Genomic DNA, 71,885 nt, shown 5'->3' with positions numbered 1-71,885 from the left:
TGTAAGAAGTCACCAATAATTTAAGGATACAAATTTCTCAGAAGGAAATTTCTTAAAATCAACCTAAAAGTGACATGTCTCACAAATATATGAAAAACACATGTTTTTTTAATAGCTTAAAGAGCATGCCTCTTTTATAGGCTAGTTTATAGGACAAAAGTTTCCTACAACTCAATTTGCAAGAAATTTATGTCCATAATTTCAAGCCATTTTTTTAAAAGCAACTTGGAAAACCTGATCACCCCCCCCCCCCCCCCCTTCCCCTCCCCTCCCCTCGATTATAGAAAAGATAATGAGAATGTTTGTTCTATTCTAGAAGAGATTGAAATTAGAGACGCGCTAGGCTGGAAAAGGTCCCCCCACAAACTTATTTGTTTGTTCCAATCAACGTTTGTTTTGGGGAGGGTCATTCAGTATATATAACATCATTTTGGCACATCAACTTTTTCATACAATAAAGCAATAGAACATTTTTAGTAGCCTCATCAAATTTTACTAGCCAAAATAGCTAAAAACTATTTTTCTCTATTTTAGCCATTAACTTTTTTAAAGCACTCACAACAGCTTCACCATTTTAGCTATCCACTATCACTATTACATTTAAATTATATTTTTAAAATGGAGGTTGTGTGTGATGCATGAGAGAGAAATAAAAAAAAAAAAAAAAAAAAAAAAAAAAAAAGAAAAAGAAAGAGAGAGAGAGAGAGAGAGAGAGAGAGAGAGATTTAATAGTTTCTTAAAGATTTGCTGAGTGAAGAGTGCTCACTATTATTGGTGAGTACTGTTTACTCACCAAATTTTTTTTCACCAAATTGGTAAGACTGTTGGAGAGTCATTTTGGACAATTTCACTGAATTGGCTCACCAAAATAACTAAAATTTGGTGAAACTACTAAAAATGCTCTAAGATAGAGAATGTAGGTCTCATGATGCTCACAATTGATATGGAAAAGGGTAAAGAGAAGCAAGTTGAATGCCTCTCTTCAAAGGTCAATCGACGTTCTCCCTCTATTCTTATCTCAATTTGAAGTGCTCTCCAAAATAATTCCAACTATATGGGTCTTCCACTCTATTTGCGGTGCTAAAAAAAAGAGAAGACTTTTAAGGACGAAAGATAAGATCCATAGGAAGATCTCAAGTTGGAAAGCAAAGGTGTTATCTTAGGCTGGCGAGATTACACCTATCATATATATATATATATATATCAGTGGCAGCTAGTATCTCCTCTTGTAACATGTCTTCCTTCCTGATTCCCAATAATTTTCCCGTGAGGAGAAACCGAGGAATTTTATGCCAACATCCTAGGACTCCATTTTTACCCCAAAATTCTCTGATGGTCTTCGTATCCCTTAATATTTGGGGCATGGAGATTAGTTTTTTGGTTTGAGAGTGCATCACCTTGGCTTTTGGGTGATGTTATAACATTACTCGGGTCAAAGCCTCAAGTGAAAGATATGTTGCAAATTAAGACCTCATTTCCTAGCCCAGTTGTAACGCCCCAACTTTTAAGACAAGTCATAAGTGGCCGGAATTATTTGAATTGCCACATGAAGCTACTACATATTAAACAACTCACGTAGCGAAAATTATCAAAGTGTATAAATTTTTTCATTTTTATTTTAGGGACCATAAAATCCTTGAAAAAACAAAACCAATGACTCACCATTGAAACAAATCACTCATATGAGGCTACAAATGCAACTTGTGACAACGAATTTCCATGGGAATTCAGAGAGATACTGACTGATGCCCCGGAAGGCCTTTGGCATTAAAGTATCTTAGCTTCGGTTTTGTTGGAGTAGCTAGGATAAAAGTATCTTAGCTTATTATCTAAGAAGCAGTTATCTTATAAATCAACTACTATGGCGTTGTATACATGCATCTATCTATTTCATCATTGTGCCTCTTTTAATTTGGTGCATCTGAGTATGTACGTTCTTGCATAACTCTTGCACAACTTTTACATAACTCTAACTACTTTTTTTTTAAGATCAACCATTGAATATTTAGGGCCCAGATGTAGGAAAACAAATTCAATGGGTTAATTATAAAAAAAAAAAAAAAAAAAAAAAAAAAAAAAAAAGGTAGTTAGAGTTGTACAAGAAACATTATTCTCAATGCATAGATGTGCATGCCTTTAATTTGTTCATCTGTATGTGCCCGAATTTTTATTAACAACTTGAATTCTGGTGGAAATCAATTGCATAACAAACTAGAAAGCAAACATATAATCATTCAAACAAAGGACATTCTAATAGTTCAAGCCATCAATCGCACGGCCCAAACGGGCTCTTAATACTTGTGCAAGGTTTTCTTTTTCCTTTTGTTGGTGGGAGTGCTTGTGCAACCATTTTTGGGCTGACAAAGCACAATAAGAGCAACACACCAATACTTGTGATAGTGCAGTAATTCCAGCTTGCATGTAGTACTAGAATTGTTAAGAGCACCAAACATTTTGCTTTTGATGAAAAAAAAAAAAGATGGTTTATTTATGCATGGGCTCATGCTTGCGTCAGCCGTCAAGGTGGCAATTTCTAATGGAAAATGCTAGAGGTACTTACACTTTTATAAAGGAGGTTTACAAACTGACATGGCATTTGTTACAAAGACGGAAATGCCCTTCCCTTCACCAGTCCAAAATCTCTACAGCACTCTCCCCTTTAACCGGCCTTCTCTCTTTCTCTCCCCTCCTACTGGCGGGCCAGATCTATGACCGGATCCGGTCGGAAACCCACGCTCGGCAGGCGTGGGTATGAGAAATCCGGCGGATCTGAGATACGGCCGAACCCACGCTTGGCCAAATCTGAGATCTGGCCGGATCACCCTACTGGGATACCCACGCTTGTGCAGATCTGGCCGGATCTCGCCGGCGGCCAGAGATCCAGCCTTCTTGAACCCAGATCTGGCTGATCGTCCTTCCCGAACCCAAATCCGGCCAGAAACTCACCCTTGTCGCCGCCGTTTTGTTACTTCGTCCACCCCAGCCAGATTTACTGGTCAGGCTTCCATTGGGCTGTTTGGGGGCGTGGTTGGCCTGTGTGTTGGATTTCTGGCGGTTCTAGATTCAACCGGAATGAGAAAGGTATTTTTGTCCTATGTATTTAATTTCTTTTTTAACTATTTTTATATTAAACTGACGTAAAGCCTCATATAAAGCTCCACGTCAGTTTGTAAATTTGTTGGTAAGCTTCTCTTTGTACCTGTAGCAGCTCTCATTTCTAATAACTGGCAGCTTGAACTGGCCCACCCCTACCCATGCACCTTGAGTCAGATAGTTATGTTTTTATGTTTTCTGAAAAGCATGCATTCGAAATTATATTGCATGGAGTGAGATATCAGCCATGAAAGCCATCAACAGGTTTCTATTCAACGTATGTAGTACACAATTAAGTATAGAACCCAAAGTTACACGATCAATAATATCATATCATATCGGTGCCGAAAATCAAGCAAATGGAATATAACTGATTGATTTGTTCTTTCATGCTTGATTGGCTCTGGTCAATTTGTCAATTTGTAGGAATTTTCTGATCCCCTAATTAATATCAAAATAAATCATGTTTGGTTAGTCTGAACCTCTTTTATTTTTGCTTTGTGGTTTCGTGATTCACAATGTTTGATAACTTTCATTGCATGATCGTTGATCATAGAAAGAGTTCCCGTCAATGCCCCTTATTTTAGTTAAAGTAGAGATCGATCGAAGAAAACAACCGCGAGGACCGCTGGTCATCAGCATTAAATTAATTAGTCCGAATGGTGACACTTGACGGATTTACGGCATCCACGAGGATCTCACCGATCACTAACTTGGTTGCAAGAACTTGGAGTTCTTTCGTATTCTCTGGGAAGACCTTAATGGTCATCCACGTACCTTAAATTAACTTGCGCAACACGCTAGAGAAAAAAAGAAAAGAAAAAGGGTCCCTCAATTTTCATCCCAAAATTCACGTCACGTTGAGGATGTTTTATCCTATATATAGAGGGAAAACGTGTGCTTTCTTTCTCACAAATCATTAATCACTAAAGGCCATTGCCAAAGAACCCTATTCGGTTTGTAGACAATGGCTTTAACTCTCAGGAAGAAACTGATCGTAGTCATGTTCACAATTTTGGGGACTTGGACTTCTCAAGCCATGTCTCGCACATTGCAAGAAGCTTCCATGGAGGAGAGACACGAGCAATGGATGTCTCAGTATGATCGCAAGTATTCAGACGATGCAGAGAAGGAAAGCCGTTTCAAGATATTCAAAGAAAATGCAGAATTTGTAGAGAAAGTCAACAATGATGGGAACCGCACTTACAAGTTAAGTCTCAACGCATTTGCAGACTTAACAACTGAAGAATTCATTGCCACTCATACTGGATACAAGATGATCACCAATCAGTCAAGGTCTGCAAAAAAAAGTGCATCATTTAGGTATGAAAGCCTGAGTGATATTCCAACGACTATGGATTGGAGAGACCAAGGAGCTGTCACCCCCATTAAGTACCAAGCCCAATGTGGTAAGAGGATCGGAGTTTAATGTAAATTTCCTCACTTAATTATTGTTGCTCTAACAAGATTTCTATCATGGTTGATTCATATGCAGGATGTTGTTGGGCATTTTCAGCGGTGGCAGCGATAGAGGGGATCACCAAAATCAAAACTGGCAAATTGATCTCCCTGTCTGAGCAACAACTGGTGGATTGTGCCATCGATGGCAATCGTGGCTGCAATGGCGGTTGGATGGATAATGCATTTAAATATATAGTACAAAACCAAGGACTCACCACTGAAACAAATTACCCATACCAGGCTATGCAGAGAACTTGTGACACTCAGAAGGCGTCTTATTATGAAGCTCAGATCAGTGGTTTCGAAGATGTTCCTCCCAACAATGAGGAGGCATTACTAAAGGCTGTGGCCAGCCAACCGGTCTCAGTTGCTCTTGATGGTTCCGGACAAAACTTTCATTTGTATTCAAGCGGGGTCTTCAATGGAGAATGTGGAACAAGACTAACCCATGCTGTTACTGCAGTTGGGTATGGAACGGCTGATGATGGTACCAAGTACTGGTTAGTGAAGAATTCATGGAGCAAGAGGTGGGGTGAGAGTGGTTACATGAGGATTCAAAGAGACGTCGATTCCCCAGAAGGTCTGTGCGGCATTGCCAAACGAGCTTCCTATCCATTAATTGCTTAGGTAGTGTAAAAACGTCGACGTACGTATCAATTTATGCATCTTAAATGTTGTGGGCTGTGAAAATGCCTGTATTGCTGCTTCAATCGTCAAAATTTGTATTGCTCTCTTCTTCCATATTATATGTATTCCTAAAAATTTATGAGTGAAAAGATACAAGGTCTATATGTAAGAATAAGACGAAAATAGTTATGCACTAATTTCTTCATGGTATGTAGATCAAGTATGAGAATATATGATATACCTCCATTGTTAGAGGATAATAAGCTTTCTAGTATGTGCCTTATGTCTCTCCGGTTGATGCTGTAAGTGTATGCAGAAGAAAAAACACTGTTATGTGTGGGGGAAACTAGTGCCTCAACCCTATTTTTTCACTAGGCCAACTCCATTAGTGAGAGTATAGGCTTCCTCAAGTGCATGTCCACAAAAAATTGGTCCAGGCCATTATTAGCCTAAAGAATCAAATGACTGTGCAAGTCTACAAAAAATAAAATAAATACAACAATCTCCTACATGGGCAACATAAGTCATTCAACTACAAAACAAACGCAAATTAATAGGCATTCCAAAACACAACATGGTCCAAATGTGTTCAAAAGTAACAAGTTAATAATATATCGAGAGGATGCATAACATATAACAAGAACATAATCATGTAATCGATCCAGACAAATAGAATGAAAATGTAATACATTAATAATGACACAAATTATAGTGATCATCTACGTACATATAAGCATTGCTTGCTCTCTCTTTTCCTATACATATATATGCATGTTAAATACTGTGAAGACCAAGAAAATAAATAGGAGGTTTAGCAATTAATAAATAGTGTTTATAAATTGATAGGATTAATAATTAGATTCTAAGTGATATTTATAGTATTCAAATTAAATAAGTCTAGGATAAAAGATAGAAATAAAATTAGATGGGGTCCCATTGTGATTAATAGTAGTTTAGGGTTTTAAATAAAATGAAAACTCCCCACCCACTTACAACTTGCCACATGTCCCTTATCCCTTTCACTTTTCCTTTTCTTTTCTTCTCATTTTTCTCTTTTCCCTCTTCGGTGGACAGCAGTCCACGACTTCTTCTTTCTTCTTTTTCTTCTATTCTTCTTCCTTCTTCTCTGTTCTACCCGAACACAAAGAGTGAGATCGAGAGATTGAGAGGGAGATCAGAGAGAGAGTTGAGATCGAGACAGAGAGCCGAGAGATTGAGAGTGAGATCAGGAGAGATATGGGAGACCCGGTGGACCTGTGAAATCCGACCCTCTAGGATCAGTTTTCCGGCGATTTTGGGATGATTTCCGGCGGCTCCAGGGGATTTCCAGCGAAGACCTGCTGAACCCCTCAAACTCGATGACCCGAGCAACCCTGGGAGACTTGCAACCCGAAAGGCCCAGAGACCCGGTCCTCCATGTGGTTTTCCGGCGAGTTCTCCGACGAACTAGAGTCGATTTTCGGCCTTGCTTCGGTAAGGTTTCTCTTTTCCTTTGTCTTTGATTTTGGTTGAATTTCCATTTGGTTTTGTTGTTGACCGAATGGGTTGTTGGTTTGGTGTAGTTTGATTCTTGATATTTAGGTTTTGATTTGGGTTGATTTTCAGGGGTTAATGTTTAAGATTTTTGGTTGCAAATCCGAATGGGGGTTTATTGGAGATTGTAGGGCTGATTTGGGATTTGATTTCAGTTGTGGCTTTGGTATGGAATTTCCAGGATTTTGTGGGTCTTGGCCAAATCTGTGGGTGTTGAAGCTTGGATTTATTTCCCCCGGTTATGGTTAATGATTTTCAGAAGTGGGTTAAGTTTTGGGAAGAAATTTGGTGGATTGCTATGGCTTTTGTTAAATATGAATTTAGGGTATTGTTTGTGAATATTGGGGCTTTTGTTATGATGATGGGCTGATTAGTGTCATCTTGATGGATTGGTTTGGGAGCTTTAAATTGAGTGATAACATTGGGTTCGGTGCTTGTATTTATGGTTCTTTGATTTCAATAGAATTGCATTTTGGAGCTGTTTTGAGGTGTGATTCTATGTGCTATTGTGAGGCTTGTTGTTTTTAGTTATTTGGATTTATGTTCTAGGGTTAATGTAACCGAATGGATTGTTGTTAGGCTTGATGTATCAAATCAGTGATTTATGATATTGGTTTATTTAGGTGCTAATTAACTGTGTGAGATTTTAGAGTATTTTTATGGGTTGATTCTTGGTGGTTATGGCCAAATGGATAAAGGTTGAGGTTTGTGCTGAATTGTTGTTTTTCTTGAGGAATGAAGGCAGTGTTGATGTTAGAGTTTTGGTTAGGCTTCCATGAAGGCTAGACTGTATGGGTGTGTTCTTTTTAGTTTGATTTACATTGTTTTTATAGGTGTTCTCTTAATTGGGCCGAATGTGGTAAGTTGGAATATAATTTTAGGCCTTAATTATATTTGGTTTTCTGATTTGTGATTCTGATTGTAGTTCGTATTATAGTTGTTTGATAAGCATTTTGGTTCACCCTAGCTTGACCCATGAATTTAGAGACAACCGTTTGAGGGTGAATTCTTCGGGGTATTTGTGATGTTCGGTTTAGATGGAAGATGAGGCGTTAATGGTGTTTATAGATGTGCGTTGGGGCTTTGATGGTTGGATTTGTGGTGTTGACTTTTGGGTAGCTATGTTAAAGAGTTGGATTCTTTGCAACGGATCATTTGGGATATTCTATTTAAGTTTTGATTCTTTGGCTTAACTTAATTATGTAGAATTTGATAATGCTGGGCTTAGGTGTTCACTAGGAGCCTTGGGATAAGTTAAGCTAAGCATGGGTTAGACCTAGAGCCTAAGTGTAATGCTTAGCTTTGAGAACGATGTATAAGCTTTAGTAAATGAATGTATATTCGATATGTGATTATAACCTAATTTAATAAGAGTTATTAAATTAATATGTTGAACAAGATTAATGTTCTATAATCTAAACTACTTAGATGATTAACATAGATAATGAGGAGCAACAATAATACATAAACTAATGAATATAGTGAATACATCTTTGTATTAATAAACAAAGATATCATTAGAACCTAAACCTATAACCAACGACTAATCTAACAATAACTTAAGGTGTTTAGCTAGCTTTAGAAGCGAGTGACGTGACGTGTGAGCATGCGGGTAGCTTTTGTGTCATAGAGTATAGCATTCAATAGCATAGTCTAATGTTACCAATGTTTGCAGGATCGTGTTATAATTGGAGACTTCAATGGGTTCTCCAATGTAGAGTTCGAGTTGGAGTCCAATGCAGTTAAGGTGAGTATTCTACTCACTGAGAAATTATATTTTTATGTATTATGGATTTGTAAAATGTATATTGTTTTATGAAATCGAACCAACCATATGATGAATTATATGCTTTGAGATGATTTGATTAGTTTCGATTATATTTAAATTATATCAATGATGTTTAAGAAATAGTGTAAGAGTGAAAAGTATTGAATTGATTTAAAGTGTTATGTTCTGCGGTTGAGATTTAAATTATACAAATTATTGGGAATATGTCATGTTGAAACTGTTTACGTTTTATGAAACTATGTTTTGAGTTTGAGAATATGTCATGTTGAAACTGTTCAAGTTTTATGAAGAAACTATGTTTTGAATGTCTTCAAAGTGATTGATAAAATGTCGGATTTGTTTAGTTTTAGTAGAACGTGATTTAGCAACTGCATGATTTTATAGCATGATACAGTAGTGAAATATATACTGGTCAAACACAGAACATAGAGCATGTAGTATAGAGCATACATACCCTAGCAGTATCAGTATCAGCAGCATATCAGTATCAGCATCATTACAGTATCAGCAACATATCAGTATCAGCAGCATTAATAGCCCCAATTCATGCATGTCATGTATATCATTGTTTTATGAGTAATGTTTTTATGATATGAGTAGTTTTGCTAGACGTAGTAGTATGCATAAGAGTCTTCATGGAAAAGATCTTATGTATATTTCTATCGGATAGTCATTTGTTAAGATGTCATACATTGAACTTGAAAGTACATGGATACATGACTGCCCAGGCACGAGTAATGGCATGTCTATGAGTAAGAAGGTTGACTGTTATTGTTCTTCAGGAAAGACATGTTAGCATAATTGAGATTAGCTCTAGTGCTCTCATGATCTACTGACGTTCAAGGCACGAAGCTGAAATATGATTAGAGATGGTGTTGCGAGTGTTTTGTTAAAGGATGTTATCCTAGTATGGAAGAGTAAGATGTCATGTTTTATTGCTTAAGACCTATGTGTATACGTGATGTATGTGATGGAGTGATCATGTGCACATATGTCTGAGCGACCGTTGAAGTGTATTATTATAGACGGGTCTATATGTAGAAACTTCCAAAGAGGGATGATTGGAATTTCTACATATGTTCACAGCTATATAGTATGTTTTAAATGTTTTCTGGATAGTCGGTGTTTGCTGTATTAGCTATTGGTAAATTGTGGTTGATATAGTGCTTACACGACTAGAAATAAAATAAAGGTTGGTTCTTTGTGAAAACTCAGTTAGTCTTATACCACTGAGGTCTTAGTGTATCTCATGCTAAGGCGGTGAACTCATCATTTCACCTATGCGGATGTGGACACCACCACAATCGTGTAGATGATATTCCTGTGATTGCAGGTACTCCTAAGGCGGATGATGATCCGGTAGGTCACTATTTGGGATACTACGATTGAAGCTTGTAGCGACAGTCGTAGTGGGTTAGGACTGTGGAATCCTCATTTTGGGTACTTTTGTATATGGCTTGTGACGTGTATGTCACATTATTTTGTATAAGCCATTCTTTTGTAATAGTAATGTGTAGTTAAACTTTAAACAGATAGATTTGTGTTATGGCTCACCTATGTATAGATAACAGGTTCATTTATAGTTATGCTTTTCCACTATGTGTATTGGTATCATGATGTATTCCGTTGCAAATGTAACTCTGTATATCAGGTACATGTTATGGGACATGTGTCTATGTTGGCTGAGCGACACTTAGTCGTGCCACTACGATGACTCGTTTATGTTTGTATATTAAAAAAAAAAAAAAAAAAAAAAAAAAAAAAAAAAAAAAAACAAGTCGTCACAAATGCTATGGGCTGTGAAAATGCTTGTATTGTTCTCTTTTTTCATATATATGTATTCCGAAAAATTTATGTGTGAAAAGTGAGAAGGATCCAATCCACTACAATTTCTTTAATTCTCAAATTAGATGAATTCATGCGGTTTTTTGCATTGATTGGAGTGAAAAATGCTATATATTAAAAATATGACATGTTACCAATGAGAATGAGAATTGAGTATATTTTCTTCAGGTTCTTACATTTTATGTTGTAGAAAAGCTTTGAGCAAAAAATTGTCTTTTGATTTATCAAAGAAGAAGTGTATCTTCAAAAGTGAAGAAAAATCATTTTGGAAGGAAAACAAAAGTAAATTGGTCGCCACCTTTTTAATATGTAGCACTTTTCAAGCCATTCGATGCAAGGAACAACCTGAATTTGCATAACTTGAGAATCTACAATTTCTTCGAAGTTGTAGTATATCTGGTCCATGAAAAAGTGGGTAGTTAAATTTTGGAAAAAATACACTTTACCTCCCCAATGTTTCACATCTTTTTCAATATTGCCTCCAAAGTGAAAAAAAGAAATTGCAATGCACCCAAACCAAGTTTTAAAATTTTCAATGTTACCCATCTATTACTTAAGTCCGTCCTTTTTTACGGAAATAAGCCCACGTGAGACGCACGTGAGTTTTTAAAAGAAATTCTTCACGAAATATCCCTTCAAAAATCAATTTTATTTTTATTTTTAGAAAAATAAAATTGTTGGGGGTTGCTTTGGCCACCTAATGGACCATTGGGATGGTTCGCCACCCCTAGGCCGGTCGAATGGGCCACCCCCTTGGTCAAATGGGGGTGGCCGGTCACTCCCAAATGGTTCATGGAGCCAACCCCCAATTTTGTTTTTTGAAAAAAAAAAAAAAAAAGTTTTTTAGGGATATTTTAGAAAGATTTTCTCATAGGTGGGTCTATTTCTGCCAAAAAAGAAAGACTCAAGTAACGGATTGGCAATATTGAAATTTTTTAAAACTTGGTCGAAGCACATTGCAAATTTTTTTACTTTGGAAGCAAGATTGAAAAAGAGGTGAAACATTGGAGGGGTAAAGTATATTTTTCTTTTTATTATTATTATTTTTTAAAAAAATTGAAAAAAAATAAGAAGAAGGTGTTCTTTAGCTAAATTGTAGTTGATGAGAATTCTCCCAAAATGTGCATCACGCATATAGAGGCCGGGAAATTGTGTGCTTTCTTCCTCACAAATTAATCATTAATCGCTAAAGGCCATCGTCGAAGAAACATGCTGCATATTAGGTTTGTAAACAATGGCTTTAACACTCGGGAAGCAACTTCTGATAGTCATGCTGATAATTTTGGGGACTTGGACATCTCAAGCCACGTCCCGCACATTGCAAGAAGCTTCCATGGCTGAGAGACACGAGCAATGGATGTATCGATTAGTATGATCGCAAGTATTCAGACGAAAAAGAGAAGGAATTAATTAGACATTTCAAGATATTCAAAGAAAATGCAGAATTTGTAGAGAAAGCCAACAACGAAGGGAATCGCACTTACAAGTCAAGTCTCAACGCATTTGCAGACTGAACAACTGAAGAAGTCCCTGCCACTCATACAGGATACAAGATGATCACCAATCAGTCAAGGTCCACCAAAAACGCTTCATTTAGGTATGAAAGCCTGAGTGATCGTATTCCAACGTCAATGGATTATATTGGAGAGACCAAGAAGCTGTCACCCCCATTAAGGACTAAGGCCAATGTGGTAAAAGGATCACATTCCACACTTATATTTGTTGTTCTAATAGCAAGCTAGATTTGTATCATGGTTAATTCATATGCAGGATGTTGTTTGGCATTTTCAGTGGTGGCAGCGATAGATCGGGGGGATCACCAAGATTCAAACTGGCAAATTGATCTCCCTGTCTGAGCAACAACTGGTGGATTGTGCCACCGATGGCAATCGTGGCTGCAATGGTAGTTGGATGGACAAACATATATATATATATATATATATATATATATATATATATATAAGCGGAGTTCCAACTTAGAATTGTCCTAAAATTGTGACACGTGGCGTAAACCCAACATTTTTTTTTTTTTTCGTTCATTTGCTTTTTCGAATGTTAGAATTACATAGGATTGAAATATAATAAATTTTTCGGAATATATATATATATATATATATATATATATATATATATATATATATAATGCCTATCGATCATGATGTTTTTGGGTTGACTTAGACTCTCTTGTTCTTTCTAGTTTTAAATTTTTCATGAAAAATAGAGAATGAAAATTAATCTAAACCGTTAAAAAAAAAAAAAAAAAAAAACTACAGAAAATCTTATAAGCGAGATCTCATACTGTGTCCGATTTGGTATGAAGGCCTTTGACTTGGTTTCCGTTCAGATTGGGTGTATTTAGTTTGTAACTACTTAAATATCTCTTTGCCTTTCTTTTCTTTCTTTTTTTTTTTTTTTTTTTTGGTGCCTTTGTATTTGTATTTTAATTTATTGATTACTCCCAAATCACTGTAATTGATTTTCATTTCAACGACTAAGCTATTATGCACTCTTTTAAGGGTAATATGTATCAAAAGTCACCAATAATTTAAGTATACAAATTTCGTAGAAGGAAATTTCTTCAAATCAACCTAAAAGTGACATGTCTCACAAATATACGAGAAACACTTATTTTTTTAATAATTTAAAGAACATGTCTCTTTTATAGGCTAGTTTATATAGGACAAAAGTTTCCTACAACTCAATTTCCAAGAAATTTGTGTCCATAATTTCAAGTTCATCTTCTAAAAGCAATTTGGAAAACTTGATCAACACCCCCCCCCCCCCCCCCCCCCCCCCCCCGGCGGGCGGGATTATAGCAAAAGATAATGAGAATGTTTATTCTATTATGGAAGATACTGAAATTAGAGACACGCTTAACCATATGGGGTCCAGTAGAATGAAAAAGGTCCCCCATAAACTTATTTCTTTGTTCTAATCAACGTATGTTCCGAGGAGGGTCATTCAGTACAACACCATTTTGGCACATCAACTCTTTCATACAATAAAGTATAGGAACATTCTTAGTAGCCTCATAAAATTTTACTAGCAAAAATAGCTAAAAACTATTCTTCTCTATTTTAGCCATCCATTTTTTTAAAGCACTAACAACAGCTTCACCATTTTAGCTATTTACTATCACTATTTCATTTAAATAATTTTTCAAAATGGACACTGTGTGTGATGCATGAGAGAGAAATTAAAAAAAAAAAAAAAAAAAAAAAAAAAAAAAAAGAAAGAAAGAAAGAAAGAAAGATAGAGAGAAAGTTTTAATAGTTTTTTTTATAGATTTGCTGACTGAGTGAAGAGTTCTCACTATTATTGGTGAATACTGTTCACTCACCAAATTTTTTTTACCAAATTAGTAAGGTTGCTGGAGAGTCATTTTGGATATTTCACCAAATTGGCTCATCAAAATAACTAAAATTTGGTGAGACTATTAAAAATACTCTAAGATAGGGAATGCAGGTCTCATGATGCTCACAATTGATATGGAAAAGGGTAAAGAGAAGCAAGTTGAATGCCTCTCTTCAAAGGTCAATTGACGCTCTTCCTCTCTTCTTATCTCAATTTGAAGTGCTCTCCAAAATAATTCCAACTATATGGGTCTTCCACTCTATTTGCGGTGCTAAAAAAAAGTAGACTTTTAAGGACGAAAGATAAGATCCATAGGAAGATCTCAAGTTGGAAAGCAAAGGTGTTATCTTAGGCTGGCGAGATTACACGTATCATATATATCAGTGGCATGCAGCTAGTATCTCCTCTTGTAACATGTCTTCCTTCCTGCTTCCCAATAATTTTTGTTAAAAATTTCCCGTGAGGAGAAACCGAGGAATTTTATGCCAAAATCCTAGGACTCCATTTTTACCCCAAAATTCTCTGATGGTCTTCGCATCCCTTAGTATTTGGGGCATGGAGATTAGTTTTTTGGTTAGAGAGCGCGTCACATTGGCTTTTGGATGATGTTATAACATTACTCGGGTCAGAGCCTCAAGTGAAAGATATATTGCAAATTAAGACCTATTTTCCTAGCCCAGTTGTAACACCTCGACTTTTAAGACAAGTCATAAGTGGCCGAAATTATTTGAATTGCCACGTGAAGCTACTACATATTAAACAACTCACGCAGCGAAAATTATCAAAGTGTATAAATTTTTTCATTTTTATTTTAGGGACCATAAAATCCCTAAAAAAACAAAACCAAGGACTCACCACTTAAACAAAACACCCATATGAGGCTAAGAATGCAACTTGTAACAGCGAGAAGGCATCTCCATGGGAATTCAGAGATATACTGACTAATGCCCCGGAAGGCCTCTAGCATTAAAGTATCTTAGCTTAGGTTTTGTTGGACTAGCTAGCATAAAAGTATCTTAGCTTAGTATCTAAGAAGTAGTTATCTAATAAATCAACTACTAATGCGTTGTATACATGCATCTATCTATTTCATCACTAATTGTGCCTGTTTTGGTGCTTTTGAATATGTTTCTTACATAACTCTTGTACAACTTTTGCACAACTCTAAAAACCTTTTTTTAAGATCAACCATTGAATATTTATGGCTCACATGTAGGAAAACAAATCCAATGGTTAATCATTAAAAAAAAAAAAAAAAAAAAAAAAGTTGTTAAAGTTGTACAAAAATTGTATAAGAGTTGTACAAAAAACATTACTTTCGATGCATATATAGATGTGCATGCCTTTAATTTGTTCATCTGTAGGTGCCCGAATTTTTATTAACAACTTGAATTCTAGCGGAAATCAATTGTATAAACAAACTGGAAAGCAAACATATCATCTTTCATACAGAGGACAGTATTCTAATAGTTCAAGCCATGATCAATTGGGTAGAATTACTTATCAATTACATCATATAGCATATTAAATCGAACGTTTTGAAATCAATCGCACGGCCCAAACGGACTCTTAATACTTGTGCAAGGTTTTCTTTTTCCTTTTGTTGGTGGGAGTGCTTGTGCAACCATTTTTGGGCTGACAAAGCACAGTAAGAGCAACACGCCAATTAATACTTGTGATGGTGCAGCAATTCCAGCTTGCATGTAGTACTAGAATTGTTAAGAGCACCAAACATTTTGCTTTTGATGAAAAAAAAAAATGGTTTATTTATGCATGGGCTCATACTTGCGTCAGCCGTCAAGGTGGCAATTTCTGGCAATTTCTAATAACCAGCGGCTTCAACTGGCCCACCCCTATCCATGCACCTTGAGTGAGACAGTTATGATTTTGAAAAATGACTCTTGCAAAAGTACAACTGTTGTGTAAGGTCTTAGAGCTATGAGGTGAGTTTCATGTGATGGGTTCTACCACATGAGTTCTACGTGGGACTCATCCCATGTCGATCTGTACAGTTGCTCATCTGTGTTTTATGTTTTCTGAAAAGCATGCATTTGAAATTATATTGCATGGAGTGAGATATCAGCCGCGATTTACGGAAGCCATCAACAGGTTTCTATTCAACATATGTAGTACACAATTAAGTATAGAACCCAAAGTTACACGATCAATAATATCATATCATATCGGTGCCGAAAATCAAGCAAATGGAATATAACTGACTGATTTGTTCTTTCATGCTTGATTGGCTCTGGTCAATTTGTCAATTTGTAGGAATTTTCTGATCCCCTAATTAATATCAAAATAAATCATGTTTGGTTAGTCTGAACCTCTTTTATTTTTGCTTTGTGGTTTCGTGATTCACAATGTTTGATAACTTTCATTGCATGATCGTTGATCATAGAAAGAGTTCCCGTCAATGCCCCTTATTTTAGTTAAAGTAGAGATCGATCGAAGAAAACAACCGCGAGGACCGCTGGTCATCAGCATTAAATTAATTAGTCCGAATGGAAACACTTGACGGATTTACGGCATGCACGAGGATCTCACCGATCACTAACTTGGTTGCAAGAACTTGGAGTTCTTTCGTATTCTCTGGGAAGACCTTAATGGTCATCCACGTACCTTTAATTAACTTGCGCAACACGCTAGAGAAAAAAAGAAAAGAAAAAGGGTCCCTCAATTTTCATCCCAAAATTCACGTCACGTTGAGGATGTTTTCTCCTATATATAGAGGGAAAACGTGTGCTTTCTTCCTCACAAATCATTAATCACTAAAGGCCATTGCCAAAGAACCCTATTCGGTTTGTAGACAATGGCTTTAACTCTCAGGAAGAAACTGATCGTAGTCATGTTCACAATTTTGGGGACTTGGACTTCTCAAGCCATGTCTCGCACATTGCAAGAAGCTTCCATGGAGGAGAGACACGAGCAATGGATGTCTCAGTATGATCGCAAGTATTCAGACGACGCAGAGAAGGAAAGCCGTTTCAAGATATTCAAAGAAAATGCAGAATTTGTAGAGAAAGTCAACAATGATGGGAACCGCACTTACAAGTTAAGTCTCAACGCATTTGCAGACTTAACAACTGAAGAATTCATTGCCACTCATACTGGATACAAGATGATCACCAATCAGTCAAGGTCTGCAGAAAAAAGTGCATCATTTAGGTATGAAAGCCTGAGTGATATTCCAACGACTATGGATTGGAGAGACCAAGAAGCTGTCACCCCCATTAAGTACCAACGCCAATGTGGTAAGAGGCGGAGTTTAACGTAAATTTCCTCACTTAATTATTGTTGCGCTAACAAGATTTCTATCATGGTTGATTCATTTATATGCAGGATGTTGTTGGGCATTTTCAGCGGTGGCAGCGATAGAGGGGATCACCAAGATCAAAACTGGCAAATTGATCTCACTGTCTGAGCAACAACTGTTGGATTGTGCCACCGATGGCAATCTTGGCTGCAATGGCGGTTGGATGGATAATGCATTTAAATATATAGTACAAAACCAAGGACTCACCACTGAAACAAATTACCCATATGAGGCTATGCAGGAAACTTGTGACACTCAGAAGGCATCTTATTATGAAGCTCAGATCAGTGGTTTCGAAGATGTACCTCCCAACAATGAGGAGGCATTACTAAAGGCCGTGGCCAGCCAACCAGTCTCAGTTGCTCTTGATGGTTCCGGACAAAACTTTCAATTTTATTCAAGCGGGGTCTTCCATGGAGAATGTGGGACAAGACTAACCCATGCTGTTACTGCAATTGGGTATGGAACGGCTGATGATGGTACCAAGTACTGGTTAGTGAAGAATTCATGGAGCGAGAGGTGGGGTGAGAGTGGGTACATGAGGATTCAAAGAGACGTCGATTCCCCAGAAGGTCTGTGCGGCATTGCCACACGAGCTTCCTATCCAGTAATTGCTTAGGTAGTGCAAAAACGTCGACGTACGTATCAATTTATGCATCTTAAATGTTGTGGGCTGTGAAAATGCCTGTATTGCTGCTTCAATCGTTAAAATTTGTATTGCTCTCTTCTTCCATATTATATGTATTCCTAAAAATTTATGAGTGAAAAGATACACTAATTTCTAAGAATAAGCTAGACGAAAATAGTTATGCACTAATTTCTTCATCATAGTATGTGTAGATCAAGTATGAGAATATATGATATACCTCCATTGTTAGAGGCCGGATAAGCTTTCTACTATGTGCCTTATGTCTCTCCGGTTGATGCTCTAAGTGCATGCAGAAGAAAAAGACAGTTACGTTTGGGGGAAACTAGTACCTCAACCTTATTTTTTCACTGATATATTCACATAATAAAGTTTAATGGGCCAACTCCATTAGTGAGAGTATAGGCTTTCTCAAGTGTCCACAAAAAATTGGTCCAGCCCATTATGAGCCTAAAGAATCAAATGACCATGCAAGTCTACACAAAAGAAAATAAATACAACAATCTCCTACATGGGCAACATAAGTCATTCAACTACAAAACAAACGCAAATTAATAGGCATTCCAAAACACAACATGATCCAAATGTGTTCACAAGTACAAGTTACGAATATATCGAGAGAATGCATAACATGTAACAAGAACATAATCATGTAATCCAGACAAATAGAATGAAAGTGTAATACATTAATAATGACTCAAATTATAGAGATCATCTACGTACATATAAGCATTGCTAGCTCTCTCTTTTCCTATATATATGCATGTTAAATGCTATGGGCTGTGAAAATCCCTGTATTGTTCTCTTTTTTCATATATATGTATTCTGAAAAATTTATGTGTGAAAAGTGTTAATGATCCAATCCACTACAATTTCTTTAATTCTCAAATTAGATGAATTCATGCGGTTTCTTGCGTTGAACGGAGTACTGAAAAATGCTACATATTGAAAAGATGACATGTTATCAATGAAAATTGTGTATATTTTCATCAAGTTCTTGCATTTTATGTTGTAGAAAAACTTTGAGCCAAAAATTGTCTTTTGGCTTACCAAAGAAGAAGTATATCTTCCAAAGTGAAGAAAAAACATTTTGGAAGGAAAAAAAAAAAAAATTGGCTGCCACCTTTTTAATATGTAGCACTTTTCAATCCATTCGATGCAAGAAACGGCCTGAATTTACATAACTTGAGAATCTACAATTTTTTTGAAGTTGTAATATATCCTGTCCATGAAAAAGTGGATAGTTAAATTTTGGAAAAAATACATTTTACCTCCCCAATGTTTCACCTCTTTTTCAATTTTGCCTCCAAAGTGAAAAGAAAAAATTGCAATCCACCCCAACCAAGTTTTAAAAATTTTCAATGTTGCCCATCTATTACTTAAGTCGGTCCTTTTTTACGGAAATAAACCCACGTGCGACGTACATGGGTTTTTAAGAGAAATTCTTCAAGAAATATTCCTTAAAAAATTAATTAATTTTTTTAAAAAAAATAAAAAAATAAAAATAAAAATTGTTGTGGATTGCTTCGGCCACCCCATGGACCATAGGAATGGTTCAAGCCGGCCGACTTCCAAATGGCCACCCCCTAGGCCGAATGGGGGTGCATGGCCGGTCACTCCCAAATGATCCATGGGTGGGCCAAAACCATGAGCCACCCCCCAATTATTTTTATTTTTATTTTTTTTGAAAAAGAAGATGCTTTTTTGGGGATATTTTGGAAAGATTTTCTCATAGGTGGATCTATTTCTGTCAAAAAAGACAGACTCAAGTAACGGATTGGCAACATTGAAATTTTTTAAAACTTGGTTGGGGCACATTGCAAATTTTTTCACTTTAGAGGCAAGATTGAGAAAGAGGTGAAACATTGGAAGGGTAAAGTATATTTTTCCCTTTTTTTTTTTTTTTTTTCTTTTAGAAAAAAAAAAAGTGTTCTTTAGCTAAATTTAATTTTAGCCGATGAGAATTCTCCCAAAATGTGCATGACGTATATAGAGGGAAATTGTGTGCTTTCTTCCTCACAAATTAATCATTAATTGCTATAGGCCATCGCCAATCGAAAAACCATATTCGGTTCGTAAACAATGGCTTTAACACTCACGTGGCAAATTTCTGCAATTTTTGCAACATTTTGACAATTTTGGGGACTTGGTCATCTCAAGCCACGTCCCGCGCGCACATTGCAAGAAGCTTCCATGGCTGAGAGACACGAGCAATGGATGTCTCGATCAGTATGGTCGCAAGTATTCAGACGAAAAAGAGAAGGAATTAATGAGACATTTCAAGATATTCAAAGAAAATGCAGAATTTGTAGAGAAAGCCAACAGCGAAAGGATCGGAATCGCACTTACAAGTTAAGTCTCAACGCATTTGCAGACTTAACAACTGAAGAAGTCCCTGCCACTCGTACAGGATACAAGATGGTCACCAATCAGTCAAGGTCCGGCAAAAACGCGTCATTTAGGTATGAAAGCCTGAGTGATATTACAACGTCTATGGATTGGAGAGACCAAGAAGCTGTCACCCCCATTAAGGACCAATTAAGGCCAATGTGGTAAAAGGATCACATTCCACACTTACATATTTGTTGGTCTAATAGCAAGATTTCTATCATGGTTGATGCATATGCAGGATGTTGGTTATTTTCAGCGGTGGCAGCGATAGAGGGGATCACCGAGATCCAAATTGATCTCCCTGTCTGAGCAATAACTGGTGGATTGTGCCACTGATGGCAATCTTGGCTGCAATGGCGGTTGGATGGATAATGTATTTAAATATATAGTACAAAACCAAGGACGTACTCGCCACTGAAACTAATTACCCATATGAGGCTATATATGGAGGGAACTTGTGACACTCAGAAGGCGTCGTATTATGAAGTTCAGATCAATGGTTTTGAAGATGTACCTGCCAACAATGAGGAGGCATTACTAACAGGTGGCCAGCCAACCAATCTCGGTTGCCATTGAAGATTATGGAAGTGCCTTTCAACACTACTCAAGCGGGGTCTTCAATGGAGAATGTGATCAGACCAGCCTAAACCATGCTGTTACTATAATTGGGTATGGAAGGATTCAGAGAGACGTCAATGCCTCAGAAGGTCTGTGTGCATGGCATTGCCACACGAGCTTCCTATCCAGTAATTGCTTAGGTGGTGCAAAGGTCGACGTATCATATTAGAAGTCATCTACATATGCCATTGCTAGCTCTCTCTTTTCCTATATGCATGTTAATTAAATGCAATGGGCTGTACGTGAAAATGCCTGTATTGCTCTCTTTTTCCTATCGATCATGATGTTTTTGGGTTGACTTAGATTCTCTTGTTCTTTAAATGGTCCAGATCTAACTTTAAATTTTTCATAAAAAATAGAGAATGAAAATTAATCTAAACCGTTAAAAACAACTACAAAAATCCTCATAAGCGAGATCTCATACTGTGTCCAATTTGGTATGAAGGCCTTTGACTTAGTTTCCATTCAGATTGGGTGTATTTAGTTTGTAACTGCTTAAATTTTACTAGCCAAAATAGTTAAAAATTATTTTTCTCTATTTTAGCCGTCCACTTTTTTAAAGCACTCACAACAGCTTCAATATTTTAGCTATCCACTATCACTATTCTATTTAAATAATATTTTTCAAAATGAAGGCTATGTGATGCATGAAAGAGAAATAAAAAAAATAAAAAAATAAAAAAAAGAAAAAAAAAAAAGAAGAAAGTTTTAATAGTTTTTTATAGATTTGCTGAGTGAAAAGTGCTCACTATTATTGGTGAGTACTATTCACTCACCAAATTTTTTTCACCAAATTGGTAAAGCTGCTGGAGAATTATTTTGGAGAATTTCACTGAATTGACTCACCAAAATAACTAAAATTTAGTTCTCATGACACTCACAATTGATATGGAAAAGGGTAAAGAGAAGCAAGTTGAATGCCACTCTTCAAAGGTCAATCGACGCTCTCCCTAGCCTCTCTTCTTATCTCAATTTTGAAGTGCTCAACAAAATAATTCCAAGTATATGGGCCTTCCACTCTATTTTCGGTGCTAAAAAAAGAAGACTTTGAAGAACATAAAAGATAAGATCCATAGACAGATCTCAAGTTGGAAAGCAAAGGTGTGTTATCTTAGCCTGGCGAGACTACACTTTTCATATTAGTGGCAACTAGTATCCCCTCTTAGAGCATTCCCAGCAGGTGATGTAAAACTCACTCTTAGCTAGAATAGGTAACGAAACCATTAAAATGTTGCTCCATCAGATTCTCTACAGCAACTCTAAAATAGATTTAGGTTGCATCTGTGAACAGTGCAACTCCACTTGTGGCGTTGCACTGTTCACACATGTATGAATATTTTATGCTTAAAATTCTACCCGTCTCTCTCTCATTCTCTGATTCTCTTCTTTCTCCTTTTTCTTTTTTTTTCCTTTTCCTTTCCCTACCGACGCCGGCCTCTACCTTTCCATCATCTTCGTTGAAGCAACTTTTGCCGGATCCATCAAACGGAGGGTAGCATGAAAATGGGATTTATAAAAGAATTTACTTAGCTCCATAGCCAACCGGTTCCGCCGGCATCCCGTATGGCCTGAAATTTTCCTTGACGCCCCAATTCGGCGACATCGGGTCCGAATAGTACCTGTAGGAGCTCGTATCCACCGTTTGATGGTGGCGAACGTACGACCCAGCAAGGGCATGGCCTTCAATTCCCAAATGGACGTTTGATTTTGATTTTGATTTCCGGTGGGTTGATTTTGATTTTGATTTTCGGTGGGTTTTTGATTTTGATTTCCGGTGGGTTGATTTTGATTTTGATTTCTGGTGGGTTTGATTTTGATTTCTGGTGGGTTGATTTTGATTTTGATTTCCGGTGGGTTTGATTTTGATTTTGATTTTGATTTCTGGTGGGTTTGATTTTGATTTTGATTTCCGGTGGGTTGATTTTGATTTTCCGGTGGGGTTGATATTGATTTTGATCCGGTGGGTTGATTATGGTGTGGTGAATTATGGTTGAGGTGAAGGACTTCAGGATCGTGGAACAGTGCTTAAGAAGCCATTTCCAGTGGGTAGTTTAGAAGCCATTTCCGGTGGGTTTGTGGAGAAGAGAGGTTTTAACAAAAATAATAAAAAAAAAAAATATTAAAAATGATTATTTTAATAAAATAGATATAAATTTAGATCATCTGTTGGAAGATAATTTTAAAAATTGTTATGTAAACTAGCAAAAAGCAAGTTTGATCATGTAAAATAGATTGAAATTTACACAACCTGCTGTGAATGCTCTTATAACAGATCTTCTTTCCTGCTTCCCAATAATTTTTGTTAGAAATTTCCGGTGACTAGAAAATGAGGGATTTTATGCCAAAATCCTAGGACTCCATTTTTACCCCAAAATTGGCTGATGGTCTTTGCATCCCATAGCATTTAGCGCATGGAGATTGATTTTTCGGTTGGGAAAGCGCAACACGTAGGCTTTTGGGTGATGTTATAACATTATAACATTACTCGGGTAACGCCCCGACTTTTAAGACAAGTCATAATTGGAATTATTTGAATTGCCGCGTGAAGCTACTACATATTAAACAACTCACGCAGCGGAAATCACGATACTGACGGATGCCCCGGAAGGCCTCTGGCATTTCCATGAACCCTTCCTATCCAGTTGCTTAGGTTTAGTTGGACTAGCATAAAAGTATCTTAGCTTATTATCTAAGAAGCAGTTATCTTATAATCAACTACTAATGCCTTGTATACATGCATCTATCTATTTCATCACTATCTGTACCTCTTTTGGTGCATCTGAGTATGTTCAGTGCATAGATGTGTATGCCTTTGATCATCTGTGCCTGAATTTTTATTAACAACTTGAATTCAAGCGGAAATCAATTGCATAAACAAACTGGAAAGCAAACATATCATCTTTCATACAGAAAACATTCTAATAGTTCAAGCCATCAATTGGGTAGAATTACTGATCAATTACATCATATAGCATATTAAAACTGGAATTAATTCTCGTGAGATTTATGTAACAAATTATTTGTAGTTGCATTAGAGACACTAAAGCAGAAGAGTCTAACAAGCATTATATCAATGAATTCTTTTGCATTGAAAAATCTCAATGAAAATGACCAAACATGAACAGTAAAACAAGAACAAGAGAAGACTGAGAGGAAGTGGATTGCAATTAACAAAAAAAATTCCAAATGAAATATTACAATAGCCATCATTACACATAAGCTTGAACTTAGACGTAGTCCACATATTTGAACTACTAGACATCAGCATATCATCGCATTTTCCTACTGAAATTGAATCAAGAAGAGAAAAAGTTACCCAAGCTTCCCACTGTTGGGGTTGGACTTTGTGCAAAGCACCTTCCGTCCCTTGGCACGTCGGCGCTTCAACACTGCTCTACCACTGGTGGTTCTCATCCTTCTGCGGAAGCCATGAGTCCGAGCCAGAGACTTCCGTGACCTGCTTCTCTTTGTCTGACAAAGAGCAGCCTTCCCAGCCCTCACAACTAGGCTTCGGCCTTTCTCTCTTCCAACCCCAATGCTAGAATTCAAATCCAAACCCAAAGATAAACCTGGAAATACAAAACGGAATTTAAATCTGAAGCAAAATTCCTTAAGGCTTCCTTTTTCAAAATTTCTCAGTGTCAATGATGGCTAAAAGTAGCGACCACAAGGGGATCAGACAAAAATTACAACTGCCCGCAGGGCTCAACATAGGGTTATTCCTTCTCTCTCTCTTTTTTCTTTTTCTTCAAACCTTCTGCTCAAACAGCTGAATTATTATTGCAATTGCAATCTTGGTAAGTTGTTATCAATACTGAATTGCATAACCCACGATCACAATGAATGCAGCATCCTATCATTCTAAAGAAGTTTGGAAATACATATCCAAATATTTTTGCTACACAGGAAACAGTTAAAAGGATTTTCCAATGCCTTTGATTCTCTACATGTTTTACATTATTCTTTCAATAAAATTTAGTTTAATTACTAAAAGTGTTGAAGTATTAATGAAATAATTAAATTCACCATTTTTTTTATTATTAGCCTAAGCTTTTAGATAACCAGTAATTTATTAAAAAAAACAAAGAAATCTACTTGTTCCTTTAATAAGATTCAGTTTAATTACTAGAGGAACAAAGAAATCTCCTTCTAACACTAAGCTAGGTCTTTGTATATTTCGATAGCAAAATTACATTTATTTTAGCTTTTCTAATCAAGAAAAGATTTCCAGTATACACCCAAAAATGCAAACCCATGGAATTCAGAACCAATATTTCTAAATCACCAGAAAACCCCAAAATGAGTTTAGATTCATACGAAATCAACCCAATATTTGAATATCCATTGCATTAACCACCCAGAATATAATACTTAGGGGAAAAAAATAAAACCCATAAGCCAGAAACCAGAAACGAAGCACAAATTTTGATACATACATATTCACAGTGGAGGTGAAGTTACCTGAAAACGAAGAAGGAAAGGAGAGAGAGGACGAAAAAGAAGAGGAGGAGGGGATAAAGGAGCAATGAAGCAGCCCAGAAGCAGAGGTGGGGCGGTTCCCAGCATTCAAGGACGCCGAGCTCCTTGTTGTTGAACCGGCAAGGAATGTGAGCGAAGCTGAAGGAGTGGAAGTCTGTCTCCCTCCTCCACAAGAAACCCAAGGTGACGACGACGATAACACTGTCAGCGAAGCCATTCTTCAATTCTCTCTCTCTCTCTCTGTGTTTGTTTGGAGATGAGATTGCCTTATCGAGTACCCGTACAACCCGGTTGAGTTTTTGCGATATGGGCATGGTACAGAAACTGGGCTACCAACCCCCATCAACCTTCAGTCCTTCACATTTTAGGCCCAGAAGCGAGCTTTAAAGCCCTGAGGATGGCCCAATACACCAGACCAAACCAAAGGATGATCTCCTAAAATTTGACAGGTGGGGGATGTAGGTCCAATGCTAAACACCAAGAAAATTGTTGCCAAATTAAAAGCATGTAGATTTTATCTTTTCAAAAAAAAAAAAAAAAAAAAAAAGAAAAGGATGAAGACCTAAAAATTATGTTTAATTAAAATATTCACATATTGACTAACAATGATATTATATTTTCATATAATCTGAGGAGCTACGATGATGTAGGACGGAATTGACTAATATTTTCGGTGAAAACAAAAATAGAAAAGATATCAAAAATAATATTGAAACAGCACCGTTTGATTAGAAGTTTGCATATTCATAGACAATGGAAGTACAAAAGAAAAGACTTGATTGTCAAGCCAGAATTTTATTTTATGTTATTTCCTTATTGAGAATTAAGACTCTATTTCCTTTACTTATTAGGACTAGATTTGCTTTATTTATTTCTTTTCCTTATTAGGATTAAATTTACTATTATTACTAAGAATATGTTTACTTTTATTTATTTTGTAATGTTTTCCGTTTTAAGAATAGGTTTACTATTGCTACTAGGATTAGGATTACTTTCTCTACAAGTATTTCTCTTCTATAATTAGGTTTGCGTATTATGTAAAAGACTCAATTATATTGTTATAAAATCAAAGCATTCTCTCTCAAATACTCTACGGAGTTTTATCTTTCTTTTAGCCTACGAACTTGATTTATCTTTTTGGGTAGAAGACGAAGACGCTTCTCCTTGCAAAATCAAAGACGCTGCTCTTTGATTAATTACCTTAGTCTTCTACTGCGTCATACGAGGAAGAGATAGAGAGACAGTGAAGAGGAGCTGTAGAGTAGAAGAATGTGTGAGAATAAAAGGCTTTTGGGATTGAGATTGAGATCCAGTACAATTGTCTGCCCATATTGTTTATCATTTGGGAAGGTAATTGTGAGAGGACCTTTGTGGGACTCACTTGTCCAGTTCAGGAGGCCCAAGGCCTTGAACATATATGTTCATAAGGAATCATCTCACAGTTGCTTGCATAGAGGTGTGGGAGAGCAGTAAAAAATGGTTTACCAATATTTTACACCGTGCAAAATACTCAAAAATAAGGAAAGCATTCTCCAAAAAAAACATTAATTCTACACATGAGGCGATGGGCAAAGCAGAAGGGCATCTCGGAGCTGCAGAGGAAATGGGATCGAATTGGGCTCTTCATTTCCATGCTAAGTATTCAGCTGCTGCTCTAGCAGAGATTAAAGCAATTGCATCTTGCAAGTGAGCTTGGTTTGCTTCACAAAAAGGTTCTTTTACTATTTAGTATTTTTTTGACAAAGAGATGTGTTTTGTGTCATTTTCTTGCACATCTCAAACATTTCTCTTTGACAAATACTAACTCTTTGATTCTTACTAACAAATTAGCTAGCTAGCTCGAGATGAGCCAAAATAAATCTGGTGTTAGAGTGAATAGCAACTTCTTGCTATTTACCATAGCACAATGCTCAAATGAAAAATTGTTTGTCATCCACCATCCTCCTCTCCCTCTCTCTTTCAAATGAAAATAACAGAAATAGAAAGATAAATAATATTAAAAAGTAAGTAAAGAATAAAATAAAAAATCTGTTAAAGTGTGTATAGAAAAAACAATAAGTAAAATAGAAAACTGCACATTTTGATTATGTATTTTAGTTATTATTGCTGGAGATGCTCACACGTGAAAAAGTTGGATGGATAGTCGGATCCCAAATAACTTGAACGAGGAGAGATCGAGGACCATATTGATTATTTTTTCTAACATTGAACTCAATCCTTTAGGTATTTGTTGCTCATCGGAGCTTTATATATATATATATATATATATATATATATATATATATATATATATATATATATATATATATATATATATATATATATATATATATATGTTTGTATGTATGTATGTATGTATAGGGAGGGGGGCTGGCAGGGGCCATGCCCCCCTCCCCCAAATTTCTTAAAAAAAACAATTTTAAAGGTGGAAAAAAAATAATCTAAAAAATAAAAAAATATAAGGTAAAAATAAAAATTTAGCTTATTTGACCCCTACTAAAAAAAAAAAATTCGGCCATTGGCCACTACCCATAAGAATTTTTGACTCCGTCCTTGTATATGTATGTAACTATGTTCTCATGCCTAATTGTTTTTGTAATTAGATAGATATAACATTAATGATCCCTCATGTACAACTAACTATAACCGCTGAGTCGCTTTGCTGACTAGTCATGCATAAAGCTCCAAGAATTGGAGTTAATTGGACCACCAGTCTAACCCTCTTGTTAGGGAATTCAAATCTTGCGTTAGACTGGATATGCATGGCCGCCAGCGAAACCTAATAATCAACGCTAGAAATCTCTTTTTTCTTCCACAAACTCCAACTTGGACTCGCAATCTCCCCTTTTCCACGTGCATGCCACTCTTTTTCTTCTTCCCTAGCCTGCCGCCTATCTTCTTCTTCCTTTTTTTTTTTTTTCCTCGTGCATGGCACTCTTTTTCTTCTTCTCTACGCGCCTTCTTCTTCTTCGTTCAAATAAATAAATAAATAAAAATTATTTTTTTATTTTTTATTTGTTTTTGGAGAGACGAACTTATATAAATACAAAAGCACATATAGATGCATTAAATCTCTCTATGGGTGTGTTTGTGTATATTTATATAAATAAAGACAAAGAAGGCTTACATTTAATCTCATAGGAATAATATGTACATCTCTTACACATTTCATTTTCAAATCCACATTTAATTGAATTTATGGGTCACCTTACATTCGGTCTCAAAAATTTAATGATGGACTTGAAATTTAGTTGTATGGAAATGGGTAAAGAATGTATGTGTATCATTTCTCTTAATCACATGGTCTCACAAAAACACAATAGTATAAACTAATAAAATAAACTAAATACATTAATCTATAGGGTCCAATAAAAACGGTACCTTTGAGCGTGGACTCTTTCTCCCTAACAATCCCCTGAAGCTACAAATAACAACAATGATAAGAGTCAAGCTAAACAATGGTAAAATCATAAATGATTAATTAAACCATTTAACTTGTGTTGCCAAAACAAATATTATCATGAACACAAATGGTTGCAGAATAACTACTCAAAAAATTGATTTTGGTTAGAAGCCTCTCAAAGAATCCAAACCATTTAACTTTTCATTTTACATCTTCAACCAGAGTCCAAATCCAAATTGAATTTCTAATTTTTCAAACATTTTGGGGGATGAACCACATCAAGACGTAGGTCTGCTCTAAAAGTATAAGCAATTTTGCAATCATAACCTCAAAGTTTAAAAATTTACAACATCAGTGTACCATGTTTAATTCATCATTTTTTTTTTTTTTTTTTTGGTTAAAATGCCCCTTTACTTAAAAAGAAAACAAAGTGAAAATTCAAAAATGGCTTGGATTGACCCATGCATGGCCAGCCGTGGGTTAGGTGACGAATTTTCGCTCGTTTCTTAATTTCTTTTTAAATGGAGATTTTGGACATTTTAACAAAAAAGAGTGAAATTAAAAGAGGTTGTTGCAAATTTTTGAACTTGGAGGTTATAATTACAAAACTAATTATACTTAATTTAGGGTTGTAGTTGAAGTTTCTTTTTTTTTTTTTTTTTTTTTAGCCTATTTCGTCAAATCAAGAACCTCCCAGGGTTGTTTTCTAGAAAAGAACATATTATTATGCTCCGTTTGTTTCGACGTAAAATGGTTTCCGTCGTAAAATATTTTCGACGAAATTAATTTCAAAAGAAATTATTTTCTCGAAAATATTTTTCGGCGTTTGGTTCGCACAAAAAAATTACGAAAAGTGAAAATGCAACTGTCGCCGGAATCCGGCAACGACCGGTCGCCGTCGCCGGAATCCGGCGAACATGTTTGGCCGGATTCCGGCAGGAAACCTCCGGGCCCGGTCAGATCCGGCCGGATCCGGTCATTTTGGCAGGATCTCGGCAGGATCAGTGGCCGGATCCGGCCAGATTCGGCCGGATCAGTGTTCGGATCCGGTCATATCCGGCCGGATTCCGACCATTTTGGCCAGATCCGGTCATATCCGGCCGGATTCCGGTCATTTTGGCCAGATCCAGCCGGGTCTGTGTCCGGATCCGGTCATATCCGGCCGAATTTCGGCCATTTTGGCCAAATCCGGCCGGGTCTGTGTCCGGATCCGGTCAGATCGGCCGGATCCCGGCCGGTATTTGTCCATGGCCAGATTCCACCGACATTCGGCGCAGTTGATGTCGCCGGATTCCGGCAGCCGGCAGTATTCTGGTAGTCGAATTCCGACGCCGGCATTATTCCAGTGACTTGATGATGCCGAATTCCGGTGCTGCCTATTTTCGAACGACCAACTATTGTCGGATTCGGACAGTCAAATATTAAACGTGCGTGTAAGAACGAAGAATATAATTTTGGAAAACGATTTACGGTTTTAAAAACCGTAAATCGTTTTCCAAAAATTAAAGAAGGTTTTACGGTCAAACCGAAAATGATTTTCGTTTATCATTATTTTCGCCCCTACCAAACACCGTAAAATACCGAAATCATTTTCTGAAAATCATTTTACGCCGAAACAAACGGAGCATTAGTCGCACGTTTGTATGAATTTTGGAAAAAGGAAGTTTCACATTTGTTTGAATATTGGCAGTCAAAGAAGCCACCAGATCTTAGCAGACGCCACCTTCCTACTATACGTACTAACACTATATATATGTCTATTAGACTATAGGAATCGGACACATCTTTCTTGCACCAACAAGCCTGTTGCTCAACTCTTTATCATTACTAACACTTCGTATTATTCAATTCAACATGAAAACCACCCCTAAATGCTACAACTTCTTCGTGCTTTTTCTGTTGCTCAGCTCTGTTTTCATTGCTTCTGAAGCCCGTCCCTTCAATGTCATGGAGCCTCGAAGCACTGCTCTTGGGGGTTTCTTTGACAGTTTATGTCTAGGAGGGATCAAGCAATCGGGTCCAAGTCCTCCTGGTCCAGGTCACCAATTTGCAAATCACGAGAATACTCTTGGAGGAATTAAGGACGGTCCAAGTCCTCCTGGGGAGGGTCACCACTGACTCTCCGTCTATATATCAACTTTGGCAAGGGTTTTTTTTTTTTTTATCAGTTCATTTATTTGTAATGCATAATCAACTATCGGTTTCTATTTATAATTTATTCTGTATATAATGGTGCGTACCACCGTTCATATAGCAAATTAAATAAAATAAGTATTCTGTTTCATTCTCTTTTATATTTTTTACCTATCTTCATACCAAAGATATGCAAATCTACCAATAAATCTGTAAGAGTGATTCATATCGTTATATCATTAAAGTTGATCGTCACCATTTTGCCATCTATAAATGGTAGGGTTTGGACCCATAAATTTACTTCTTTTTTTTTTCTTTTTTTTTCTTTTTTTTTTTGTGATGAAACCTTTTGGAATCTCAATTGAATTTGTACTCTGGTCATGACATATTATCAATATAGTTGAATAGTTTTCTCATTTCATTCCGCTGAACAACAAGTGCTACAATGCAAGCCATAATTTTATTTTTACCACCTTGAAAATTGTATATTATGACAGTTTTTGGTATGGTGTGAACTGTACGTATTTTTCACATTTTCGCGATCACTGCAAAACCTTTTTCACGTTCTCATGATCACCGCAAAACAATTAAAATTAAAAGATCATTCTGGAGGTTTCGTTTCGATGCCTAAAGCATAAAATAATCAATATGTTCTTTATACCTACAGTATGAGCTTATTTATAGGCAAAGAAGTAGAGTCAAACCTGAATTAGGTTTAAGGGAAAACTACAATTTACCCCCCTGAAGTTTACACCAATTTGCAATTCTAGTACCAATATTTCGATTGCGTCAATTGTACCTCAGAAAGTTTCAAAAATTTGCAATCCACCCTCTTCCGTCCAATTGTGCCGTCTCAATTGACGAAAACTCAAACACGTGCGCAGCACGTGCGTTTTTAGACTAAAGTTGACAAAAATGCCCTTATTTAAAACGCAGCGTTTCTTGGGTAAATTTTATAAAGAAGTAAAGCCACGTTGTTGTCGTCTCTGAACATAGCTCGATACTCGCTCTCAGTGCAATCACTCGGCTCGTTCTCTTGCTCCACCAGCTGCAGTATTCGTAAGAAAAAAAAACTTGTCTTCCTAATTCATTAAAAAGAAGGTACCTTGGGGAAATATTATTGTTCCTGACAAACGTTCAGATATTGGTGGCAGTACTGTCAGTAAATATAGTGATGGAATTTGAAGTTCAATCACTAGATCTTTGCTGGGTGTGCTGCAATGAATAGCAGTGACTAGCCCTTGTGGTGTATCCTTTGAGGGTACATGTAAAAGTTATAAAACTTTTACGTGTGGATCCACAAGACTTGCTGATAAATCAAACGTTGAAGTTGACGACCATTGAATCACAACCTTCTCGGAGTAACGTCCAACCATTTGGGCCTATGGCTCAGCGGGACCCTTTGTGCGTTGCCTTCGTCGAAGTCCATCCCTACCAAGTTTATTCTCAGTTTCTCTTGGACTTGAGGCTTGCTTTAGATATAGATAATAAATCATTTTGCTAGTGCACTTTGGGTGACAACCAAGACGTAAGGGACATGCATTATCCTCTTTCTCTCTCCTCCTCTGTTTATGTTGTGTAGAACAGGGGAGAACAGAGTGATTTCTTCATTGACTCTCTCAACTCCTGCTTTGTTATGAATCCGTCGCCGTTTTTGTCGAAGGTGGCGAATATCTTCTTGAGCTTAGCCTTGTTGTGGGAGTTTAAAGACGTGGTGGAAATAACTGAAGGATTTTTGTTGGGTGGAGTACTCTGTTTCAACCATGCAAACAACTTCTTGGTGGGAAAATGAAAGAATATATAAAGGAAGCCAGTAAGAAATTGAAGAGCTAATAGGAGTACGGTAATTACCATCATTTTTGTTTGCCTAATACAACCAAAGAAGTAAAAGATAGGGAAGATAGAGAAGTAGTGCAGCACATAGATAGAAGAGAGCAGATAGAGAAGTTTCGTTCGTTTGTGATGGGATTTTTGGTCTTCAGCATTCAAAAAGATTATGTGGTATTTGGATTATTCAAGAAGCTGCTATATCTTCACTTGAGATTAATGGAGACTATTTTGCTTCCCAGAACCAACAGGTACACTTGGCTTCTAATGATGCAAGCCCCAGGTTCATATCCTACGGTTTGGGAGGCGTCAAGCGTTTTGAATTTTTTGGGGTTTTTTTGGACAAAACTGTGCCATTCAAATGAGGGCATTTTTGTCCACCTTTGTCTAAAAAAGGCACGTACATGGCACGTGGGGTCACTTCCGTCTCTTCAGACGGCACAATTGGACGGAATGGGGTGGATTGCAAATTTTTGAAACTTTCTGGAGTGCAATTGACGCAATCGAAACATTGGTATCAAGATTGCAAATTAGTGTAAACTTTAGGGGGGTAAATTGTAGTTTTCCCTAAGTTTAATTTATTATTCATACTTAAACTAGAAGTGCATGGAGTTTCATTTGTTCTGAGAGTCCTATCACATTCAACTAGGAGTTGGACTATTGACCAGATTCTTCAAAGAATTCTTATTGAACCCAGATTGAGGCTATTAACCCAATTCGACTCGGAGCTAATAGAATTATTCCTAACGTTGTATATGCTTTTTTGTTTTATTTTTCAAGAACTTTTCTATGAAAACAATCGGTCTTCATCTTTCAAAGACAAGTTTTTCATTTTGTATTTATATAATGGGTTAAATACAAAATTGTCTCATGTGGTTTAAAAACTTTATTTTTTGTCCACTGAGTTTCCATTTTTATCGTAGGTAGTACCTGTGGTATAAGAAAAGATGAAAATGGTACATTCGTCCATTTTTTCATCCAAAACTGACGGAAATCCACATTAGCGCTACGTGACACCATTCAAAATGCGACATGTGGCTACACTATTTTTTTTTTTTTTTTAATTTTAAGGCTTAAAAAATAAATAAATAAATAAAAATTGTAAGAGTGGCCGGCCACCACCATTTGGCATGGGGGTAGTTTGGCCTCCTCTAAGGCAAAAACTAATTTTTTTTTCTTTCCCGTTTTGCTCTTGGAGGTGGCCGAACCACTCTCATGGGCCGCGGGGGTGGTTCGGCCACCCTTAAGGGAAAAACGGGAAAGAAAAAAAATTGATTTTTGCCTTGGCGGTGGCCGAACCACCCCCATGTGGCCTAAATGAGCCACCCCTACAATTTTTTTAAATTAAAAAAAAAAAAAAAAAAAAAAAAAAAAAAAAAAAACCCTAAATTTATTTTTTTAAAAAAAAAAATAGTGTGGCCACGTGTCGCATTTTGAATGGTGCCACGTGGCACTGACATGAATTTCCGTCAGTTTTGAATGAAAAAATAAACGGAAGTACTATTTCCATCTTTTTCCATACCACATATACCACTTATGATAAAAATTAAAACTCAAAAGGTAAAAAATAAAGTTTGCAAACCAGAAAGAGCAAGTAAGTATTTAACCCATATATAATTTACAATAATTTCTCAATCTCAAGAGAATTTTCTAAGGTTAAACAATTTGCTGGCCCAATCGCATTAGGCCCAATTTGGAGTACCTCTTCTCTGCGTGGATTGGGCTGTGGATAGGTTTAGGAATTTTGACACGACCCGCGAATCCTACACGAACACGACACGAATATATAGGGTTTGGGTTTAGGCTATAACCCGTTTATAACCCGTCAACCTGTTTATGACACATCAATAATCCACCAACCTGTTTATGTCACGTTTATGACCCATCAATCCGCTTATAACATATTTATAACGTGATAATTACATATTTTTTACCAAATTAGTTAAATGGGTTGACACGCTAACCCAATGGATTAACACGACAACCCGAATTGCCAAGCCTAACTGTGGAGGCCATCTCCACAACCACAATTCCCTTGCAAAATAAATGGTTCATGGAGAGTCGGAGACCCCATTCGCAATCCTAATTTCGATGATTTTTCATTTTTCTTTTTTAGGAACTTTTATTTTTCAAAAATAATTAAAATTTCATACCAATGCTATTTAATAAATTACTATACAGTTAGGATGCCGTTACAGTGAAAATCAATTAATCATTGATATTTTCTTTTTACAAATATTAATTCAAATGCTAATTTTTACTGTCACATCATCAAGTTAAATAATATATATAATAGCTGTATTGTTAAATAATTTTTAAAATTAATGTGTATATATTTATTTTGTGATTTTTGAGAATGTTTTAAATGAAAGGCATGAAAAAGCATGCAATAAGAGAGTTCACACATGAAAAACAAAAAAAAAAAAAAAGGGGGGTCAAATTGACATTTAAAAGGCCTAATTCAGTTAATTACAAAAAAATTAGAAACCCAAATAACAATTTCTAGTGGGACCAAAACCGATGCATTAGTTTCAAATTTTTCCTTCCATTAAATTAGAGTCATTCTACATGGAATCGAGTTAACAGTAAACCAAGTTGAACAATATGTAAGGAAAATATTATTATTATTATTATTATTATTATTACTATTATTATTGTGTCATTACCTTGTTTTGACGTGGTATCTCAGCAACAATGGGAACTGAAATATTCGAGTGTGAGAACTTCACTTATATATAACCTTAAAACTTTTATCTATTTTGAAAGAAAATACTTAAATTTTAAAACGTTTCAATTTAGGTTATTTATTTTTCAGAAAATTTTAATCTAGTCATTCGTTAGAATTTTTCATTAAATCCATTCAAAATTCTCAAAATATATATCCCTATTTTTTTAGGCTAAAAAATAATTAAAAAAAAAAAAACCCGTTCTTTAATTTCGTTTTAAATGGGGATTTGGGACATTTTAACAAAAACGAGTGAAACTAAAAGAGGTTGTTGCAAATTTTTAAACTTGGAGGTTATAATTACAAAACTAATTATTCTTTAGGGTTGTAGTTGAAGTTTATTTTCTTTTCCTTTTTTTAGCCTATTTCGTCAAATCAAGAACCTCCCGAGTTGTTTCCTAGAAAAGAACATATTAATAGTCCCACATTTTTTTTTTATGAATTTTGGGGAATGGAAGTGTCACATTTGTTTGAATATTGGCAGTCAAAGAAGCCACCAGAGATCTCGATCAGCAGACGCCACCTTCCTCCGTACTAACACTATATATATGTCTGTTAGACATAGGAATCGGACACATCTTTCTCGCACCAACAAGCCTGTGCATGCTTTCTCTGTTGCTCAACTCTTTATCAATTCAACATGAAAACCACCCCTAAATACTCCATCTTGTTCGTGCTTTCTCTGTTGCTCAGCTCTGTTTTCATTGCATCTGAAGCCCGTCCCTTCAATGTCATGGAGCCTCGAAGCACTGCTCTTGGGGGTTTCTTTGATGGTTTATCTCTCGGAGGGATCAAGCAATCAGGTCCAAGCCCTCCTGGTCCGGGTCACCAATTTGCAAACCACGAGAGTACTCTTGGAGGAATTAAGGAAGGTCCAAGCCCTCCTGGTGAGGGTCACAATTAATTATGTCAATGGCATGCACCACTGACTCCCATCCATCAACATTGACGAATTTTTATTTTTTATTTTTTTTATTTTTTATCGGCTCATTTATTTTTGTAATGTATAATCAACTATCGGTTTCTATTTATAATTTATTCTATATATAATGGTGTGTACCACCATTCATATAGCAAATTAAATAAAAAATAATATTCTATTTCATTCTCTTTTATATTTTTTACCGATCTTCGTATCAGATATGTACGTCCAAATTCACCAATAAATCTATGAGAGTGATATCTGATTCATGCAAATTCAACAATAAATCTATGAAAGTGATTCATATTGTTATACCATTAAAGTTGACCGTCACCATTTTTGTCATTTACTAATGGTAGGGTTTGGACCCATAAATTTACTTTCTTTTTCTTTTTCTTTTTCTTTTTTTTTTTTTTTTTTTTCTTTTTCGTTTTTTGTGACGAAACCTTTTGGAATCTCAATTGAATTTGTACTCTAGTCATGCCTTATTATCAATATAGCTGAATAGTTTTCTAATTTCATTCCGTTGAACAACAAGTGCTACAATGCAAGCCATAATTTTATTTTTACCACCTTGAAAGATGTATGTTATGACAATTTTCGGTACGGTGTCAACGGCATGTTCTTCAATATTTTTCAAGTTCTCACGATCATTACAAAACCGATGTTTGTTTTTTACGTTCTCACGATCATTGCAAAACATTTAAAATTAAAAGATCCTTCCGGAGGTCTTACTCCAATGCTTAAAGCATAAAATAATTAGTATGTTATTTATACCAGGAGTATGGGCTTATTTATAAGTAAAGAAGTGAAGTCAAACATAAATTAAGTTTATTTTTTCCACTTAAACTATGAGTGTCGAGATTTTCATTTGTTCTGAGAGTCCTATCTCATTCAACTAAGAGTTAGACTATTGACCATATTCTTCAAAGAATCCTTATTGAACCTGAATTGAGGCTACTAACCCAATTCGATTTGGAATAGAATTATTCCCAATATTGTATATGCTTTTTTGTTTTATTTTTCAAGAACTTTCCTATGAAAATAATCAGTCTTCATCTTTCAAAGACAAGTATTTCATTTTGTATTTATATAATTTACAATAATTTCTCAATCTCATGAGAATTTTCTAAGATTAAACAATTTGCTGGCCCAATCACATTAGCCCAATTTGGAGTACCTACTCTCTGCGTGGAGTGGGCCGTGGAGGCCATCTCCACAACCACAATCCCCTTTGCAAAATAAATGGTTCATGGAGAGTCGGAGACCCCATTCACAATCCTAATTTCGATGATTTTTTTTCTTTTTTCTTTTTTGGTAACTTTTATTTTTTTGAAAAATTAAAATTTCACAGATTTTGATAGAAAGAAGTGTAATGTTATTTAATAAATTACTATACAACTGGAATGTCGTTGTAATGAAAATCAATCGATCATTGATATTTTCTTTTTATAAATATTGATTTAAATACTAATTTTTATTGTTGCATCATCAAGTGTATGGTATATATAATAGTGGTATATATAATAATGATATCTTTTGTAATTTTTGAGAATGTTTTAAATGAAAGGCATTAAAGAGTATTGAATAAGAGAGTCACACATGAAATAAAAAATAATAATAAAAAAAAAAAAAAAGAAGAAGAAGAAGAAGAAGAGGAGAGTCCAATTGACATTTAAAAGGCTTAACTCAGTTCAAGCATTTGCTTTAAAGTAATGCTTTGGTATATATATATAAATATGTACTTGTGTGTCATTATCATTCACTCGATCTGTTGATTTAATCTAAACCATAGAATACTTCTAAGGTAGATTCAACAGAGCATTTCAATTTTTTTATTTTTTATTACTTTTTCTAACAAATAACATTTTACTAAATAGCATTATCTTAAAAAAAAAAAAAAAAATTTGACAGAATAATGCCAGAATAAGTTATTTGAAATCGGATTAAAACCCATATAGTTAATTACAAAAAATTAGAAACCCAAATAACAATTTATAATGGGACCAAAACCGATGTATTAGTTTCAAATTTTTCCTTCCATTAAATTAGAGTCATTCAACATGGAACCGAGTAAACAGTAAACCAAGTTGAACAATATGTAAGGAAATTATTATTATTATTATTATTATTATTATTATTTTTGTGTCATTACCTTGTTTCGACGTGGTATCTAAGCAACAACGGGAACTGAAATATTCGAGTGGGGAGAACTTCACTCATAACCCTAAAAATTTTATTCATTTTGAAAGAAAATACCTAAATTTTAAAACGTTTCAATTTAGGGTACCTATTTTTCAGAAAGTTTCAATCTCAGTCCTTTGTTAGAATTTTTCATTAAATCCAGTCAAAATTCTCAAAATATATATCGCTATTTTTTTAGGCTAAAAAATAATTAAAAAAAAAATTGTTAAGATTTAAGCGTCGTTTAGAATTTAACGGAATTTGCAAAATTACCATGCCTGAATCTTTGAAAAAATTATAATTTTTTTAAAAAAATAAATAAAAAAATAAACACAAAGGTATTTTAGGAATTTTGATAGGATTTAACGAAAAATTCTAACGGGTGACTGAAATTGAAACTTTCTAAAAAATAGATATCCTAAATTAAAACGTTTTAAAGTTTAGGTACCTTAATTCTTTCAAAAAACGTGAAAATTTAAAAATAATATTCGAATTTGTTTAACAATATTGTTGGAGTAATAATGTGGATCACGTTAGTGTTTGCATTACGGTAATCCACTAACTAATATCCGGCCATGACAGTTACATCTGGGGTCACAATAATTTTGCATATTCTGAAGGTTTTTTCTTCTTGCTTTTGGTCTGCGGTTGCATGGCGTGAAGGTAAAGTCAAGCAAATGCAGCCAAGAGATGCATAATGAGTGTTTGGCCTTCCTTCTTTTGTCGTGAAGATGATAAAAGGTTGTTATCATTATTGAGATGGGATGAATTTCAACGTGTAGAAGGGGGCAAAAATTGGTTGGATGGCTGAAAAAGCCATGCCGCCAGCTGCACCACAATCCCCAACTGTAGGCTGTAGCCCACCCGTGGATTTCTAGATTGCACGTACTTACTTGGATTCTTTCAACCACACAATCATCCTACCCAGGCCGACACCCAACCAGTCCAGTGTTTGGTAGGGATGGCAGTCCAAGCTACTCATTTTATCTGTACGTGTTGATTTACGAGTCGTGTCAAAAATTATCAGTTATATTTGTATTCACAACTATTTAATACCATATGCACGTATAAATGTAACCGCGGTTAACAAAAGTGAAACAGTTATTAACCACATATGCTTATCCTTTATATATATATATATAATAATAAATTCACCAAAACAACGTTGTAAAGTGTTTAATATCAAAATCACACGGTTTTCGATTAGGAATAAGTTATGTTTACATTAGTTGGTTGGCTGTGTTGTGTTCTATGAAGTGTAATACTTGGGCTGGCAACAAGGTAAAATAATATGAAATTAATATATTTTCAAAAGATTAAGGCTTTAAAAAATAAAAATAATAACAACAAGAACGAAACACTAAAAATTGGTTTAAATTATTTTCAAAATCATTTAAAATAGACCCAAATAAAGTTCAAAAGACTAAAATAGGCCCAAAATGCTTATTATATAATATGTGAATAGTAAATAATAACCGTATTTAATAAGTGCAATAACTGGGCATAAAAATATGATTCGGATGTGAATACGGATACGGATATCTAAAAATAATATTATCAATTCGTAGATATTACTGCGAATATTACAAATAATAGTATCTACATGTACACTCCTATACTGCTCGGGGCGGCGGCTTGGCCTTTTGCTTGAATTTCAGTGGACAAAAGAATGAAATTGATGATGAATACCCAAAAAAGACATGGCAGTCCACTGAAGTAGGCATACTCATTATATTAGTGGAGCAATTTGAACTTGTTATATATTATCATGTGATATCCTTGCTGTCCACAATTTGTGTTAAAGGTCCACTGAAGTATATCTACCATATTTGCCTCCTACAAATACTTTCTCAAAGCCAAATGTGATCATGTAACGACTACTTCTCTCTTTTTAAATAATTAGAAAGAAAGGCCGCGATTGGACAACCCGCGTTACCCCAGCTGCCTCCAGAAGGAGCCGAGCACTCACGGAAGAATCGATGATGTGGGAAGTACATCATCATGACCAACAATGCCATCATCACCCAATTCATCCTTTTCTAAAGGGTTAAATCTTTTCAAACCCTTATATTTTAATATTTTTATTTAGGGTTTCAATTTTGTATGGTAAATAATATTTTCGTCTGACTTTCATCTATAAATGGACAGAAATCTACGTCTATATCCTTAAAAAAATATACATGTGTCCTTATACCTTATTAAAAATAAAATATATAATTAAAAAAATAGAAAACTAAAAAACATTAAAAACAACTTTTTGAAATAGAAAAGGGAGTGATTTCGGGAGACGTATTTTTTTTCAAAAGTTTTTATATTTTTTAATATTTTGAGTTTTATATATATATATAATTTTAATGAGACCTAGGGACACATGCATGTATGTTTTTTTAGGAGTATTGACGTGAATTTTTGTAAATTTACAGACAGAAGTATAATCTCTGTTTTTAGTTACAAGCGAGGTACCATCTACAATACATGTATGGGGCTTTTTCTAAATGTTAACATTTAAGAAAATGTAAAATACTAAAATCCAAATCATAACACGAAATCAAGCCTATGTAATTGATCGAGTTACGAAACCATTGGCCCAGTATTAGAAACTCATTTTAGAGAGTAGCTGATTCAGGCTCAACTAGGCTTTTTTTCAAGCTATATACTATTATGAGATAACAAATTCGCCTTGCGATGCCTTTCGCACCTTCCGCCCTGTGCGGCTTTTCTGCCTCCTCGTGAGGCCTTCCCACCTCCTTGTGAGGCTTCTCCACCTCCTTGTGAGGTTTTCCCACCTCCTAGTGAGGCTTCTCCACCTCCTAGTGAGGTTATCTGTTGGGTTTTTTTCCCCAATTTTTCTCTCTACCCTGTTTTTAGGTTTCAGTTTGAAATCTTATATTTTCAGTGTTTCATGTGATAATCTGTTGGCCTTCTCTGAGGTGCTTTACAAATACACGGTTCTCTTGTGTGGGCTTCGGTTTCCAGTTCTGAAATTTCTCTCTGTGTGGGCTTGCTTTGCGATTCGGTTTTGCACGATGCTTCCATATGTGCTTCGGATTCCAGATGTGATTTGCTGAGTTTCGGATTCCAGCTCTGAACTTTCTTCTTGTGGGTTGTTTACGGTATGTTTTTCTCGAGCTGCTGTCTTTCAAGATTTTGGTGTTACTTGAGTGATTCTGTTGATGATTTTTGGACTTAATCTCTGTAAGGAGTGGGTTTGAGATTTTGGTTGATCATCTTCGGTTTTACTTGGTTGCTGGCTTCAGTTTTAGCTTGGTATACCTACTGTGTTATTGTCTTGATCGGGGTTTTCGGTTGGTTTAGAGACTCTGAATATTTTATTGCTGTATTTTCTCTTTCTCGGTGGGTTTGAGATTTTGGTTGATCATCTTCGGATTTACTTGGTTACTGACTTCAGCTTTGCTTGGGAGACTCTGAATATTTTATTGCTGTATTTTCTCTTGCTCGGATTTGTCTAGGTGGAATTCTGTATTGGTTTGCTGGGTTTGCTAGGTCTTATAGTTGAGGCTGTTCCCTCCATCACATGAAAATATTATCTTGGAACTGTCGGGGATTTGCCCAAGCCCCGACAGTCAGAACCCTCAGGGCCCTTTGTCGTCTCCACAGTCCTGATATTATCTTCCTTTGTGAATCAAAGTCTCCATTGTTCCCTGATCAAAATCCTTTTTCTCGAATGGGTTTTCCTTTGCTGTTTCAAGTCCCTGCCTCTGGTTCTAAAGGTGGCCTAGTGGTGGCTTGTAAGTTTGGTATTGAAGCTGAGCCGGTGATTCAAAACAACCATCAAATTTCTATTTTGATTTACTCAGATCCGGTCTCTACCCCATGGATGGTCACTTTTGCTCATGCTCCTTCTATTTGGCACGATCGTAATTCGTTCTGGTTAGACATTGAGCGCACTGGTAATCGGTTTCGGGGCCCCTGGCTTCTAATAGGTGATCTTAATGCAATTCTCTCCTCTGTTGAGAAATCTGGTGGCCGACAAAGTCTTGGATCTACATCTCACAACAATTTTTTGGATTTTGTTCATTCTAATGGTCTTATAGACCTTGGCTATTCTGGCAATCCTTTCACCTGGAACAATAAAAGACAAGGGCGGGATAATCTCCGTGAAAGGCTTGATCGTGGGCTCTCTAATAAGGACTGGGTCCTCCTTTTCCCCAATGCCCATATTTCCCATCTTCCCGCTTCTTCCTCGGATCATAATCCCATTTTGTTGTCTACTTTAGGAAATTCTCCCCATCTACCCAAACCTTTTAAGTTTGAGGAATTTTGGACTCGGGATCTTTCTAGTCATACTGTTATTGCTGATGCCTGGCAATTTATCCCCAATGGTTCAGCTGCTTTCTCCTTGTGCAGAAAATTTAAAGCCACCAAAGCTGCCCTGAAGCTTTGGAATACTCTTCATTTTGGTAATATTCAAAAAAATATCAAGCATCTTTTGGAGCAGATCAATTCCATTCAATGTGCAGCTCCCGATCCTTCTTCTTCGGCTATAGAAGAGAATCTCCATCTTAATCTTCAAGAAGAACTTCTCCGAGAAGAAAGTCTTTGGAAACAAAAATCTCGGGAACTTTGGCTTACTAGCAATGATCTAAATACTAAGTATTTCCATGCCTCTACTGCGATCCGGCGCAGGTATAATTCTATCTCTTCCATCAAAATGGAAAATGGCCTATTTTTGAATAACAGGAATGATATAGGTCTCTATTTTTCTGAATACTTCCAGAATCTGTTTACTTCCTCAAATCCCTCTTTTGATGATGAACTAGACTCTCTTTTCTCCCCTGTGATTTCCGATGCGGAGAATAATTCTATCTGCAGTATCCCTGATGAAAGTGAGATCAGTCAAGCAATCTCCCAGCTTGGCCTCACAAAGGCTCCTGGTCCAGATGGCTTTACTGGTCTTTTTTTCAAAACTTATTGGAAAACAATCCGTATCAGTTTCATTCTTTTTGTCCAGAGTTTTTTCCGAAATGGTTTTCTCCTCAAAGAGTTTAATCATACTCATTTGGCCCTTATTCCCAAGATAGATAATCCTCTTAAGGTGACCCAATTTAGACCCATAAGTCTGACTAACTTTTCTTATAAGATTATCTCTAAGATCTTGGCTAACCGGTTTAAGCCTTTGCTTCATAAAATTATTTCTCCAAATCAATCTGCATTTCTCCAAGGCAGGTCTATCCAGGATAATTCTGTACTTGCTCATGAGCTATTCCATACTATGAAGCAGAAAAGGGGTAGAGGTGGTCTTATGGCTCTGAAATTAGACATGGAGAAAGCTTTTGATAGAATGGAATGGAGTTTCCTCTTCCGTATTTTGAAATCTTTGGGCTTCCATTCTAAATGGATTCGAATGATTGAGCAATGCATCTCTACAGTGTCTTTCTCTATTCTATTGGATGGCTCCCCTTTTGGCAGATTTTTTCCACAGCGTGGTCTCAGACAAGGGGATCCCCTATCTCCTTTCCTTTTTATCCTTGGTTTGGAAGTGCTCTCCAGGCTAATTATCAAAGAAGAACTGGCTGGTAACATTCATGGCATCAAAATCTCTCGGCACAGCCCTTCAGTTTCTCATCTACTGTATGCGGATGATTTGATGGTGTTCTCTCGGGCAAACTCCTCTGAAGCATCCAGTATACTGAATTGTTTGACAAAATTCTCCTCTTGGTCTGGACAAAAGGTAAATATGGAAAAATCTTCTCTGTTCCTCAGTAAAAACAGTACTACTGCCATCTTAACTTCCATCCATTCTATTCTTCAACTGAAACCCATCCCTACCAATGCAAAACACCTTGGCCTCCCCCTTTTCTTTCTCAGAAACAAGAATCTGGCCTTTGATGATCTTAAGCTTAAGATTCTCAACAGAATTTCGGGTTGGAAGGCTAAACTCCTCTCTCAGGCAGCCCGTACTACCCTTATCCAAACCGTTGCCAATTCCATCCCCAGCTATACAATGTCCCTCTTCTACCTTCCCAAATCCTTTTGTCATTCTATAGACTCTATTTTGAGAAAATTTTGGTGGGGTTTTCCCCAGGATAAATCCCACAATTTATCCTTATTAAGTTGGGATAAAATTTGTTCCCCCAAAGCGGTTGGGGGCCTCGGTCTCAGGTCTCTAGAATATCAGAATATTTCTCTTCTATCCAAGCTTGGTTGGAATATGTTACATGATCGTGGCTTATTTTGGGTTGAAGTTCTTGCTTCCAAATATCTTCGTCATACTAAATTCTTAAATTCAAAGCCTTCGCCCACAGATTCTTGGTTATGGAAAGGTATCCTTAAATGTATGCCTTCTGTTCAAAAGGGTGCTTGTTGGATGATCTCCTCTGGGCTGAATTTGAATATTTGGGATGAACCCTGGATTCCAAATATTGAAGGTTTTAAACCTACCCCTCATCCCTCTCTCCCTTCTCTTCCCAACTTAAATATTTCTGATCTCTTCTCTTACCCCTCTAGAGGTTGGAATACCCCCCTTATACTTTTTATTTTTGATGCCCTCACAGCATCTAAAATCCTTGATATCCACCTTCCTCACAACCCTTCTCCTGATCTATGGTCTTGGATCCCTTCCCCAACTGGCAGATTCTCAGTTAAATCAGCCTATGAAGTGATCAATCCTTTATCCAGTTCCACCATCTCCCCTTTGTGCCCTTTGGATTGGAAGTTGCTGTGGAGTCTTAAGATCCAGTTTCGACTAAAGCATTTTCTGTGGAAATTAGCTTGGAATATCTTGCCTATTAGACCTAATATTTTCAGGTTTTTGCATCAGCAAGATCCGGATATGCTCTGTTGCCCTTTTTGCCAACTCTCAGTGGAGTCTCTTCAACATATATTCTTGAGTTGCCCTTTCTCTAGAATTATGTGGCAGAATTCCCTCTGGCCTTTGCACACGGTTTCTTTCTCTTATTTGCCTTTTGTTGATTGGATTAAGGCTTTGCTTCGGCCTCATTTCTTTCTTGGCATCCCGGTGCAAGATGTGCATAGTTTTCAAATTTCTACTTTGGTGCTAATGGATCAGATTTGGTTTGCTAGGAATAAACTTATTCATGAAGCCATTACCCCTGTACCTCTCATTACTCTTAAATGTATCAAGAACATTACTCAGCATCACTTGCTGGCTTGGCAGAATAGCAACTTGGCTGATTGGGATCCTCCTCCCTTAGGTTCTTTTAAAGTCAACTTTGATGTGGCCATTCGTCCTACTTTTGCAGTTGCTGCTGCAGTTCTCCGAGATCACTCTGGAAAATTTCTGGCAATAAATACTCTGAAGCTGCCCCCTATGGATGCCTTGATGGGTGAAGCCCATGCAGCATTATTGGCCTCCAGATTGGCTGTCTCAATGGGTTGTTCCCCCCTGATCATTGAAGGAGACTCTCTTCTCACTATTTTGGCTTTGAAAGATCCTTTACTTTTCTCAGACTGGATCTCTGCACCAGTAATTTCTGACTCTCTTGTCCAATTGTATTCCATAAATGTTTGGAGTGCTCTTAAGATATCTAGATGTGCTAATTTAGATGCACACCTTGTAGCTGGATGGGCCGCTTCCCACCTTGTGTTCGGAAGCATTCCCACTTTTTCACATTTCATTTCCTCTATCAGATTAAGGAGTGGAAAGGATCCTCCTTTGTAATTTTCCCCTTTCCCCTTTTTTCCCATATTTGAATAGAAAAAAAAAAAAAAAAAAAAAAAAAATAGGCTTTTTTTCAGCCTAGCTATCTTAAGATCGAGCTGCGCGCACCCAAAAAGCACAATAGCTAGCCCCGTAACACACATATTTACAAAACTTTAAGGGCTCCTTAACTCAAAGGGTCCACTTTTCTAAAAACTTTATTGACTTAAGCATCGGTAGTATTCACATCTGCTTATCGAGACAAACCCACATATATATATATATATATATATATATATATATATATATATATATATATATATATATATATATATACCTTTTATACCTAGATTTGTGTAAGAAAAGTGGATATATACAGGAGCAGCCGAGGGGAAGGAGTACGTGTGAAGGCCAGGCATGCAATCGGTCTAGATCTGCAGATTTTGGCACTATCCGTTTAAATATCAATTTCATTTTCAATTAAACATGTGTTTATGTCATTTTTTGTAGGGTCAGTGGAATAATTTGTTACTAAGAGTTTTGAAGACAAGTACTACTCATGCATGGCATGGCTCTTCAATAAATAAAGGAAGGCAAATGAAAATGAGTCACACCGGCCACCCGCGTACATGTCATTGACGTTAATACGTGCTCTCTGTGTTTAAAAAAAAGGAAAGCAGCTTTCTGTTTGTTACCGCCATTTGGGGTCGCTGTGTAACAATGAACTCCAAATTTCGTAGGCCAAGCTTCTGAAGTGACGTGATTCGAAAGAGATATTTTAGCGTGCACACCGCACATGTAGAACCTGATCAAACAAGTTTAATAATGGAAAAGCAAATGGTTGTACTGAGGTTGGGGCCGGGCCTACGCCGAATGCCGTTATTTCTGTGAAAATTAAGCTCACCGTGCTCGCGCCCACTTACATAATGGAACTGTCGGTGTCGGGTGCTTGCAAGTTGCGCCCATATATGCCATTTTGCTTAGCGCTTACTCAGTATATACTTTGAAGAGCTAAGAGCATTTTAACAAGGAGAGAAATGAAAAGTGAATAATGAAGTGAAAGGAGAGTGGGATTCAAAAAATGATAACAAAAAATTGAATATAACTCAGGGAATTTGTAAGCCAAATTTGGGGTGGAATTCTAATAAGAGACAAAATAGAGAAATTATAGAATGTTTGTTGAAACGGGTTTTTTTGAAATATTCACCAAAATTTAATTTGGTAAAAACTTTGAAATGGAGAGCTTATTAGGAATGCTCGAATATCATTGTCAGTTGTGGCGATTCAGTGTCGACCTTAAGAAAAATTTGAATATATTAGATTTAGAATTCGATTTTTGAAATGAGAATCTTTAATCTTATTAGTATATATTAACTGTCTTGAGTTCCACCGATGCTTTGATAGAACTTGATTAAGCTTTGGTTCAATTGGATTTGCGGTTCTAACCGTCTAGGCCTCATTCTGTGCAGCCCAACTGATATGTTCTACTATATATACATGGTCACTCTCAGCTAAAATAATTATTTCCCGCTGCTTTCTCAAATTGGACAAAAAAACAAAAAACTTTTTTAAAAAAAGCGTTGTGATATGAGACCGTGTTAGGTTTGATTCAAAACCCATCAACGACCGAACCACCAAGGAATTTTGGGTCACCATGATGAACAGCCAGCGGAGCCCACCTTTTTGATCATTCCCTCTCGGTACGTGGTTTCAGTGCTCCCAATGTGCTCCTAAGATCCATGGTTTTGACGCTCAAAACAAATGTTTTTGTTCTTCTTTCCTACATTTTATAATTTGTAGAAAATTTCCAAAAGAAAAACCGTGTAATTGAGAGACCATGTCCGCCGCCGGTGTACTATTTGCCGTTGGCTAGCTACTTGTTCCATGTGTTAAAGACAAGTGTAAAAAACAAATTTAATTAATTGTTTTCAATACTAAAATCTAACACCATGACCATAAAAATATCATTTCTAGCTATTCAATACGTGGATGAAGATCCATAGAAAATAATTTAATTAATTATTTTGATGTCAAACTGGTAAAAAGTGAAAAGCAATTCACTCACTCTTTTCATCTGGAATAAGTCAATGCTTATACGAATGTTGATGTAAACATCATTCCAAATTAAGTTCCAAGATAAAGGTATATGAGATTAGGATCTTCTAAAATTTTTAAGGTATTTTATTATTCATAATTTTTTCAAATTTGAACCGTTATTTTCAAATTAAATGATTGATATTTTTTCATATCAGAAATTATTAAATGAAAAAAAAAAAATTTAAAACTTTTAGTAAATACTAAGGTGATAAATATTGAATCATTAAAGGTTATAAATGTTAATATGAGGGGTGAAAATCCAGGTGGATAATAACCATCCGTATTTACTATCCGATAATATGCAAATAGTAGATAATAAAAAACTACTATCCTCGTATGCTGATGCATCCGCCATACCTTTTATATATATAATTCACTAAAACGACATCATTTTGGTATTACCTCATATGCAAATAACAGTTTTTCAATTTTTTATTTTTTTTCCTTTATGAACTATAAATAGATGATGCAGGAAGCTAAATAATGTACGAGATAAAAACTTCAAAGGCAAAATTATTAGCAAGTGTGATCTGAAAAATTGTGTTCAACTATAGATAATGTCTTTTTGTATTTACTAGAAGAATGAATTACAATTTCAATGCCCAAATACCTATTACCTCATATGCAGATAGTGGATAGTAGTCGCATTTAATAACCGCACGAATGCGGATACTTAAAAGTGATAACTGCATTATGCGGATCGATGTGGATATTACTAATAACCGTGTCGGCATTTTCACCCCTAATTAATATGATAAAATCTCGATTTAATTTTAAAGTAATAATTGGAGACTTTGAGAGAAGTCACATGATAAAATACTCTAAGAAGCTTAATAAAAATTAATTCGTATAACTGAAGCCAAAAATAGGATATAATAACCTATATTTTAATATAAATTTCCCATAAATTTCATTCAATCCGTGATGCATGTCTGATGTTAATTGGTAATGTACTTTGTAAAAAAATTTCTTAATTAGTACAAAAATCTAATTATAGTATAAATGTTATAGTGCAAACATATGGTTTAACGTTTATAAATGGTGCAGATTTAATTCAAATTTTTTTTTTTTTTTTAAAAAAAAAAAAAAAAAAAAAAAAAAACCATTAAGAAAACTATAACAAATATATTATAATTATTTTATAACACTCAAGTCAAATCCGAACTTTTGAAGACCCCTTTCATCCAATAATTTGATTTCAAGGACGAATCAAAATCAGTAATTCAACCCCCTCATACATCACACATTACACTACGACGAATCCCTCCAAGATTTCCAGTCAATTTCACAAACCATGTGAACCCCATGTATCTCTCTCTCTCTCTCTCTCTCTCTCGTATCCACGTCTTGGAGGAGGCCGTCTATAATGTGTGCGCCCGTATCATCTTTCCATGAGCTCTCTCAATTATTTCTTCCATTAAGGTTAACTATTATTTAGCTCCTTTTATGGTATCAAAATGAACTCAAATATCTCTAAGGTATATCAAAAAAATAATTTATTTTCTAAAGTTAAATTTCGTCAAATAAATTAACAGATTTCAACAGTGTGACATGTTATACCCAATAAAAATTATGACACGTGTTCTATTTAAGTCAGTATCACACTAACTGAATCTATCGAGTCAATTAGTGGATGAAATTTGACTATAAGAAGTAAATTGTTTTTTTTTTCACATACATCAAAAACCTCTTAGTTTATTTTTATACCACAAAATGTTAATTACAAATAAAATAAATCACGTGAATTGGTTTCGCATATTTCTTTAGTGCAATGATTTTGTAAAAGAAAAAAAGAGTCCAAAAAAAGTAAGATGAGCACGACTTCATCCTAGCTACCTCTCCTCAATATAAAACCAAACCCAAGGCTTGTTTCCCTACACTAACTCATGTCACGGACATCTTCTGTACACAGCTTGTCTTCATCGCCTACTTTGAGGACACAAAAGCCGAGATGGGATATCGCTTCCATGCCTTGAGCAGCTCTGTCCTGCTCTTGCTCTTCTTCTTGTCTTTGGAGCAAGCAAGAGCAGCGCATTTCTATAATACGAGCGGTTTGAGAGGCAGGAAGCAAGCGAGCGGGTGCAATCTCTTCCAAGGCAAGTGGGTGTTTGACGCTTCTTATCCTCTCTACGATTCTTCAAGCTGTCCCTTCATCGACCCAGAGTTTGATTGCCAGAAGTATGGCAGACCCGATAAGCAGTACCTCAAGTACGCTTGGAAACCTGACTCTTGTGACCTACCCAGGTAATATATAAATATATATCTATACATAACCTCACTACTCGCTTACTGCTCACTTGAGTTTCAAAGGGTCTGTTTTATTAAGTAGATCAGAAACAGAGCCGCAACAGGGGATATAAGAATGCGGCCCAAATGATTTCTGGCTGCAGCCCATTGTGCTGCATTGACCTCCTTAGCTTCTTCTGTTCTTGGATGATGTTGGAGATCAGAGGAGAGATCCTCTGTTCTTGGATGATGTTGGGGTGTTGAAAAGTCCAAATAACTACTGGAAATCTCCTTCCAGAATGAAGCAATCTAGATGGAGGGGGGCTGCTAATGTGGCTTCACCAAAATCTGGGTGACAAAGGAGAGCTGATTTGAGAGACCATATGCATTACTTTGTCCTCATGGTTAATTAACATCAGACAGCACGCAGCTTGAGCTGATAAGGGTCTGTTGTTTGAGTGCTCATAAAGAAGCCTTTATTAGTTTACAGAAATCCAGTTGTGAGAGTTGCTCAAGAAAGCAGACATAAAACACCAAACTTGTTTGTGAAAAATGAAAATACCTTTGAAATTTGCTTTCAGAGAATCTTCGATTTCAGGGCCATAATAAATGTTTCATGCGCAACAACCATATTCTAGACATTCGCAAAATTTATTGTGTAGTAGTTTTTTATTCTCTCTATTTGCAGAATATATTGATAATTTTAATTTTCTTTTTATGTAGGTTTGACGGACTGGACTTTCTGAGGAGGTGGAGAGGGAAGAAGATAATGTTTGTGGGTGACTCACTGAGTCTGAACATGTGGGAATCGCTATCGTGTATGATTCACGCGTCGGTGCCCAATACCAAAACCGCCTTTGAGAGGAAAGACCCGCTGTCCTATGTGTCATTCCAGGTGAGATCTCAATTTTTCCTTTTTTGTTTCCAAAATCACTGCATGTTTCTCGGCTTTTAACTGTTTTATTTCTTTTTTTATTCCTTTGCTCGGTAAATGATTGTGGTGTGAAATTTTTATTTGAATAGTAATTAAAAGTAAATAATGTGATATAAAGTATAAAAGTGATTAAAATTGCTTTATAGAAAAGTAAAAAAAAATTGTTTTGAAGTGTGTTTTTTTATTTAAGTAGTAATAAAAAAAAAAAAAAAAAAAAAAAGATTGATATGATATAAAAAGTAAAAACAAAAAAAGTTAGAATTTACATTTTGGATTTGACTTTTTGGGAGAAGTGAAAAAAATAGAGAGAAAAATAAAAGTGTTGGCCAAACACACAATTTCCAAGACCTATTTTGCTTCTACCACCTCTTTTTTGTTTTTTTTTTTTTTACTTCAATTTTATATTCCTAGTTTTTATTGTAAGGTGGTGAACTATTATATTCCAAAAAGAAAAGCATGAATTTAACAAGAATAATGCTAAATATTACATCATATCCTATTAGATTGATTAGATTGATGTGCGGTGTACACCGTGTTACTAGTATATGGACAGAAATTTCTTATAAATAGAGTTACAGAAAAATTCCTTCAAACAAGCTTTTAAAAATTTTATGTGTTCCTTAACATATGAAAAATAGTAAAATACATTTTTTTTAATAGTATTAATAAAAAAATATGTACTTATATACTCAAAAGACAAAAACATATATTTTTAAATACAGAATTAAAAAAATACATATAATATTTTTAGATACTGAATTAAAAAAATTCCTACGACATGTAGGAAATATGTACTTGGAGGGGCCGGAAACCCAGGCTATATAAGAGATTAATTGGGCATTGTGTTCAGATAGCTCATAGGGCAGCCGAAGGTTCCTCTTGCCGGCCTGTAGAAACAACCATAATGACACAATTTAAAGATGGCATGAAATGGACAATTGCTTTTTTATAATCTCTAGCTTTCTCTATAACGAGTCTCAATGTCTCATCATTGAATTGGGATCTTATGCAATCTTCTGTCTAAAGAGGGAAAAAAAAAAGTATGGGAATTAAAGGAAATTGGAGAAAGTGGATTCCTAAATAAGCAAGTGCTTTCCGCCGCCTGTGCGGAGGAACTGGGTAGTGAGCTTCTTGCTCGGACAAAAAGCTCTTGTCCGAGCAGAGGAGGGCCTACAACCTCTCTCACATTTCCTATCCAAAAGCAAAGGGCAAGAAAAATTCTCCAAATCCCTTGAAATCCCATTTGCAGGAAATTTCGATTCGTCATCGTATTAGTACGTACTTTGCTAATGCAACGTTCTCGACACCTGAGAGAGAGTATAAAAGATTAAATTCCACCTTGATAGGCTTTTAAAATATTACTGTTTCATCACATAATATTACTAACAAAGAATTTATTTTCCATTTTGGAAGAAAGAAGAAAAAAAAAAAAAGAACTTGTTGATAGTCTTTTATCATAGAGATCTATAATCAAAGAGAAAAAAAAGCTCAATTGCCATGTTTGTATAATCAATTAATTGTAGAAGTAATGAGTCATAATTGTACAAAGTAGGTTTAATAGCATGTGGTAGGTAGAAATTTCTTCAATGGTATGATACTTTTACAAGCAATCAATACCTATAATCATATCTTTTTAATTCATCAAGCTCGTAATAATATAATAAGAATAGAGTAAGCTATTTCAACAACCTCTTTGACTTTATGTCCAGTCTTGTTAAGTGTAATATAATTGCCCTCTACTTATTATATTCAATAGGAACTTTAGAGCATTAAGTGTGATTTTTTTTTTTATGACTAACAATTTAGTTTTCAAATTCTTCTCTATCTCATGGCCTTTTGTTTACAGGCATGAATCTCCCTTCTTCTCTTTTGTTTGTTTCTTTTTGTTTTCTAAGTGTTAGAAATATATACGCAGCATAAAAATAATGAGTTTTGGTATACCTCCCTTGGTCCGAAACAAAATCGAGTTGGGGTTGTTCTATGTGCTAAAGTTCTTATTTCCACTCAAGCCAACTTTCCAAACAGTACATTAGGGGTCACCACCATTTTCGCCCACGAACCTTAACATTCTACAGAGACAAACCGTCCTTTCGGCAGTAGAGTACACTACGAGAGTAATATACACGATTTCCACAACCTAAGAGCACCACACACACGGATTTTGTAAAGGTTTTTTGGATGCCTTCAACCATCTAATGAGGGGCTATATATATATATATGGCTATACCTTATTGATAGAGAGGCTAGAAAGTATATGCTTCTATAAGATGAAAGGCCAAATCTAGCTTGCTAGAGTTGGCTTTTATAAGATGGAGGGGCACCCTCCACCTTAATTAACTAATATCTCTCACTAGCATAGAATATGCATTAGCCAGTCATGCATCTCTTAATGTGCTTTCCATCATTTCATATTAGCAAGTAGATTGTGTGACTACCGAACATAATACCTAAAGAAAAGGACAGGACTACATACCAAATTTTTACAAAACAATCCATAAGAGTAACATCCTTAAAGTATCTTTTTTTTCGATGAATGAAAGCTTTATTGATCAACAACCAACTACACTCTAGATAAACTAGAACTCAAAACCCAATCAAAAACCAAACCAAAGGCCAGAATACAAGCCTAAACACCGTAAAAACCAACTGCAACAAACCAAAAGGCAACAAGACAAGCCCAGTCCAAACAAAAAAAAAAAAAATCCACCAAATACACACAATCAATCTACAGAACATCTACATCAGATGTTGTAGGTTCCATTTATCCACAAGTTCTGCATTATAGGTAAGCTTCTTAAATCTGCCTTGAGCTATCACCCGGACCCTCACATCCCACTTGATCTGAGCCAAAATAGCTTCTTCAGATCTAGGGATCTTTAAGTGAATCAAATCATTTCTGTGCCTCCATAAGTGATAAACTGTGGCACCCAAACACAATCTACCCAAGCAAGCCTTAAGACTCTTCCCAATCAACATGGTATTACCCCAACTCTCAATACAATCCCATTCCACCGGAACATTTATCAAAGAGCACTCAGCCATGATATGAATCCAAATGCGACAACTAAAGCTGCATTTGAAAAAAAGATGGTCACGACTCTCCATTCACCCATAACAAAAAGGACAGAGGATATTTCCAGAAAATCCCCAACAACACATTTTATATTTAGTAACCAAAGCATCCATAAACACTAACCAAAGAAAAAATGAGTGTTTAGGAATGGACAAAGGAGACCAAACCAATTTCCACCATTTAACTACCGGGTAGACAGTTCTCATCTTCCTCCAAGCATCAGCACAAGAATATTTTCCATCACTAGAATCCCATATAGGCATATCATCTATACCAATCTCCACATCATGAAGCTGGCTCTGAATAGCAACTAAATCATCCGATCGAGCTGCAGGCCAATACCAATTCCCTTCTTTAATAATAGTATGAAGTCTAGAGTTAATGGGAAAACCAGAATCATAGATCAATCTATAGCCATATCTATCTAAGAGATAACCTTCCGGATGCCACTGATCCAGCCATAGAAACACCTTCCTTCCATCCCCAACCTTAAACCTGATATGTTGTTTTGCAAGGTCTCGAAGCTTAAGAATTTTCTTCCAACTCCAAGAGCAAGAAGTCGGGATAGGAACCTCCCAGAAGCTCCTACCTTTCAACCAATTTGTTTCAGTCCAGGCCACCCACAATGAACCAGCTTTGGTGAAGAGGTTCCAAATGTGGTTAATCATAGAAGCCTTGTTCCACACTTCAATCCTTTTAATACCCAAACCACCTTCCTTCTTTGGGGCACAAATTCTCTCCCAAGAAACCTTAGCATTGGCCTTAGAGTCCTTTCCGCTCCAAAGAAACCGGTTAAGTTTTTGCTCAATCAACCGTATGATCTTTTTAGGAAGAATAAACACCTTAGCCCAAAAAACCTACAGACTAATAAGGACTGAAGATAAGAGCTGAAGTCTACCAGCGAAGGAAAGACTTCTCACAGTCCAAGAATCAATCCTATTTGTAATTCGGCTTACCAAAGTTTCACAATCAGAAGAAGACAGCCGTTTTGTTATGAGTGGGACTCCCAAGTATCTAACTGGAAGAGAACCTGCCGGCATCTGTAGAAAATCTAGGATGTCTTGCTTATCTTCCAGTGACACTCCAGCAAGGAAAATAGAACTTTTGGCCGGATTAGCTTTCAAACCAGAAAGAGACTCAAACTCAGCAAGAGCACCCACAATAGTAGAGACCCAAGCAAGATTAGCTGCAGAAAAAACCAGAAGATCATCCGCAAAGCAAAGATGTGTAAGCTTAATAGCTTTACACTTGGGATGGTAACTAAAATGAGGAGAAACAGTAGCTTGAGCCAATAGACGGGATAAACACTCCATAGCTAAGACAAAAAGATAAGGGGAAATAGGATCCCCTTGTCTAAGCCCTTTCCTACCTGCAAAGTGACCCACTAAAGTGCCATTAAGATTTATAGTGAAGGTAGGACTAGTTATGCAAGCTCTAATCCAGGCAACAAATCTGGCAGGGGCTCCAAAACAATATAAGCAATGCAAAATGTACTCCCAGTCCACAGAATCGTAAGCTTTCATCAAATCCACCTTAAGAGTGCACCTTGGAGTACCCTTCTCCTTATGATAATCACACACAACCTCTTGAACTAAAAGAATGTTCTCAGCAATACTTCTTTTTGGAATGAAGGCTCCTTGATTAGAACTAATAACCTCATCAAGTCCAGGGACCAGTCTATTAGCAAGAATCTTAGTAATACATTTGTATACTAAATCCTTAAAGTATCTTATTATGCCCTAGACTCAACTGAATGCATCTCATCAAGCATTTCTAATCTCTCTCAAGTTTGAATACAAAGAACCACGCTTGACCTACCCATAAATACCATGATGTACTCATGATTAATTATGTAGCTATCACCATGTAGCGCCATAACTTATCGACATTGAATACACGTAGGGATGTGTTACCGGATAGTCTTTCCTTCGCCCTCATGCTACTTAACTTTGGTCCAATCATTTTCCTAACTATGCCCTTTTATACCGCATCAGTCATAGCCATAGACAACACGCTAAAGTAGCAAACATCAAAACCTCTGTCTTAAAGCCATAAAATGACATGGGATTCACACGATGAGGAAGTAGAGATCTATTCACTCGCCTTCACTATCGATCGAATAATCACATGTAGTATGAAACACATGCTACGATAGAGTTCTCTTAGAAAAGAGCGTATGTCAATTCTCAAAAACATCGTATAAATCTTAGTCTAGACGCTATACAAACACCTAACATGAGTCTTCCATTTACTCACCACCCTATGTGTCAAACTTAGGCTATATGAATCGTGGGATATCCATGCACGATCTTAAAATTACCATAAATCTCATCTTTGCTCCAACTAAGGCAACATCTATTTGTGTCAACCAACTCTACTTGCTACACAAGTATCAAGGGACACGTCTCATATCTGCTAACTACTTAAACGATAGAGGCAATTGCTCATGTGGGTGACCCGATTTAAGCATGTTGACATACCTTTCACATCATGAAACCAATCACATGGTAAGTGTGTGTGATAACAAACACGTTATATAATAAACTAAATATGAATAATATCATATGCATTAAAAATGAATATCCTAAAAGGAGTATAACTCATTGTCAATTGAAAAATTCAAAAGCAAAATTATAACCGCCTACACAACCCTAAACTCCTAACATGAGCCTAAAAAACATTTCCCGCTATAGGCTTTGTTAGAGGATTGACAACCATGCGACTCGTAAAAATGTGTTTCAAGACCACCTCTTTTTATGTAGTCAATCACACAAGTCAAAAATCCTTTCACCAAAACTTGATTCATTAAAATCCTATGATTTTTAATTATGTTCTATAAGAATCATTCCGAAAGGTATATGAGTGGAAGTTCATTAAATGAACATCTATCTTAAGCTTTGGAAGTTATAAAAAAAAAAAAAAAAAACCCTATGATTTCGGCTCCTTGCTTATCCTCTAACCCAAACTTTAATCGTTACTTCGTTAGGCAATCACACAACGCAGAACAGAAACTCAAACGCAATCACAAAACGCAAAACCACAACGTAGCATTGTTTTTGAGGTTCGTTTTCTAAACTCAATTCATATATAATCTTAAACGATGTCTTGTAATTCATAGACCGATTATGGTTATTGAGTATTGATAATATCATAATGATATTGCTCTGTTTGTGTTATTTTTTCTGTTTGCAAGATAATTTTGGGAGTTAATTTCCTTTATATAGTTAATTTTGTGAATTGTTTTTTTCTATAAATGAGATGTGTTTATGAGAAACAATAGTTATTTGATTGTATACCACAATGTCTTCTGATTGTTATTTGATTATAGACGATGAGAAATTCAAATACACTAGTTATATGCACAAAGTTGATCTAATATCCTAATTTCTGAAAATTCTCCAACAAAATTTTAAAAAATAATTTAATATTCAATCTTAATATATTTTTCATTGATATTTTAATATAAACTTTTTTCTCAGTAATGAAAATTCCTTGCTGGTCCCTCCTGTGTGCAGGATTACAGTGTTACTTTGTTTCTATACCGTACAACATACCTTGTAGATCTAGTAAAAGAAGACGTCGGCCGCGTGCTGGACCTGGACTCAATCAAGGGTGGAAATGCATGGAGAGGGATGGACATGCTGATCTTCAACACGTGGCACTGGTGGACCCACACCGGAAAATCCCAACCGTAAGTGTTCGTCCGGCCAGCTCGATCTCACATATAAATATGCATGGGAAAGTGTAATCCGATCGACGGCTGCTGATGTTTGTGGATTGCAGGTGGGATTATATACGAGAGGGGAGTAACTTGTATGAGGATATGGACCGTCTGAGTGCATTTTCTAAGGGTCTGACCACGTGGGCCAACTGGGTTGACCAAAATGTTGATCCCACCAAGACCAAGGTCTTCTTTCAGGGCATCTCTCCCACCCATTATCAGTAAGTCAAAATGCCGCCTTCTTTTCTTCGATGTATTGCACCAAATATTTCACATATTTTCATGGAAAAATAAAAAATAAAATAAAAAAGAAAAAGAAAAGAGCAAGCTTACAAATTATAAGTGAATTATAAAGCAACAAAATTATCTTAAACTTGTTTCTAATTTAAGTATATAACATTATTGCGAGGAACTTTCCCTTTGCTCTTAGACGTGTCACGAGTGTTGCAATGTTAATTTCGAATTATCAAAATTTATAATATGAGTATTCAATTTTTCAGCTCCTTTTAATTTTACTTTTTTGTTATAATTTTTTATTATATCCTAACAAATATGCCTAAACGACCAAAATAGCCTCTCAAAAAATTAATTTAAATGGGTATAAGAGACATTTCACCTTTTAGTCGTTTGAATTCACGCAAAATTGTAACGATAGAGTTGAAATAAAAAAAGGGTTGAAAAATGAGATACCCATATTGCAACTTTTGATAATTCAATGTTAACATTGCAACACCCACGACGTATCAAGAGGCTCCAAGTAAAGTTTACCCTAAAATTTTTGTTTTTCGTTTGTTTTCTGTTTTCAAAACAAAAACGATGACAAGCAACTAAAAACACGAAACACTCCTCAAAACACAAAAACAAATTGTACATTTATTTTTTTGAAAAAAAAAAAAAAAAAAAAAAACCTCCAAAAATACATTAACAAACATAATTATCATTAATTGTTTGTTTTGTTAAACTAGGGGCAAGGAGTGGAATGAACCCAAAAAGAACTGTAAAGGAGAAGTTCAACCTCTACCCGGGTCAACCTATCCGGCAGGTGCACCTCCGGCCACTGTAGTGGTGAACAATGTGTTGAGTAAGATAAGTTGTCCCGTTTACTTGCTCGACATAACAACGCTCTCTCAGTTGAGAAAAGACGGCCACCCTTCCGCTTACAGCGGCGAGCATTCAGGCAATGATTGCAGCCACTGGTGCCTTCCTGGACCACCTGATACTTGGAACCAGCTCCTGTATGCGGCTCTCATCTAACATAGACAACGCAACAATCTTAAATCTTTGATCTTTTCAAATCATTGTTTTGTAAATTTAGACAAGGTGGGTGAATTTCACATTTTATTTCAATGGTGGATCATAATAAGGGGAGCAAAAGTCAATAATTGTAAAGTAATTTGATTGTTTCAACCAAACTAATTGCTTTGAAATTATATAGGAAAAAAGATTGGAGATAGAGATAAGTTGGCTTTGTATAAGTTATTTGCTGTTGTGTTTATCCACTATTTCAATAGTACAATTTCATTTTTAATTATTGCGAGTTTTTGGGCCTTTTGAAATACTTTACAGTTTTCAATACAATCATTAGCCCAAAAAGCCCCCCCCCACCCTTTTTTTTTTTTTTTTTTTTTTTTTTTTTTAAGTTTCTTTGGCAACTCACACAGTCAATGGATTGAGATGAGTTAAAAGTGGAGTGGTAAAACACAAATCAATTTTGGATTACTTTCATTTTGGCAGTAATAAGAGCATTCCCGATGGTTATGCATCTCACTTTTAGTTATAATAGCTAAGGAAAATCATAAATAAAAAAATTAAAAAAAAAACATTCTATCTCATTATTTACTAAAATTGCAAAATAGATTTTTCTTGAATTTGTGTAAAGTTACACTATTCACAAATGCATCTTCTTTTTTTTAATATTTCTCTTAGGCATCTCTCCTTTTTTTTTTTCTTTTTCTTTTTTTTCATGTTTGCTTGTGATTATAATTAATTAGTAGTTATTTTCTACTCCTTCACACAAAAAAACTCGTATTGGCATTTACAGCTTTTTCCAATTTTATTGACCATTAAACAAATTATTGTGTTAGAAAAATGACAGTTTTAACGAAACGACCATTATAAAATATGACCATTAGAAAAATATCCATAAAATAAAAAAAAAAAAAAAAAAAAAAAAAAAAAAAAAAGTTTGAAAAATAAGACAATTAAAAAAAAAAATAATACAATGTATTGTAAGTGAAAAGTGATGGGTTCATCTCCTGTATATAAAACCAATATACTGCTGGTTTATTTCATCAAGCAAAATACAATTTTTTTGCATAATTTTTCAATTTGTAATGATATTTGACTCCTAGCTTCTTCAATCCTAAAAAATGACTCATCCTTCTTCAATCCTATGATGCATGATCGTTATTTGGTTTCTTGTGATGATTTTTTGATGATTCTGTGTTGGTGATGATGGACAATAGGGTGGTGATTATGCTGCCAGAGATTAGAGGTTTATTTGGTGTTTTTTTTATTTTGGAGAAATGGGTTTTTAATTAAAATAAATAAAATATTCTAAAATTTATTATTTTAATAAAATAGAGAATGAATATAAATAAACTGTTGGAGTAAGGTCTTGAAGCGTGGTTAGTTAAGTTAGCAAAATTGGGTTTTAATTAGCAATTTTGCATAAAAAAAATTACATAAATAATTGTGAGTGCTCTAAATCATGCCACCGAGTCTCAACTACATAAGCCCAAAGTATTTCAGGCTAGAGTCTATTTCAAATTGTGTTGGAAAATATAGCCAAGGATCTTTTTAAAAACAAGCCTTATTTTTTAAGGTTTCCCTAAAATGTAATTTTAAGCCTTTTTTCAAGAGCAAAAAAGCTAAAGAAGTGCCTTTTAAGTTTTTTACCCCATTTTTATTTTTGCCAAGCACAACTTATCGTACTAAAAGCATTGTTTAAGCTCCTAAGAGTTAAGAGCATGTTTACAATTACGTTAAGAAACATAGCTTTTGTCTATCTAAAGATTAAAAAAAAGGCTTCATTTTTAAATTTTCCCCAAATCGCAATTTTGTGCTTTTTTTAGAACAAAAAAGTCAATAAATAAATAAATACATTTCAATCCTTTTACCAAATGAACCCATTTTTTATTGGCACAACTTTTTATGTACTAAAAACACTTTTTAAAACTCTTTAACACAATTTCAAACTCGCTCTAAGAATCCTCCCAAGCTCTTCCACAGTAGGTAGAGCCTTAACAAACATCGGAACTAAGGTTTAAAGATATATCTCTTTCTACCTTAATATCGTCATATTTGCTTTAATTTTTGGGTTAAATACTCTATTGGTACCTGAGTTTTAGGCTTTTTTAAATTTAGTATCTGAATTTTCATTTGTTTCATAGGTGGTACCTGAATTATGGGTAAAAACCCGTTCGGTACTTCTATTACATTTTCCGTCCAAATATTAACGGTCTGCCACGTGTCAACAGCTGAGGTTAACACGTGGCACTATATAAAAAAAATCAAAAAATCTTTAAAAATTAATTAAGAATAATAAAATGAAAAAAAAAAAAAAAAAAAAAAATGAGGGTTGGCCGGCCACCCCCATGGTGGCCAAGGGAGCCACCCCTCTTCTTCTTCTTCTTCTTCTTCTTCTTCTTCTTCATTTTTTTAATTTGTAAATTTTATTATTTTTAATTAATTTTTAAAGATTTTTATTTTTAAATTTTTATTTTTATATAGTGCCACTTGTCAACCGCTTTTTTTATATAGTGTCTTGTGTCAACCTCAGCGGTTAACATGTGGCGGGCTATTAATATTTGGACGGAAAATGTAACAGAAGTACCAAACGAGTTTTTAACTCGAGTACCACCTATGAAACAAATAAAAATTCAGGTATTAAATTTCAAAAAGCTTAAAACTCAGGTACCAATAGAGTATTTAACCCTTAATTTTTTCCTAAGCAAATTTAGAACTATCCCAGTCTTGGATCCGGATCCTCTCCAGTTCATTAGAACCGAAAAGGGGCCAGTTGATGGCTTGGATCTCCTAGATCCAAGACAAAAAAATAAGCCACATAGCTTAAGGAGGAAAAACAAAAACCCCCACGCGCTTGTCACCCATCCAATGACTGCAACAAGACTGTCACCCAGGATTGAAAAACCAACCATCCTTTTCTGAAAACAAATGCCCAAATCTGGAGATCTCTCCTCTCTCTTCAAAGCTTCAGTCCCTCACCATTAAAATCCCAACACAAAGATTCGCCCGAAACTCTCTCCTCTAATCCCATTGGTCGATTATTTTATTTTTCAAATTTCTAATATTAAAGAAAAAAAAAATTAAAAAGTAAAAGGGAAAACACACAGATCTCCTTTCTCTGGGCTTCAACGACACTCATAGTGACTTTCGACGGTTGACAACGAGAGGTTTCTATTTTTGCTTTAGGGTTTTGATATTTTTTCTGATGGCATTTTTGTAAATAATGGCGGTGAGTTCCAGAGGCTTCGCAGCTCCGTTCGATTTCAAGCTCGGCAGAGGGGGACGACGGGCAGTCATCGTTAGAGATGTCTGTCCAGCAGCACGTGGTCCCGAATTGGAGGTGAGGAATCGGTGGTGGTGGTGGAGGGCACGTGAGCGCGACCGATTCGGAGAAGCGTGCCGAATTAGCTATTGCTTCTCCAACCCAAGGGACCCAATCCAAAGAGCCACCGATTTGCTTGAGCCGCACAATTTGGCGGATCTTATCGACTCTTTTCGCGGTAGTCGCCGTGAGAGCCAAAGAGAGAGAGAGAGAGATGTTTGCTTTTGAGGAGTTGGAGACTCATGGGAACGTGATGGTTGTATTTCGAGTTACAGGTGAATCTTTGTGTTGGGACTTTGACGGGAGGGACTAAAGCTTTGAAGAGAGAGGACAGATCTCCAGATTTGGGCATTTGTTTTTAGAAAAGGATGGTTGGTTTTTCAGTCTTGGGTGACAATCTTGTTGTAGTCATTGGATCCTTGGGTGACAGGCGCGTGGGTTTAAATTTGGTTTTTTTTTTTTTTTCTTTCTTGAGCCACATGGCTTAATTTTGGCCTTAGATCTCTTTAAAGAAATCCAAGCCATCAACCGGCTCCTCTCCTATTCAAAAAAATAAAAAGGCTTTCTATTTCACTATTTGTTGGTACCACTAGTTTGCTACTCCAAAATTACATTTGAGTACCAATCATCTCAAAGCAATTTTGTGATTTTAAGTCACCAAGATGCCAAACAAAAGTAGTATCATCTCTTCATCCTAAAAGTGTTCCCCTTGACAACACAAGTACTGCTTTGACTGCTTGTTCTAACAGCATTAAGGCGAGACATTAAAACCCCAAGTTCAAAAATAACATCATTGACCCCAGCGCAGCAGGACGGAGAGGCAGCTCCTCCACATAGCTCTCCTGGTAGGTTTGGTGAAAATTCTTTTCGTATGAAAATTCAAACTACAGAGACAACTAGAAAAAATAAATACGCTTAAATTGAAACAGAGCAAGCACTTTTTCAAACAGAGATCCCTTGTCAAAGTGGTTATTTATTTTATTTTAAGGTCTGTTATGCATTTCAACAAAGGCACAAGTCCAAGCATTGGGATTAACAAAAACACATTGGTTCATAGAGTGTGTAATGAAAAGCGAGAGCTAACCTTCGGACACTTCAAAGAGGAAACAAGAAACTAGTAGCCGACATATACTGCAGCATTCACTATGTAACAATCATCGTTCTTGTCGCCCATTTCTTCCACATGAACACCACTTGAGCATATAAGTCCACCATCCACAACTTCAAATTTCACAATCTTCCCACTGCAATTATATGAAGAAAAAGGATAGAAAGTTAAAGAGAATAACAAGTAAAAAAATGCTCTTTTATATAACGGGCCAACTTCATAGCACTATAAACCAAAAACTGAGCAACAGATAAACTTAGTGATTGACAAAACTAGGTCTTTACTAATTACTACAAATTGTGTCTAATAAAATATCTCTAGAGTTTTACCTTTGCTTTTGCCATTAGGTATGTGCTTTTTAGGCAAACTTTTCCTGCCATAATATTTATCTACCTCTTCCTAGTGGATATTTAATGGCTAACAACTATACGGGGAGCGAAAATTTCGATTGAAGTGGGACTTTGTGACCTAGGTCAGTGCTACAACCAGTCATTGACATCGGCCGAAGAGATGGAGAACATCTCTATGTTTGGCATATACTATGCCAAATCTATCATATGCATCACTGTTTGGACTCCTATAAACCAAAAAATATTGGAAATTCTTATATGAAAATTCATTATTTTTCTTTTCGTATGAAAATTCAAACTACAGAGACAACCAGAAAAAATAAATACGCTTAAATTGAAATAGAGCAAGCACTTTTTCAAAAAGAGATCCCTTGTCAAAGAGAGGAAGAGGTATATTCACATTCTGTGCATAACACCAAAATGCAATGATAAAGACGGGCGGAGACTCACTAAGGAAAGACAGACTTGACCCTCTCAATATCCAAGGATTGCTGGAGAGAATTAGGGACTCCCAGCTTGATCTGTAGTTTCATCTGATCGAATGTAACACCTGGTATGGACCCTGCACCAAATTGATCTCAGCAGAATGTGAAATAATTAAATGTAAATCCTTAAAGACATGTACACACAAGTTGTGCCTATATTCAACAGAACCAGAAAACATATTTTTCTCACATATCATCTTCTAGTATGGAAACCAAACCACCCATGCATTCACATTCAAACTTGAAAATTATAACACAAGACTCCACTAACACCTAGAAGGGGGTGAATAGGTGTATGCCAATATAATGCAGATTTAAAATTTAGCAACCACATAAACATTCACCAAATATAATGAAAGCATTAAAACAATTAACATAAGTAATTTGGTGACAAAGTGGAAACTCTTTAAGAATCTCAAAGAAAAAAAAAAACCAATCTAGGACAGTCAACCCCGGGAAATCATTCTACTATAGAAGAATGAGAAATTACAAGAAGTTCACACTTACAAAACTTTTGAAGTTGACACTTTTTTGTATTGAACAAGTGACTCGCTTGCCCGCAACCGTAGTAGTTCTCACAGAACCTTTGGACAATACTTCTACTTGATCTCCTTTATAGGAACTCTAATAGGCTTCAACAGCTGAAAGTATGATGAAGGTTGTAGTTTGAAGAAACAACTCCAAGAGAGATAACAATGGAAACTCAATATCAAAGCTCTCTTGGCACATAACAAAGATGAAGCATAAGCTCAATGATTTGAGAGGCTTACCATAATTAATGAGAAGGTTTGGGATGTTTAGGCTCAACAATCATCTGAAACCTCTCTAAAAAAACTCAAGAAATTGCCTCTCTAACTCTCCAAAGTCGTGCAATATGATCCTTATATAGAAAGGAGGAAAATTAGGGTTTTTAGGTCAAAGTCGGCTAAAATAAATTTGTTGGCAGTGGATCTCGGTCAATCGAGGCTCAAGCTTAGCCGAACGAGCCATTAGGGTTTTGGAAAAAATCAGAACTGATGTACCTCGGTCGACCAAGCTTCGACCGAAGGATCTCTCGAGCTCCTCTATTCAATTTTCAAGCTTCTTTTTTCAACCCATTTTGACCCACTAAACATCATAATTGGAAACTCTTCATTAAATACAAAGTAGTAGCATTTTGAGTCAAATTTCTAACGCCACCAAACTTGCCTTCATATGATTTTGGAGTTAACAGATATAACCGTTTTAGTAGTTTTACTGAGTGGGTTTTTCTTGGACAGCATAAACACGAATGTTCCATGACTTTAGCTACAATTTGATCCCAACTCAACCCTAAACCTCATAATTACAATACGCAAGTTTTGTCATTGAATTAGCCAATACTTAACCTAAGAAAACTCCCTAATTATTTCAATCTTTATATCCCTACCTTCTTTCCCATTTCAAGCCACCCAAGTTTGCCAAACCACAAAGGGTTATCACCAAAAAACAATATTACATAGAGTTTCTATGTATATTAAAGAAGCAATTGCTTAACAATGGAACAAGGACTGATACATAGAAAGATAAGCAAAAGCAATAGACTTTCAATAGCGCATTATGCCCACTATACTTTAAATTGTGATTCCCAACCCAGCTCTATCAGAAAAGCCCAGTTCCCAGCACCGCACAAGAACCACAAATCTATCTAATCCAACACCACAACCATGAAAATAGCACACATTCACTAAACCCAAGAAGGAATACCTCTTCGGAAGGCAGGAATCGAGTTGGAAGAGATGGCATCCCTGCACGCCCGCATAGCCGCAGCCGTAATGTCTTGCCTGTTGCACACAAATTCATCTTACAACCTCTTTTTCTTCATAAAAACACAACAATCAGAGTATTGAATATGAAAATCTCTCAAACCCATTAACAAATTAACAAAAAAAAAATGGCAGAGTGAGGAAAAGAGAGTCAAAGGGCATGGAGTACGCACCCATGTTGATCGTAACCCACGCCCATCTCCACGAACAAGAGCTTTATCGGTGCGGACGAGTCACTGGTGGTGGCAGTTTTCTCGGCTTCCATGGCTGCCAAAGTATCTTTGGCTTGAGGTGAGACTCGAGGAGGTTGGAGTTGGAGAGAAGATGGGTTTGTGAGACAGAGACGTTGGTGATTCTTGAAGTTGAAGGTGTAATTGCTAAAAGATCGAACCTCCGAGGAGAAACAAAATGGAAAATTTAGGACTAGGCCGGAAGTCATCTCCTTGGCCAAATTCGCTAAGGACTAGAAGGAGCCTAGTTGCCAATTCCATTGTTTAGTGCAAGGGTGAATAGTGGATACCAAATATCGGATTAATCTAATGTATACATATTATTATTTGAATAAATATTTAATAAATTCGTGAGTAAACTCGTTTTTTTGACGTTTTTTTATCATATTTTTAATTTTTTAAAATTGATTTTAACTGCTTAGCTTTCTTCACCGAGTTGAAACGGGTCATTCCATGTATTTTTTTGTCTAATAAAGTGACATCAGATGTCAGTTATCAAATTGCCACATATGCAATGACACATAAATTAGCACGTTAGCATTCATTTTATGAAATCAATCCCACGTGTCAACCTTCACACATGAACCCCAAATGTGTGAAGCATTTATTGTGGTTTTTTTTTGTCTTTCCGTGCCAAGTTGACACAAAAAAAAAAAGAGAGTTTCTACACATGCGGCTTTCATCAGTCTCTCATCCGTCTCTTTTCCATGTGTCAATTTTTTTTAGTTTTTTTTTAAACAAAAAAAAAAAAAAAAAGCAATCAAAAGATTCAAAACACGGATATCGCCATTCTCACGTTTCATTTTCAAAATTTCTCCCATTTCCTACCGTGCTCTCCCCCACCGACCGGAAATCCGACCCACTTGCCGACGCTGACGCCGCTCGCTCCCTCTTGGAGTCCCTCCCTCGAAACCAGCAGACCGGCCCGCCGCCTCTAAGCACCACAGATCTCCGACCCAGCCGACTGTCGACCCCAAACGAACGGACCCACAACCCCAAACAAACGGCGCCCACGACCGAGCTCCTCTCTCTGACCCAGCAGACCGAGCGCCGCCTCTGAGCACCGCGGATCTCCGACCCAGCCGATTGTCGACCCCAAACGAACGGACCCACGACCCCAAACGAATGGCGCCCACGACCGAGCTCCTCTCTCTGACCCAGCAGACCGAGCGCCGCCTCTGAGCACCGCGGATCTCCGACCCAGCCGACTATCGACCCCAAACGAACGGAACCACGACCCCAAACGAACGGCGCCCACGACCGAGCTCCTCTCTCTGACCCAGCAGACCGTCGACCCCTGACGAACAGCGCCCGCGACCCATCTCCGACACTGTCTGGCCCTCTCAGACCACCGCAGCCGCAGGCCACCGATCTCCACCCGGCACCAGCAGACCATCGACCCCTGACGAACGGCGCCCGCGACCCATCTCCGACACTGTCCGGCCCTCTCAAACCACCTCAGCCGCAGGCCACCGATCTCCACCCGAGACCCAGCAGACCGTCGACCCCTGACGAACGGCGCCCGCGACCCATCTCCGACACTGTCCGGCCCTCTCATACCACCGCAGGCCACCGATCTCCACCCGAGACCCAACGAACGGCGCTCGCGACCTCCATCTCTTCCGACCGACACCGTCCCAGCGACCCATTTCTCTCTCTCTCTCTCTCTCTCTCTCTCTCTCTCTCTCTCTCTCTCACCCAGAAGACCGTGCGAACCAGGGGTTTGTAAGTAACTTTGCCATTCCTTCTCCAGCTTCCAGTAACGTCCCTCACACCCTGTTTATATCATGCATTTTCGCCCCTGCATTGATATACATAAGGTACCCAAAACTAAAGTTAGATCAAATTTTTTTTGTCTTTGCTTGTGAATTAGCTTATTGAGTTTAGGGTGTTTGACAAAAGGTCAAGGAGAGGAATTTTTGCGACATTTTTGCTTGATGGGGGTTGTTTGCCTTTTATATCAAAGTTGGAGCCTTGATTTTTGTCCATACCGAGATGCCACTTTCTATTATTTCCTTTTGGTATCTCCTAGGTTTTAGGATTTTCGTTTTGATGTTTATTGTTGTGTTGTCTCTAGGCCTTTTGATTTTCCTGTTTGATTGTTATCTTATTTCGCATGCTAGAGTTTTCTTTGGTTTTTGTTTTTGTTTTTGTTCTTTTTATGCTTATTGGGTTTGTGCGATTAAAAGTAACGGAATTTTGATTGGTTCATCTGGGTTCACTTTGATTTGATCATAATATGGAAAGAAAAAAATTGATTTGATCATATTATGTGAGTAGTTATCTGATTTATGTGCCTCTTGCATGTTCTTATTGTTTGGGTTTGGTTTTATCTAGTGAAAGATGTAATGCTTCTTTATCTTTTTACTTCATTTGCTAATTCTTATTCTGGGTTTGGTTTGAATTCACAATTTAAATTTTGGTAGGCTAAGTATCAGAAATTGGTGCTATTTTGTTCATTTATTACTGGATTCTTTAATAATAAAATGACAAATTGGAAGTCATATGTTAATTCTCATATCATGTTTCCTTGTATGCATGAATTTTTTTTTGGTATGTTCTAATTATAGCCATGGACCTACATAGATTACAGAATTTGAATGCTCTGTGCAATTTTCTTCTTCTACATTTTGTCTTTGTTCATTGGACTGCTTGGAAGTGACATTTCAATTAGAGATATGCCGAGAATCATCAAAACAATGTACTCATTGTTGCTTCTTTTAAAGGTTCAAAGAACCCTAGCTGTATTTTCATTTGGATATTTACAAGGCTTCACTTTTGTTACTATTTACTTTTCTTCTTTATTTAGTGATATTCTAATATTCATTTGGGGGTTTGTTTATTCTTTGTTCTGATATTCTTTTGATTGGTGATTATTTGACATGCTTGTTTGACATGCTCGCATGCTTAGATTGGTTGGTTAGTTGAATGATACTTTCTGAGGCTTTAGTTGGGTCTTTTGCATAGGCATGACAAAATGTCGGTAAATAGTGGTGCGTCAAATGCGTCAAGTGCACGTCCGTTATGTTATTGTGGAGTGCCTGCACGTGCCAGGTATTCTTGGACTGATACCAATACCGCCAGAAAATGGTATGGCTGTGAAAATTATAAGGTAATTTTTGAAATTAATATTGTGTTATGCTTTGTTTAATTGGTAGTAGGTGATGGCATTGTGATGACATTAATTTACTTTCTTTGTTATGCAGAGAACGGGTGATTGTGATTTTTTTGCATGGGCTAATAATGAAATGACTACGTATGAGACGAAGATAATGGAACGCCTGAAAGTCCTAGACGATAGAAGAAAGACAGATAGTGATAGATTTGAGAAGCTAATTGAAAGAAAAGATAATGATCAATATGAAGCTCTTGAGAAGCTAATTGAAAAAAAAAATGTAATGATCAGTATGTTAAACTTGAGAAGTTAATTGAAAAAAAATATAAAGATGAATATGTTAAACTTGAGAAGCTGATTGAAAAAAAATATAATGATGAATATGTTAGACTTCGACGGGAGCTGGAGCTGTGTCGCACTAATGGGACGATGTTTTGGATGTTTCGGGCTATAATAGTAGTGGTCATTTTGCTTTTAGTTTTTTGCCTTAGTGGCTATGGTGGATCTCGAGGTACTTACTTGATGTTAAACTAAAAGAAAATGAGAAGTATGTACCAAGTTGGGATGTACTGTGGTATGTTGGATTGTAATGTGGTCACTTGGTTTTTATTTTAAAAGAGGAATGTTATTTTGTGATTGGTTGAATGCAATATGACAGCTTATTTCATTAAACTTTTGGTTGAATGGTGGATTTTGCATAAATCATGTCATTTTGCTTTGGTAGATGGTGATTGGTTGAATGTAATATGGTGATTGGTTAGTGATTGGTTGAATGTAATATGAAGCTTCTTGAGGCTGAAAAATTTTTCACTGCGAAAAGGTTGCTGGAAATTTAAGTGATAATTAAACAAGAAATTTCCAATTCCAACTTTCTAATTGCCTCTTGGCAATCTGTGGGAACAATCCAGAAAAGTAATCAAAGTTAATGAAATTATATTAATATATAATTCATAATGCTAATCCATATTCTTTTTAAAGGAACAATCATTCATAATGCTAATCTGCAAGCCATTTCTAGAAACCCAAACAGCCATGTCTGCATCTCCTATACCAACATCAGGAATTAAGCTGACTCTGTATTTCCACTAGAGCATCAAACCGAGCTGAATTTCCAAAACCAATCCTCATCCTTTATAATAGTAGCAAGTTTAGCACTAAGAGGGATGCCAGAATAATTATTAATTTAATATATATGCTAAGACCCATATTGGCTTTATTTATGAAAAATTATGTGCATGTATGTAAAGTTGCAAGATGAAACTAATACCAATCAAATTAGTTTAAACAGATTGTCTAACAAATTTAGTATTATTACCACTAAGGAGAAAAATGGACAGACCAATGCCCACGCATAGCATGTGTTCAACAACAATTTCAAGGTGCAATGTAACAGCACTCACCCTAGGTTCATCTACAACGTTCACTGCATAATTAGAATCTATTATGAACCAAAATACAAAACCTGACCCTGACACGTCCTAATCCAACGACATACACTTTAACTTTCCACAAAACCTACTAGGAAATACAAAGAGAAGCAGATTCTCAACATTTTCTCAGTCAAAAGGTATACACCAATATCAGCAAAATGTAAGCCAAAGTTTTCTTCAAACAAAGTAAAAGCATGAATTCGTTTTCACGTCATCTAGGGACAGTGAAGAAGCTCTCGTCAACGGGTGTTTGTCTTCTAGTCAAAACCATATGTATGCATCACAACTGGAGGGGAAAAAAAACAAAAGAAATAAGGAATAATCATTGAAATAATCAACAATTTCTATTCAAATGAGAATACATGAAATAACAAGATGCCCACCAGCTGGAACCAACATATCTACAAATACGTACGACAAGTATATAAAATCTCCTTCAACAGGACATGATGGCTGTGTATTCCCAAAAGTCTGAAACACAAACTTCGTACGATTAATATATATGAAATAAAATTATTCGTCAACATATACGAATCAACATATCTACAAACATATATATATTTTTCTCTTTCCATACCTGTGTAACAACACTACTATGAGTTCCAATTACTTGGTCATGCGGAACATCAGTTACAAAAGTGAACTGATCTTCACTTGTGTCTAGTTCATCTACTAGTGATCTTTGGCATGGCTTCAATAAATAAAAATGTGGAATAACATGTTACATATAATATTAAAATTACAAATCAAATATGTGGACATAATTGGTAAACATCGGCTTTCAAATATTTTCAT

General features: G+C 36.2%; 5 protein-coding genes and 2 pseudogenes across 9 annotated transcripts; 5 read left to right on the top strand and 2 right to left on the bottom strand.

The window, feature by feature from the left end:
* Positions 1–4,021: 4,021 nt before the first annotated feature.
* LOC133869084 (ervatamin-B-like) lies at positions 4,022–5,321 on the top strand. Its single transcript, XM_062306055.1, has 2 exons — positions 4,022–4,502; positions 4,589–5,321. The coding sequence occupies exons 1-2, from the start codon at positions 4,061–4,063 to the stop codon at positions 5,179–5,181; spliced, it is 1,035 nt and encodes a 344-aa protein (XP_062162039.1). The 5' UTR covers positions 4,022–4,060; the 3' UTR covers positions 5,182–5,321.
* A 6,261-nt stretch (positions 5,322–11,582) lies between these two features.
* Positions 11,583–12,265, top strand: LOC133868965 (senescence-specific cysteine protease SAG39-like; annotated as a pseudogene).
* A 4,210-nt stretch (positions 12,266–16,475) lies between these two features.
* On the top strand, positions 16,476–17,776 carry LOC133869358 (ervatamin-B-like). Its single transcript, XM_062306335.1, has 2 exons — positions 16,476–16,956; positions 17,045–17,776. Exons 1-2 carry the CDS (start codon positions 16,515–16,517, stop codon positions 17,635–17,637), a joined length of 1,035 nt encoding a protein of 344 aa, XP_062162319.1. The 5' UTR covers positions 16,476–16,514; the 3' UTR covers positions 17,638–17,776.
* A 1,518-nt stretch (positions 17,777–19,294) lies between these two features.
* LOC133868964 (ervatamin-B-like) lies at positions 19,295–20,813 on the top strand (annotated as a pseudogene).
* A 3,007-nt stretch (positions 20,814–23,820) lies between these two features.
* On the bottom strand, positions 23,821–25,435 carry LOC133868637 (large ribosomal subunit protein bL34c). Its single transcript, XM_062305566.1, has 2 exons — positions 25,135–25,435; positions 23,821–24,242 (listed from the first exon to the last, which is right to left on the bottom strand). The coding sequence occupies exons 1-2, from the start codon at positions 25,367–25,369 to the stop codon at positions 23,986–23,988; spliced, it is 492 nt and encodes a 163-aa protein (XP_062161550.1). The 5' UTR covers positions 25,370–25,435; the 3' UTR covers positions 23,821–23,985.
* A 24,508-nt stretch (positions 25,436–49,943) lies between these two features.
* LOC133867995 (protein trichome birefringence-like 37) lies at positions 49,944–59,549 on the top strand. Its single transcript, XM_062304781.1, has 5 exons — positions 49,944–50,308; positions 51,014–51,185; positions 57,813–57,988; positions 58,081–58,239; positions 58,984–59,549. Exons 1-5 carry the CDS (start codon positions 50,016–50,018, stop codon positions 59,270–59,272), a joined length of 1,089 nt encoding a protein of 362 aa, XP_062160765.1. The 5' UTR covers positions 49,944–50,015; the 3' UTR covers positions 59,273–59,549.
* Positions 58,913–66,813, bottom strand: LOC133867996 (uncharacterized). Of its 5 annotated transcripts, none has more exons than XM_062304785.1 (5): positions 66,489–66,813; positions 66,257–66,333; positions 64,497–64,608; positions 63,673–63,832; positions 58,913–59,268 (listed from the first exon to the last, which is right to left on the bottom strand). In XM_062304785.1, exons 1-4 carry the CDS (start codon positions 66,752–66,754, stop codon positions 63,703–63,705), a joined length of 585 nt encoding a protein of 194 aa, XP_062160769.1. In that variant the 5' UTR covers positions 66,755–66,813; the 3' UTR covers positions 58,913–59,268; positions 63,673–63,702. The 5 variants fall into 5 exon arrangements, with proteins under 5 accessions (XP_062160769.1, XP_062160770.1, XP_062160767.1 ...); XM_062304786.1 differs by lacking the exon at positions 58,913–59,268 and adding an exon at positions 63,252–63,484; XM_062304783.1 differs by lacking the exon at positions 58,913–59,268 and adding an exon at positions 63,252–63,472.
* Between the last annotated feature and the right edge of the window lie 5,072 nt (positions 66,814–71,885).

This window comes from Alnus glutinosa, chromosome 5 (genome assembly GCF_958979055.1).
Source record: "Alnus glutinosa chromosome 5, dhAlnGlut1.1, whole genome shotgun sequence".
In the NCBI taxonomy this organism is placed as follows: Eukaryota; Viridiplantae; Streptophyta; class Magnoliopsida; order Fagales; family Betulaceae; genus Alnus; species Alnus glutinosa.
Note: the sequence above shows the minus strand (reverse complement) of the source record. Positions and strands in the feature narration are given on the sequence as shown.

Bases quoted from the DNA above. Each gene is read 5' to 3' on its own strand.
- LOC133869084 (XM_062306055.1), top strand. From the start codon at position 4,061: ATGGCTTTAACTCTCAGGAAGAAACTGATCGTAGTCATGTTCACAATT. The intron at 4,503-4,588 runs GTAAGAGGATCG...ATTCATATGCAG, and splicing joins TAAGTACCAAGCCCAATGTG to GATGTTGTTGGGCATTTTCA.
- LOC133869358 (XM_062306335.1), top strand. From the start codon at position 16,515: ATGGCTTTAACTCTCAGGAAGAAACTGATCGTAGTCATGTTCACAATT. The intron at 16,957-17,044 runs GTAAGAGGCGGA...ATTTATATGCAG, and splicing joins TAAGTACCAACGCCAATGTG to GATGTTGTTGGGCATTTTCA.
- LOC133868637 (XM_062305566.1), bottom strand. From the start codon at position 25,369: ATGGCTTCGCTGACAGTGTTATCGTCGTCGTCACCTTGGGTTTCTTGT. The intron at 24,243-25,134 runs GTAACTTCACCT...TTGTATTTCCAG, and splicing joins CTTTCCTTCTTCGTTTTCAG to GTTTATCTTTGGGTTTGGAT.
- LOC133867995 (XM_062304781.1), top strand. From the start codon at position 50,016: ATGGGATATCGCTTCCATGCCTTGAGCAGCTCTGTCCTGCTCTTGCTC. The intron at 57,989-58,080 runs GTAAGTGTTCGT...TGTGGATTGCAG, and splicing joins CACACCGGAAAATCCCAACC to GTGGGATTATATACGAGAGG. The intron at 58,240-58,983 runs GTAAGTCAAAAT...TTGTTAAACTAG, and splicing joins ATCTCTCCCACCCATTATCA to GGGCAAGGAGTGGAATGAAC.
- LOC133867996 (XM_062304785.1), bottom strand. From the start codon at position 66,754: ATGACTTCCGGCCTAGTCCTAAATTTTCCATTTTGTTTCTCCTCGGAG. The intron at 66,334-66,488 runs GTGCGTACTCCA...TGTGTGCAACAG, and splicing joins GTGGGTTACGATCAACATGG to GCAAGACATTACGGCTGCGG. The intron at 64,609-66,256 runs GTATTCCTTCTT...AATTTGGTGCAG, and splicing joins GATTCCTGCCTTCCGAAGAG to GGTCCATACCAGGTGTTACA.